The 72,089-nt window shown below is 35.3% G+C and overlaps 3 protein-coding genes and 1 long non-coding RNA gene across 6 annotated transcripts; 2 read left to right on the top strand and 2 right to left on the bottom strand.

The window, feature by feature from the left end:
• The first annotated feature begins 10,193 nt into the window (after positions 1–10,193).
• Positions 10,194–16,872, top strand: LOC129882560 (linoleate 9S-lipoxygenase 6-like). The gene is made up of 9 exons (XM_055956923.1): positions 10,194–10,794; positions 10,960–11,246; positions 11,327–11,561; positions 11,656–11,985; positions 12,072–12,157; positions 14,225–14,314; positions 14,489–14,787; positions 14,879–15,142; positions 15,906–16,872. Exons 1-9 carry the CDS (start codon positions 10,596–10,598, stop codon positions 16,672–16,674), a joined length of 2,559 nt encoding a protein of 852 aa, XP_055812898.1. The 5' UTR covers positions 10,194–10,595; the 3' UTR covers positions 16,675–16,872.
• A 406-nt stretch (positions 16,873–17,278) lies between these two features.
• LOC129882561 (uncharacterized) lies at positions 17,279–27,968 on the bottom strand. 2 transcript variants are annotated; one of them, XM_055956925.1, is made up of 10 exons: positions 27,786–27,968; positions 27,304–27,651; positions 26,253–26,402; positions 24,216–24,430; positions 23,990–24,060; positions 23,747–23,909; positions 22,248–22,437; positions 18,155–18,313; positions 17,960–18,048; positions 17,279–17,796 (listed from the first exon to the last, which is right to left on the bottom strand). In XM_055956925.1, exons 2-10 carry the CDS (start codon positions 27,635–27,637, stop codon positions 17,698–17,700), a joined length of 1,470 nt encoding a protein of 489 aa, XP_055812900.1. In that variant the 5' UTR covers positions 27,638–27,651; positions 27,786–27,968; the 3' UTR covers positions 17,279–17,697. The 2 variants fall into 2 exon arrangements, with proteins under 2 accessions (XP_055812900.1, XP_055812901.1); XM_055956926.1 differs by lacking the exon at positions 27,786–27,968 and having other exon boundaries at positions 23,747–23,897; positions 27,304–27,765.
• Positions 27,969–34,870: 6,902 nt separating this feature from the next.
• On the top strand, positions 34,871–40,844 carry LOC129882559 (homeobox-leucine zipper protein ATHB-15-like). 2 transcript variants are annotated; one of them, XM_055956921.1, is made up of 4 exons: positions 34,871–35,055; positions 35,469–35,994; positions 36,101–36,326; positions 36,412–37,141. In XM_055956921.1, the coding sequence occupies exons 2-4, from the start codon at positions 35,551–35,553 to the stop codon at positions 36,630–36,632; spliced, it is 891 nt and encodes a 296-aa protein (XP_055812896.1). In that variant the 5' UTR covers positions 34,871–35,055; positions 35,469–35,550; the 3' UTR covers positions 36,633–37,141. The 2 variants fall into 2 exon arrangements, with proteins under 2 accessions (XP_055812896.1, XP_055812897.1); XM_055956922.1 differs by lacking the exons at positions 34,871–35,055; positions 35,469–35,994; positions 36,101–36,326; positions 36,412–37,141 and adding exons at positions 38,542–38,954; positions 39,476–39,581; positions 40,614–40,844.
• A 2,210-nt stretch (positions 40,845–43,054) lies between these two features.
• On the bottom strand, positions 43,055–66,597 carry LOC129881635 (uncharacterized). Its single transcript, XR_008765653.1, has 4 exons — positions 66,538–66,597; positions 58,168–58,207; positions 57,267–57,334; positions 43,055–43,393 (listed from the first exon to the last, which is right to left on the bottom strand). It is a non-coding gene; the product is annotated as an uncharacterized LOC129881635 (long non-coding RNA).
• Positions 66,598–72,089: the final 5,492 nt, after the last annotated feature.

Below are 72,089 nucleotides of genomic sequence, written 5' to 3'. Positions count from 1 at the left end.
TTGAACCGGACTAGCTGTATCTTGATTTGATATAATAGATTTCTTAGCATTCAGAGGGGAATGCACACCCTTTTCATCCATTTTTGATTGAGATGGAGAACTCATTTCTAGGGTCTGAGTATCGGTATTTGTCTTAGGAACAAACTTACCTTGGAAAGTCTCGAGTTGCTTCATAAGTCTCATGTTTTCTTGAATGAGGGCTTCATTTTTGGCATTGAGTCTATTGAAGGTCACAGTCATGGTAGAACAATGATCATAGAAAATTATCTTATTTGTGTCTTTCTGAATGTTATATTGAGGAGTTTGGGTTGGGCTTTATCTGAGGGCTGATAAAATATAGTAATTTGGCCCAAGCATTCCTCTAGCATAGTCTAAAGCTCGGTAAAGTTATTAAAGCCTTTGAAAAGAGAGGTTTTAACCCCGTTTATTGAGTCTACTACTTCTATCCAAGTCTGAAAAATATCATTTATCTTACCATGTATAACTATATAGTATTTAAACTTATTTTCCCTACTTTTATCCAAAAAGTATTGACATAGTGCATTATTAGCTACGATAAAATGTTTAGTGTCTTTTTTATTATATGATATCCATAAATTGTCTACTAAAGATTTTTGGGTTTTCTCTAAAGTACATTCTGGTAGTATTCTAAAAGATAAAATACACTGAGGGTAGGAAATTAATTTAAATTTACCGACGTAAATTCTTTCCATCATGTCTATCATACTTTGAGGTCTGAAATTAATCTTACCTAATAATCTGTGCGTATGAGTCTGGTTGGGCTATTCCCTTGCCTTTGTCGGCTGGTTGTTGGCCAGTTGGTCTCATGCTGGAAAAACATTGTATCAATTAGTTTTAAGTTATAATCTACTTAATTTATCAGCTAAATCGTTGTTTTTTCTATTAACATATTCAAAAACTATATTATTATAGATGGATATAACATTCATAAAGTTTAGCCATCTTCTTTTACTACTAGCTTTACTATTTATTTTCTGATGAAATTTAACTATTGTTTCGCAGTCTGTTCTTACTAATACTTCATCTTTGTTTAGGATATATAACTTAAAGCTATTTAACCCGTATATTATTGTTAATACTTCGGCGTCTATGCTACTCATATTTCCTTTTTCTTTATATTTACCACTTTGCTATGCACATATTCTTTCTTCATTTTTACTACTATATTTATTAGGTCTAGCTTTTAAAACGGCTCCCCACCCTAACTGACTTCCATCATTTTGGACTATTAAGTAATCGGATTCTAAGGGGATTTTTAAGTCTGATATATTTTTAACTTTTTCTTTTATTTATTTTACCAATTTAATATCTTTTGCTTTAAAGTGTTTTTGACCCTTACTTCCTGTCTTTGCATATAATGGTTCTGCTATATTTTCTAAGTCTTGAATGAAATTTCTAGCATAATTTACAAGGCCTAAGAATTTTTGTAAATCTTTTGTATTGTCTAATTTATCTAGAATATCTAGTACCTTTTTAGATATATGTGGTTGGAGCTTTATTTTTCCATCTCCTAACGTTACTCCTAAGAAATTAATATGTGTCTTACATAATTCTTTTTTCTTTTTACTAATTATTATTCCGTATTTTACAAATAGTCTAAAAATATTTTGTAGGTTTCCTAAGTGTTCTTCAATTTCTTTACTAAATACTAAAATGTCATCTATATAAACTAATACAAATTTTTGTAGTCTCCAAACATATCGTTCATTTTTCACTGAAAAATGGACGGTGTTGTTTTTATACCAAAAGGCATGGAGAGCCATTCAAAATGTCCTTCTGGACAAGGAAATGTTGTTCATTCTATACTTTCTGGGTGCATTTTTACTTTCCAATATCCAGATTTACAATCAAATTTACTAAATAATTTTTTACCTTGTATTTTATTAATTAATTTATTTTTGTATGATAGCTTGTATGCATCTGTTCTAGTATTATCATTTAATATTTTATAATTTATTATCATTCTAACTTTTTCTCTTACTTGCTCACTATGGTTCCTTACCATAAATGCAGCAGATCTATGTTTAGAGGTAGATCGTCGTATCACTTCTAATTTTAATAGTTCTTTAATTTGTTTACTAAATTCTTTTGTGTCTTCATTATTAGCTTCTATAACGGCTATTTTTATGATATATTTAGGGTTGATTATGTCAAGTTTACACATGATTTTATTACAACCCCATTGTATTAATGGTTTTTCACCACTTATTTTCATTTCATCTAATATTGCTATTATGCTATCTAAATCTTTAGGATTTTTTATCATTCCTATCGTATTTATATATACTTGAAACTTGAAATTTTGTACTTTAACTTAGAAACATCTGACTTGAATGTCATGAATTAGAACTTGTATTAATTTGAACTTGATGATGTAGTGCACATTGAGAAAAATAATTTTGATAATTTGTTTAACACAATAATGGATGTTAAGGGCAAGAAAAAAGACAACTCAAGAGCTAGAATGGACTTAAAGAAGTACCGTAGGAGAAAAGAATGGTGGTTGCAGGAGTATAAAATAGTAAAATTGTCAAGCCTAAAGCAAGTTTTTCATTTACATTGGATGAGAAACATGAAATATGTGACTGGGTTAAAATTTGAGGATGCTATAGGGATATGCTTCGAATTTGGATAAGCGGACAGATCTGAATGAAGGAAAGTTGATAGGTATGAAAAGTCATTATTATCATGTATTCATGGAAACTTTGATTCCTATTGCTTTTAGCCATCTATCTGACAGGATATGGAAGTCAATTACAGAGGTAAGTCATTTTTTTTAGAAATTTATATTCTGGAAAGTTGTTGGAAAGTAGTTTAGACAGAATGGAGGAAAATATTCATATTATTACGACAAAGCTGGAGAAGATATTCCCATGTTGTTTCTTTGATGTGATGGAGCATCTTTCGATTTATCTTGTACAAGAAGTCCACCTTGGAGGTCCAGTTCAAATAAGGTGGATGTATCCATTTGAGAGGTAATGTTTTTCTTATATAAGTAATTAAGTTATTTTTCTTATATGTATTATAATTATTAGTTAACATATATTGATATATTCATACAAAAAAATTAGAATCTGCTAACAAACAATTAAGTAGAGGGGAAAGATCGAAGGATCAATTGTTCAAACTCATATTGCGAGAGAAACTGGTGAATTTTATTCCTATTACTTTGGGGATAGTGTCATGTAAGAGAAATAGGCCTAATCGCAATGATGAAGGTGATAGTGATCCGATTTTTCCACCGATTTCAATTTTTAATCAAAGTGATTGAGGATCTAAAAGGCGTGAAAGACGAGGCTTTACTACTATGGAAAGATAATCAGCTATGACCCATATTCTACTTAATGTCCAGAAATTCAGTCATATCTTAAGTAAGTGTTAAATTATATTATCAAATTACATAGTAATAAGCGTTTAGTAACTAACAAAATTATACATAACAATATCAGATTGTTTGTAAACATATGGGGCAATGAAGTTATATATACGAGGTTTTTCAAATGGCTAAAGGACTATGTAAGTGTGAAAGCTTATATTGAATCAATAAGTATAGTGTATTCATTTTATATTAAATTGTATTATTTTAAAATCAATTTGTAGGTTGATGAAGAATACTCAAACGTCGAACATTCGCCATTAGTGAGAGAGATCGCACTCGGGTATGAATCTCAAATTCATACAATGAGTAAATATTCTGTGAATGGTTTTAAGTTTCAAACTGAAGAAGTTTTTATGCACAAGAAAATCAATAATAGTGTTGTGTGCATTCAAGGTGATGTCGACGGTAATGGCCAAACTATTGAATATTATGGTGTAATTCAAGAGATTATTGAAGTAAGATATTCAGGTTGGCCTAAAAAAAGATAGTATTGTTTCGGTGTAAGTGGTTTGACCCATCACACAGTGACACAAGGGTGGACCATCAACATAATATAATTGAAGTTAAGCACACCAGACAATACGGAAGTTATGATCATTTTATCATTACCCAAAATGCTAAGTAAGTTTATTACGCTCCATATCTATTGCGTAGAAATAAGACTGATTGGGGGGTTGTTATTAAGACAAAACCTATGGGAAGAATTGAAATTGAGAATGTATTAGATGTGGTGTACCAAAATGATGTTGCACTTGTTCAACAACAAGTTGATATTGAGTTGAAAATCACACTAGAACATATTCAACATATACTAGAAGAGGTTTATAATGATGAGCTTATAATGCCAAATGTAGAGGAAGAAGCAAATGAGGAATATGAATTTTTTTGAGGAGGAAGAATGGTAGGACAATGTGAAAAATTGAGAAGGAGGAATGGGAGGATGACGAAAATGAAACAAGCGAGGAGTAATAAAATGATAGATTATAACTAGTATGTAAGTTAATTTATTTGTCTAACACTAAATTTATTTAGTTTAATTTATTTGTCTAACACTAAATTTATTTAGTTTATGTTTTTTATATATTGTATTGTTACTTTATATACAGATGTCATTTAGTGATGGTGATAGATCTCGAGATCATCTTGGGTTAGCCATTATGATAGGAGTAAAAAGAAGAAGTCTAGGAGACCTGTTGAACCTACGGATATCCCAGGAATAATTTCTTCAGCGCCGCCGATCTAGTCCTACACATATTCATTCTGTACCTTTTAAGACTATGGATCCTTTGGTTTACCATAGTCAGTTCCGCCGACCACACGACACTTCTACTTCTTCATAGGTCAAATTTAATTCATATGACCAAACCTGCAAGCTACCCATAGAGGTTATTCCTCAACCTCAGAGATTATCATGTTCGTCTACTCCATCTCCCGCATCTCAGTCTCCTCACCTATCTACCCTGAGGCTTAGAGATTATAATGTTGAGACTGACACTCCTCCTTTGACTCAACAGTATATACATCCTACAATATCATATTCACCTTCTTCTACTGCTAGACCTGAGGTAGCACATGATGTGCCTGAGTTAGCTCATGGACAGAGGGACAGACTTGGGAGAGTCATAATTGAGCCTAATGAATCCTCATAAGTTTATTATTTTTTTTATATTTTTTCTACATTAATAAATTATTCATGAACTAACATGTTTATTATATGTCTTGCAGGTCGCATCCTTCGAAGGAGGTTGCTAGGACTTTTCAGGAGAGTGTTAGGAGGCTATATGCTGAGCCCTATCACTCTAAGCGGGAGATTCCAAATAGTATCCGCCGGATGATGTTTACTGAATTCAAGGTATATATATGTCTAAATCTACTTTTTTTAGTTAAGTTTAATATTTTTAGTATACTTTACTTGACTAATTATTCAATGCTATTCACTTTTTTTCAGACTTTATGTACCTGGAAGTCAAGGTACAATATGGTCATTGCGACCACTTTTGAAAGAAAATTGAGCGCCAAACTATTTAGCCGGAAAAAGAAAGTTAGGAACGATTGGACACCTTTGAGTTAGATGCTACCTCATATATATAAAGAATTATGTCGTTATTGGGATACCGAAGAATTCAAAGTTTTGTCCGATCAAGTCAAAAAAGCTAGAGGCAGCCTAAAGGGTGGCTTGTTGCACACCGCAGGCGCAAAGAGTGTTGGTACGATTCAGAGGGAGATAGTAAGGTTTTTAAATTTTAAGTTTAAATTCATACTCTTAAATAAATTATTTGACAAATTATTATTTTATTAATTATATTTTTATTTATAGGAAAAAGAATTGAGACGCACTCTCCATCATCATGAAGTTTTTAAAAAGACTCATGTGAAGAAAAAGACTAATGCGTCGGATCTGAATGAGTGGGTGGAGGAAAGGGTTGAACGAGCCTATGTAAGTTATTTAATATAATATATATATATATATATATATTGATTATAATTTTTATTTTGTAATATCCAGCAAGAGTATGAGCGGCACATATGTGAGATGGGAGATTCGATCCAGCTAACATCTTAACAGTCCACTTAAATTTGGACAGAAAAAGTGTTTGAGGGATCCACAAAGGTCGAATATATGGAATGGACTTTAGGAATGACGTATGAAAACTCCAATCAGGTTTAGAAGGTATTGGATCATCACGTCAAGTTAAAGCCATTGACAGGGTTCAAATAGATGCCATGTCTCAGCAAATCGCAGAACTTACACGCGCATTGACAGCATCTGAGGCAAAAAGGATTGAGGAGCAAAGAAGTATGAATGAAAAAGTTGAGCAAATCAAAGAATAAGTGTTCAACCTCGCCCGTCAGTCTCCGCCCCATTTTTCATGAGGGTCCACTTTGAATGACTCTGACGATAATGATGAATACATAGTAAATAGTCCTTAGATTTCCTATGTTAGAACTTGAACAATTTGAAATATTTTGTTAAGTTTGAAAGACTTTAAAACAGTGTAAATTATGACTTTATTCGTTTTGAGTGTTTAATTATGTTCGTTATGATGTATATTGTGTATTTTGTTGGTTGGTTAGTTTATTGATTATTATTGAATTGCATTTTAATTGCAGGTGGGCAGCAGAAACTGCAGGTTTCTATTGTCAAAAATGCTGCAGAAAAAGCGACGGACAAGGTCCTTTAGTCCATCGCTTTTTTGGATTTTTCTAAAAAGAATTTTCAAAAAAGCGGCGGACAAGGACCCTATGTCCTTCACTTTTCTGAAAAATTTCAAGAACAAAAGAGGCGTACAGGAACCCCTTGACTGTCGCATTTCTAGAAAACAAATTTAAAAAATTAGTGACGATGTCCGTCGCAATGTATTAAATAATTAATAAAAATAACTAAACAACGCAGTTTGTCATTTTAGAGATATTTTTATAAAAAGGAGGTGATGCAGTCTGTCGCTTTTGAAAAGCGTCGAGCAAAAAAGCGACAGAAGTGACTGCATCGCTTTTTCGTCGAGTTTGACCAAAAAAGAGATGCAGTTCATCGCTTTTTTGCGTTATTTTTCGATAGATTTTTAGTAGTGTAAGGACACATTTAGATTGGGTCATAGATCGTATTCATGATGGGTGATGTCACGTCCGCGAAGAAGACCTAGGACTTGGATAGATTTAATTTCATTTTTAAACTTACTACTTTCTATTTCGATTTTGGGAGATTTTAAGCTCAAATTGAAAAGATTTTTGAAGTTGTTTCTAGATTTTATCATGAGGTAAGATTCTAACTCTCTACTTGGTGTTTTTCAATGATTTGTTGATTATTTCATCGTTTAATCGTGTATGGATGATGAAATTTGGAAAATTTTCTCTTAAAGTCAAGAAATTATATTTTGGTGATATTTAAGGTCTGGTTCAAATCCCGTTTTCAATAAAATTTCAGATTTGAAATGCTTACCTTATGGGTAAATCTATTTCGAATAGAAAATTTCAGTTGCGATCTTGAGACTCGGAATTGATTGTTTGGATCTGATTTTGGTCTTAATTTTTTTATCGCAATATGGGTATTGATGGATTCGTATTCTCACGAAGAACATGGTTTTGATAGATTGGGGGCTTCTCGCAACAGTTCGAGAAGAAAAAGCAACAGTGTGAAGGTTTGTGATGTGTTTGCTCGACATTCAAGGTAGGCTATGACTTACTCTTTTAGACTTAGTTTGAGTAATGATGTAGGATAAAAAGTTTTATGGGTTGGGCATATTGATGGAATTGGAGAATTAGGGAAATGAATTGTTATCGTGAGACTTAGATTGGACCTTAACTGATAGATGCTTTATAACTTAAAGATGTATTTGTTGTGTTTTACTCCGATTCTTATGTTGTATCGTACCATGATGAGTTGATGGCCTACGCATTATCTTGAAGAGGTACATTATTGACCTATGGGCACCTGTTTGAAAGAGTTTTACCAAAAGCCTAAGGGCATAATTTTGAAATAAATCTTATTATTTGAGAAAGTTATCAGCCTAATGGCTTTGTTTGAAAGTAATCTACTTATTGAGAAATGTGGCCCCTAACGACATTGTTTTGAAACAAAATCTATTATTTTGAGAAGGCTTGTAGCATATAGTTATTGTGGTGAGAAAGACACTCGTATATACTTGTTACATTCGAAATTTCCTTTATTTCTATAATTATTCATATATATTCTTTCTCATGTATCACATGATTGGTACTCTAGAAACAACAGTTGAGGCACATTATGTCTTATGAAAAGTGGTTTTAATTGTTGATAATACTGAGGAAAAATATAATTTTTTGTCCGATAAAAGATGATGTATGTTGGGTTAAAAGGTCTCACGCATCCCCTACGGATCCCATCTCTTAGCATGCCACTATGAAAGGTGTATACCGGTATAATCATTGGACATTGCATTGCATTACATATGATTCTTTGCTTTATTTTGTACTTCTTGAATATATCTCTTTATTGTATTTCTCTTTTACTTATTGGATGATTCTAATCAACGTCTTATACTTGTCTTTTCTAAATTATCAAAGTGTTTTGTTGACGAACCTAGATTAAGATATAGTTGTTAACTCTTACTCGATCGGCTTATGATTCTTGTTGAGTATGTTTGTTTTGTAACATACTATTTTTGTTGCATCTCTTTTTATGCAGATCCTAACACTGGTTGTCTACACTAATTCTGGCTAACGAAAGCTAGCTCTTGAAACGTTAAAATTCTTTACATGTTCAATATTTTAATCTTTGCTAGAGATGGATACACATATGGACATGGTATGAACAAAACAGAATTTGGAAAAATTAGACAAAATGTACATTGGATTAAAATTTCTTATAAAAAATAACTCAATTATCATTAATTACGAGAAATGATCATTCGGCCCTTTTTCAATTCAAGCAAAGTGCACTTTTTCTTTCTTCTTCTCATCTCAATTGACAAGGATGAACACATCATTAACTATGAACTTACAATTAATGTTATTGCTATTTTACCCATTTTTTCCACATTTCTTGTATTCTCTCTTCTTCCTCCCAAATGGATTTTCGCAAATCAAAATAGGAAAACTCATATCACTAGACACTAGATTATGACGTTGTTTTGATCATCTCAATCTCTCTCCATAAACCATTAAAGCTTATTCAAAGTTTGGCTCTAAAAATTAACATGTTGCAAACGTGAATCATTTCGAGTGAATAATATATCAAAAGACTCAAAATATTCGGAGAAGCTCATATCTAATTTTGGCACTGTTTAGAAAATATTTTAGTTTGTTGGGATTGAAAAAAATTGGTCTACGATGTATACTTTATTGTATCAACAATGTATATATATCATCTATACACGATTATACATCATTTATACAATACATTATATATACATATGACCATCATGGTGAAAGTCATAATGATTTTTTGTAGTTGCTGAATAATTTTTTTTTTTCTTTTCCTTTTTCTTTGTTGCGAATTACGAATTACGAATTACTGACGTTTACTAAATGTAAGCTTACATGCACTAAATGAGATGAAAGAAAGAGAAGGAAAAACAAATGAACAAGAAAGAAAAAGAAGGTAAAGATGAAACTCAATGATTTTAGGCGTAAGATAATGTTATTTATATTATTCAACAAAGTTATTTTGCGATGGAGTCAAACCTATACATTTTAGATGGAAAATAGTTGTTGAAGCAATTTAAATAGTAAAAAATACTAATTATATATATTTCTTCTAATTGATTGATTTTAAGCGCTTTGAATTAATTGCACCGCCACTATTTGCAGTGATCAAGTGAAGGTGAGATGACCTGCAATTCGGCATCATTGAATGAGATATTGACATTTGATAATTTCTTCAAATACCGTAAATAAAATATTTGAAAGAACTTTCGACCATATCGGATGTAAATTAAAAAAAAAAAAGAGGACTATAACAGTTATTGTTTATTGTGACTCGTATATTTTCGTAAGAATCCCATACAAGTTTGTGTGCAAGAGAAAATAAGACGTTGTCTGATCAAGTTAACAATAGAAACTGATTTAAATACTTTTATCTATACATTTCTTGTGATATAAAATAACAATAGGACCTTTAAATACTTAACATGAAATATATTTTATTCTATTGTACTCGTTCTATATGGTCCCATGATTTTTCAAAATCCATTATTTAAGAGAACAGATGTCTTACCCCCCCCCCCCACCCCCACCCCCACCCACAATCCATTATATGCAGAGGCCAATTGATAAGTTATACTTGATGAGTTAAGCCTATAAATTCTTTAACACCAAACTAATTGATTTTTTTTTGGAATGTAATATTTTGTTAAAGCTTTTATATTATATATGTTGAACACATAGAAATAGGATGCATCTGACTGTGTGAATAGGACACCTACTGCCCGACTAGTTCGGATTCCCACTTTGGTAGGACTGAAAAGGAATACATACATCTAGTTCTAGTAAAAAAAATATGGGAAGGTTAGAAGAGAGGTTTAGTGCTAAAACATATACGAATCTGCTGGAGCACTAGCAAGAAAACCTCAAAGAAAGGCAATGAATCTGATGCAATGCTAAAAGCTCAAGCTATGACAATCTTTCTTCATCTAGTAAAATCTTCTGCTCACACTACCTTTCTCTATATCATTTATAAAGTGGGAGATCAGAAAATTCAGATACTATTTTGACACCAGCCATGGAACAAACTAGACAACGTTCAACGATGATTGATTGTCTGAATGTGTTTCAAGGAAGTGTGAAGGCTCAACTCTCTGAAAGCAAGAAACGTACAGAGTCCATTAAAGGAGAAATCATTATTCAACATACCCATGCAAAATCAGGCTTTGGAAAAGCTATTCCTATTCAATTATATAGTCTCTATAAAATTGACCCAAGTGAGCTAACTTGATATAGACACTAAAATTACTAGTTTTGCTTTCACTAATATATCTCGCTGAAATTGATCCAAATGAGGCCAACTTGATATATATAACTATGACTACTGGTTTTTGCTTTCACTTACAATAGACTTGCTTCTGTTCCTTCTTCCATTTGGATAGGTACAGGCGAAGGAAAGCTGAGTCAAGAAGTGCACCTGAATCATGGGAAACGTATCCACAACAAGCTTAATGGTAACAAATGTGTCAAGTATGAATTGACATTTGAGGTTGACCGAGATTTTGGATTTCCAGGTGCTTTTGTCGTCTGGAACCAACACAAAGACAAGTTTTTTCTTCAATCACTGTCTCTCCAAGTTGCATTCAGACAAATGGTTCATTTTGAATGCAACTCTTGGATATATCCCAATCATTTAATGCAAAAGCCAAGGATTTTCTTCTCAAATACTGTGAGTAAAGCATTTCTAGTAACAAGTAGTATCTTTTAGTAACAGATATGTAGTGTCTTTGATCATCTTATGATGTTTAGTGTTATCTTCCAAGCCAAACACCAAATGGTCTGCTGCAACTGAGGAAACAAGAACTTGATACATTGAGAGGAGATGGAACTGCAGGGAGAATTAGAGAATGGCATCGGACTTATGGCTATGATTTCTATAATGATCTCAGTGATCCTCAGCGAGGGGAAAGACCTATTTTAGGAGGTTCAGCTCACTATCCATATCCAAGGAGAGGAAAAACTGGTGAACCACATATTCACTCAGGCAAGAAATTCTCTCCCTTCTAATATAACTTTCTGGCCCCAGAAATCATACGGACTCTGTTATTCTTCTTCTTAAACTGTAACTCTTCAAACAGAAAATGTGAAGGGGATGTTCAAGATAGACAGCTGCATCCCTCCGGATGAAAGATTTAGCCCCCAGAAACTATCAGAGTTTACGAAGAAAGTGATCCAGGCAACTTTTCACTTTGTTGGTTCTCAGGGGGGATCTATGTCAAGAGAAGAAACCAACCAATTCAAGTCATTCAACGAGATCAAAGAGCTATTTTCGGGGAAGAAAAACCAAGGGGTGGAAGAATGGATGATAAAGAAACTGGAAGCTCGTCTACCAAAAGAGATTTTCAAGGAGATTGGACAAGGAATCAAAGATTATACTGCAAAGTTCCCAATGCCTCAGTTATTTGCAGGTGATGCTGGTTTTATGAATATAAGGTTATTGAATATTCCTTCTCCAAGACAAGTTTTGTTTCATGTCTGGATTATTCATGCACAGGGAACGAACTGGCATGGAAGGATGATGAGGAGTTTGGACACCAGATGCTTGCAGGAATTAATGCAACTGTAATTCAGTGTTTGCAGGTATGATGTGTTTTTACTTTTTAAGAGAATTATGATAAGCATAATCAGAAGCTTCATATTTTCTTACTAGGGAATGCAAAAATAGATCTAATACTAATGATGTGTGCTTTCCCATGATGATAGTGAATGAATTTATGAGAAGAGAAAACACATAAAGATCTCCCTAAGCTAGTCTCTTATTCAAAAAAACATCTCAACTTTGCAAAGGCCCTATGCGCCCACCCCCCACCCCGAAACCCCCAATCCCCGGACTGGTCTGAAATGAACCTATTACCACACAAACGAAACAGCCAGATTTTTGGTATACTGTGGTACACCCACTGGCAAACAACAACAACAACTCCGCTTCAGTCCCAAACAAGTAGAGTCAGCTATATGAATCCTCACTTCTCCATTTAAGCTCAACTCATGTTATCATCCTACCAATTAAAATAAAAGTGAAAAATAAGTTAAATATATATAAATAATAGTAATAATAACAATAATATTATAAGTCCACTAACAAGACTAAAACCTATTCCCAACTAGTATGCAACAATAACAATATACCCCGTGTATTCCCAACTAGTATATATCACGTCTATGGATTTCATAAAAAAGACCCTTTTTAATGTTTTTCTTTTTATTCATATTTTTTCTTATCTTATCCCCCTGATTCCATCTTCTTCCAAGACACCCCCCTAAGCAGTTACTACTACCACGACTACTCTTTTATATCAGACATCCCTCCCCCAAACCAATTCCTTCTTCATCCCTTATTCTTTATTCACTAAGAGAGGCACCCCCAACTCCCCCATTTCTTCTTCTTCTTCTTACCCCAAAACCTGATTTTTTTTCCATTTCTTAGATGGCGTGAATCTCTTATAAATGTCATGTAAGATTTTGGTTGATGATCGTGTGGTGTTAGAGGAAGAACCAAAAAAAGCATGTTGTCTGTAAATGTGTTTCATTTGCTTCCTTCTCATAGTGTCTTGATTTAGTATTGACAAGTTACAAAATCAACAATTAGCAAAGGGAAAGAATATACAAAAAAAGAGATGAAAAGATAAGGAATCTGTGGAGTTTCAAAGAGATGATATTTTGATTGCATATCCTTTATATATTTTACTGACGGACGTTCCCATCAGAAACCTGAGATTTCCAATAGAAAGCGGTCAAAAATAGTTTCAAACGAACATATGTTCGATAGGTTTCATTGAAAATATGAATTTTAGTGACAATTTGGTGGAACATGTGAAGTAACGGTAGGTGGTCGAGATGAAACTTGGGGGGGGGGGGGAGCAATGAAGCAGTTGGTGGTGGTTGAGCAGGAGGTGTTGGGGTGGTAACCTGATGAGGAGAACCAGAAGGAATTGGAGGAGTGGATTTTGTTGGTGCTAGACTGGTGGTAGGGTAAGTGGAGGTGGTCGGTGGGAGAAGAGAAAAGGAAAAAGAGAAGAGTTTAAAAATATAAAAGAAATTGTAAATTACAATAATTTTGGAGTTTTTCACACAACACACGCACTGAATGGTTGTGCAAGCACTGCAAATTCCATATGGATTGGAAAGGGGCATAAATACTACTTTGAACAACTATAGAGGGGACATAGGACCTCAGCAAAATTTAGTATTTTTTTTTTAAATCATGGACTAGTTTAAGGGAGTCTTTATGTATTCTCCCTTATGAGAAATAAGAGGATTAGATGGATAATTATAAAACAACACATACCTAATTACGAGTCCACATCTTATATTAACCAAAGAACAAGATTTAAGTGTTGTTTTTAGTATTTGATTAATAGATTGTGTTTGACTAATCCCCTTGTACTATCTAAATTTGCTCAATTTTGTACTCTGATAAAACTTTTAGCCATTCATGTCCTTACCATTAGCGAATCGTTTCATATTTTCCCTTCCATTAACGAAGTTCCAACATGAAGGGACGGGTGCACGTACACAAAATTTCTTTGAGAAAATGAGTCCAAATTTACCATACTTTTGACTATGTTTTAAAATTAACCTTGGTTGTATCTCAGTAACAGTGTGTTATATGTTTCAAATCTTGTTTGATGTGTTTTGACATCACAGGTTTTTCCACCAAGAAGCAAGAATGGAATATGGAGTTCAATAAGACGATCACACATAGAACATAACCTTGATGGCCTGACTCTTCAAGAAGTAAGTACGTTTAGACCAATTACACAGTCATTTTGAAAGTAATTAGCATAGAGTATACCCATGAAACATCATCCAAAGACAGCGATGCAGGAAAAGGTAATATTCATGAATGTTGCTGGAAAGAGCTTCCACAAACATTGAAAATTTCCTAATAAGTTCAGCTTAATTTTGCAGGCAATGAACCAATGGAGGATTTTCATCTTGGACCACCACAACTATCTCATGCCATTTTTAGGAAAAATAAACCAAAATGGTGTATGTGCCTATGCGTCCAGAACTCTACTATTCTTAAAGGACAATGCCACGCTAAAGCCACTAGCAATAGAACTAAGTTTACCAGGGCTTTCACCTGGCACTGAGATTCACAGAGTATTTCGTCCAGGGACCAATGGATCAGAGGCAGCCTTATGGCAGCTTGCTAAAGCTCATGTTGGAGTAAATGATTCTGGTTATCATCAGCTAATCAGCCATTGGTAAAATTACTAAAATCATGTAGCAATTGCAATGTAATTCAATTTCTAAATTTGACTCTTTCCATTATTCATGGGTATTATGAAATTGTAGGCTAAAAACTCATGCAGTTGTAGAGCCATTCATTATTGCCACCAGAAGGCAGTTGAGTGTTATGCACCCGATTCACCGATTATTGGATCCTCACTTCAAGGACACTATGCATATAAATGCATTGGCTCGAAGTACAGTCTTAAAAGCTGGAGGAATCATCGAGAAGACCCTTTATTCTGGTGAAGTGTCTATGGAGCTATCTTCTTCACTCTATAAGCAATGGAGATTTGATGAACAAAGCCTCCCTGGTGATTTACTGAAAAGGTATGCTAGCAGGAGATATGAACTGGGTGACCAAACAAACTGTTTGGTATATGGAATATGTGTCTTCATGAAATTATTTTTCAATGTTGGTCATCTCAAATTGTTGAAAAGGCTTTCTCCAAGAAAAAGATTTTCCATCAAAAGAAAGATAACTACTTTTGCCACTTATTGGTGAAAATCGTCTTCTTTTTAGTGATGTCCCAACTCTTATGGAAGTCATCATCTTTTAGAGATATCCCAATCCTTACTTCATCGTCTTTTAGAGATATCCCAATTCTTACTCCAAATACTTGCTTGAGACCAACAACTAGACACTACTACTAAATTTTCATACTCAAAAGTATCACTAGAAAAGACCATCTTCGTACGCTATCTTCCACCTTGTATATTAGTATCATATTTCAACTAATTATATATTTACATGGAAAATACCCAGAATGATCTCCCAAAGTAAAACAAGAAAACATTTTCCTCCTTTTTTCTTTGGATAAAGTAAATAATTGAAAACATTTTCCTCCATCACCCCTAAATCTGCTGATGTACATTATTTAGCTACCACTACTAAATCTGTCATGTGACCAGGAGGTCACGGGTTCAAGCCTTGGAAACAGCCTCTGGCAAAAATGCAAGGTAAGGCTGCGTACAATAGACCCTTGTGGTCGGGCCCTTCCCCGGACCCTGCGCATAGCGGACGCTTTAGTGCACCGGGCTGCCCTTTTACTACTATTACTAGTACAAACTAACACATCAACCAAACTCGCAGAGGTATGGCTTTCCATAACCCAGATTGCGTGGCTGGCGTTCAACTTCTCTTTGAAGATTATCCATATGGTACAGATGGACTAGAAATTTGGGTAGCAACCAAGAGATGGGTAACTGACTTTTGTCTATATTTTTACAAGGATGATAATTCCCTGAGATCTGACCATGAGATCCAAGAATGGTGGTCGGAGATTAAGAAAATTGGCCATGGAGACAAATGTAACGAAACATGGTGGTACCCAATGACTACTCTCTCTGACCTAGTAGAGGCTCTCACCACCCTTATATGGATTTCCTCAGGTCTTCATGCTTCAGTTAACTTTAGACAATACGGATACGTGGGTCATCCACTAAATCGCCCAACCAAATGTCGGAATTTCATCCCGATAGAAGGGACAAGAGAGTTCGCAGAGTTTCTCCATGACCCAGATAAGTTTTTTCTCAAAATGTTACCCAACAGGTCTGAAATTACCCTATATATGGCACTATTAGAGGTACTCTCGGCGCCTACATCTGATGAAGTATACTTGGGTCAACGACAATCTCCAAATTGGATAGATGATGTATGGGTAAAGCAAAGGTTTGAGCAATTTGCAGAGGAACTGAATGAAGTGGATAAAAGGATAGTGGAAAGAAATGCAGATCCCAAACTTAAGAACAGACAGGGCCCCTCCAATATACCATACAAGCTTCTGGGCCCTGTGGTCTCCAATGTTAAATCATGTCAGGGTATTACAGCAATAGGGATACCTAATAGCATATCCATGTGAATCACTACTATAAAATACTCTATCGATGTGTGCCTCATAAGGCCTCTAGTATAAGTACAACATCTATATATCCCCTGTAAATCCTCTTGTATAAGCGAGTGTAAAATACTTGCTAAAAATAAAAAAGGGCAGACGAAAGAGCCTTAACCATCTCCTAATGCTTAAAGTTCACACAGCAAGTACTATTTTGACAAATTAAAGTGAAAGAAAAATACTTAAACTCCAAATAAACATTGAGAGCATTTTATCCATGAGAAACACAACCACATGAAGAACATTTTTCTTTTTCCTTTATACAGAATAGTGTTACAGGATTGGAGAGCTTAAAAGATGAGTCTTTAGCTAAATCTAGGGGCAACATTATTCCAAAAAAAGTGTAACCTGCTCAACCCCTCAAGCCTGAGTGGTTGGACTAAGAATATATTCATAGATGGGTCGACTTGGGTTTTTGCCGATATTGACCCATAAAGTTTGGATCAACCTGAACCAACTGAGCTGCACAAATTAAGCACCACCCCACCCCACAAACAACAAGCAAAATACTCCTAAACAAATGAGCCCAAATGCACATATGCATAAGGTAGCACAGATAGAACTCAAAATGAAATTGCAAGCACTAAATCCATAAGGAAATCAACCACAGCAATAACATTTTGCTATTGTAGTTTTACATAAGAGCCATATGATTGCAGAGCTGGGAAGATGAGTCTTCTGCTGGAATGGTTCTATCTTGTTTCTATCTATAGAAGCTACATCTATGTTCATTCAAAACCTATGAATTGCATCACAGAGCCAACTCATCAACTTATCATTGCTACATTCTCTGTTGAGAAATCCACATGCCAGTATAAACAGTTGTAATTTCTCATTATTCAATTATTGCACTGAAATGACAGAACAGAAGGCTATAACTAAAATGCAACATCATGTAGCAATAACATAAGAATGTGATGTGACCTTGAGGGTGGAGGGCATTCAAATTTCGGCTTCATTAATGCTCAATCTTTGCATTGGGCTCACTATTTAGTGGAAGCACCGGTCTAGCAGAGAAAAAGGTGCTGCATCTACTTTACAAGGATTTTCCAACACCATATCAGCAATCATTTCAGCTGTTCCTAGAGCCTGGTAAGAGAAAGCATTGCCCATGAGTGTTACAAATCAACTTAGAAGCATATAAGAACTACGAAAGTCAGCAAGAACAGCTGACTTCAAATTAAAATGAAAGGGACAATTTTTATATGAAAACAGTGTCTTTCAGTTTATCTGCAGAAGCACAGAAAAATACCAGCGACAGTCCTTCTCCTTCATGCCCGGCAGCAAGAAAGACGTTTGAAAATCCAGGAACAAGCCCAATGACAGGCTTTCCATCAGGAACTAAATCAAAAAATAGTCAAGCCCATGAGCATGCTTGCAACTTTGGCATTATTTTAGGAGTTCATACATGATCGTTACAAGACAAAAGTTTCTCGATTTCACTTACTGTAAGGTCTCAGTCCTATTCTAACTTCTCTGCTTTGACGCAAATCTTCAAGAGACTCATGTCTTAAAGCAGGTATGAACTCCCCAACCCGCTGCCATATGTGGTTGATGACAGATTCATCTACCTCTGTGCTAAACCCAACAAGTTGTCGGCTACTCCCTGCAAGAAAAGATCTTGGTGAATAGACATGAGTGAAGACTTATATAAACCACACTACCTTAAAGGATTCGGATTATAAGGAAAAGAAAAAGATGAACAAAAAGAAAGCCTAGCTGTCAAGCCATGTGATTAATCGATTACAAATTCACCAAGCTATTAAGATGACATAAAAGATAGCACGAAATGGATATTTCCTTTTCCTTCCATTACAATTGTATTCAATATATATGGACTACCAGATACCATACGATGGGATAAGTGCCCCCAGCTACCAAAGTTACACAGCTTGAAAGGTTTGATCCTTTTTCGATGTCTGTTTAGCTTTGTAAAGGAGTTTTTGCGAAAAGTTATTTCAGAAAAGCTTTTTCAACGGAGAGAAGCTTTGAAGGTATTCTTCCATTTAAAAGCTCCTCTTCTACTCACAAAAGACTCACAAATCCTCAAAGAACTACGACTATTCAAACACAATTTTATTTTGCACAAACTTTTCCCCAAAACAACTTTTGGAAAAAGTTGTCTAAACGGCTCTAGATATCATGAATAGTATATCCGAGAAGTTAGCCAAGACATGCAACAAGTGATATATCCTAGCTGGATTTACCATACTTTCAAATAATATATGAGAAATAAGAAAGCTTTTCTATTGCTCAAGACTTGGAAGATTTTCTTGATTCTTGCTTGGTTCTTACAAATGAATACCCCTCTATTTATACTAGTCCTCTAGGTAAATAATAATTGTTATACAAGTCTCTACATATTAACAAATAAGTCCTTTTTCTAGAATTCTCTACATAATTATAAGATTCCAAGGCCTTCCATGCAAATCCAAGGAATTCTAAAGTCTTCCAAGGAATTCTGCATATATCTCTAAAATATTCTACTAAGGACTATTCTTCTTCCAATGTAAGCATTCCACATGGACAACTTTATGCTACGTGGAGCCTTAGTGGCATGATGATGTGGCGGGTCATGACACTTGGCCCAACAAAAAGATAAGTATCCCCTATTTACAACAACAACAACATACCCAATGAAATCCTATAAGTGAGATCTGGGAGGGTAGAATGGGTGCAGACCTTACCACTACCTCGTGGAGGTAGAGAAGATATTTTTGAAAGATTCTCGACTCAAGTACAACAAATCCCGAATATAAAGAAGGAGACAATGAAGAGAACATAGCAAATAACAAGGAAACAATGCAAACGTCAACCAAAGAAGAGCCAAAACAACAATAAGTCATGTGATAATCGAAACACCATAAACAACATACTAGGATAGATTATTACAAAAAAAAAACAATGATGAAAATAGAAAACCAAGAACTAAAATAATACAACTAATACAATCGCAAACACCAACCACCCCAAGCAAGACAACACTACACTAGGGCTGTTCACAGTTTTGGTTAAAACCAAAACCAAACCGAAAATTTAATCAAACCGAATAAAAAAACCGACATTTGATTTGGTTTGATTTGGTTTGGTTTTAAATTTGAATAACCGATAATATTTGGTTTGGTTATGGTTATAGGAAAAAATAACCGAATAAATAACCGAACCAAACCGATAATTCTATACATAAAATTTATAATTATTTATATGTATAATATTAGTTTTTCATAAATAATTAAAGATATTTTATACATTTTAATTATTAATTTAATATTAATCTACTTATTTTTAAGGCCCAACAATCTAAGCCCAACTCTCAAGCCCAATTATAAATTCTAATAAACACTAAACACCAGTCCAAGTCCAACAATCCAAGCCCATTAGCCCAATTCTAAATCCTTAATTCTAAATCCTAAATTCCTAATAAGCACTGAGCACTTAAGCAGCAAGCAGCAACATCAGGTAAAAGTTAAAACTTTAAAACCCTAGTATCTGTTATCCTTTTACATTTCTGTTCCTTTCACGTTGGTTTCTCACAAAGTCACAGACTCACAGTCATAGACTAACAGTGAAGGCTCAAGAGCAACCTCAACTCCTCAACCCCAAGTACAAGATTGTCAAATTTTGAGAAGGTTTGTAAGAAATTTTTCAAATTTTAAATTGATTTTAAGTTGTTTTATTTTTTGTTTCGAATGTTTAAGTTGTTTCCTTTTCTGTTTCGAACCTTTGTGGGCCGTGAGGAAAAAAGAGCTTTGTAAGAATTTGAAGAATATAGAGAGAGAATATTTGAATTGTCTCGGCTAGTCATAAACCGAATAACCGAACCAAACCAAACCAAACCGACAATAACCAAACCCGTGGTTATTATTTTACTTGGTTTGGTTATGGTTTTAAACATTTAATAACCGATTTAATTGGTTTGGTTAAGGTTTTAATCAATAACCGACCCAAACCGAACCATGAACACCCCTACACTACACCACCTACTAACTTTATACCCTAATACATGCCCTCCACCCCCTTCTATTTAGGATCATATCCTTGGTAACCTGAAGCTGCATCATATTTTGTCTTATGACCTCTCCCCAATACGTCTTCGGCCTACCTCTGTCTCTCCTCATACCCTCTATCACCAACCTCTCACACCTCTTCACTAATAAGTCTATGCATCTCCTCCTCACATGTCCAAACGATCTCCGTCTTGCTTCCTTCATCTTGTCCACCACGAGAGTCACTCCCACCTTATCCTGAATATCCTCATTCCAATCTAATCGCTCCTGGTATGACCACACATCCACCTCAACATCCTCATCTCTGTAACATGCATCTTTTGGACATGGGAGTTCTTGACTGACCAACACTCAGTGCCATACAACAATGTCAGATGAACCACCATTTTATAAAACTTACCTTTGAGTTTTGGTGATACCTTTTATCACACAAGACTCCAGAGGCAAGCCTCCACTTCATCCACACAGCACCAATACAGTGTGTGATATCATCGTCGATGTCTCCACTCCCCTGAATTATAGATCCAAGATACTTGAATCTATCTCTCTTGGGATATTTTGTGTGTCAAGCCTCACTTTCACGCCTACCTCATGCATCGCATCATTGAATTTGCACTCCACATATAGTCTGGCTCAACTTGAACCCTATTTAATAGTCAAATATGTAGATGAGGCAATTTAAACAATAGACTTCTACATAAGGACCATCCACAGTAGGTAGACATTTTTTCCAGCATTATAACCAGCTTCCTAACAGATGGCGCATTGATTTAGCTACCAACAGTCATTTATCATAAGAAAATAAGCTTATACTAACAGAAAAAAGAAAAGATTGGACCAATTGCAACGACTAACACATGAACTTAGAAAAAGAAAAAAACAAGTAACAAGAAGAAAATAGTTCTGGTCAGTAGATGCCATTTGTGCCATCAGTCATCTGAAAGTGTCAACCACTTTTTTCGCATTGCCCTTTTGTAGAAGACTTCTGGAACTGCTTCCTCAATATGTTTGGTCTAAACTGGGTCTTTCCTCCGAATATCAAGGCAGCCTACTCTAGTTGGATTTTTTTGGAAAGTTGATACATCAAGAAGATCTGGAGAATGATTCCAGCAGTAAATTTTTGGTGCATCTGGAATGAAAGAAATCTCAGATGCTTAGATGGGATCTCAACTCCAAGCTATACTCTAAAAACTAGATGCCTAGTCAATCTGTTTAGTCGGAACTTATTGTCTCCTGTTATGAGTGTTGACAGTTTTTTGGATTTTGCTAGCTCTTTGATCCAAGTTTAGTAAACATGTAAGGGAACTAGCACTCTTTCTTTGTACACTTTTGCCTTTAGCATCACCCTGATGCTCTTTAATGAAATCCTTTACTTCATAAAAAATAAAGCACATAATCCTTTGCATTATAAAGGGAGGAAAAGGGGTGCTATGGAGCTTGGAGCTACCCAAATCTAGCTGAATTGGGTTAGACATACTGGTTGTGGGTGAAACACATGAGGGTTAAATAATTCAACAACAGGATATAGTTTACCAAGGACGAGATTTCCTGACGCATCCATGGTTGCCGTCATTGAAACAGACAAATCTTGTGCATTATAGACAGGCCCTGAATCAGATGCAGTAGCTTTCAGGGTTGCCGACTGATGGTTGACATACCCTGCCTCCATAATTCCATGCTTCAGCTTGAACGACTTGAAATTCTCTATCACAAGCAGGTGACCCTATTTACAAAGGCAAAATTTAGCTTCACAAATAAATGAATATCAAATATTTAAGGTTGAATCTATTGACAAGTAGGCACAAGAAAAGGTCTCATGCGAAAAACTAATGACAAGGAGTTAGATCCATAGATAGAAAGATTAATGGAATTGCCACCATACATTACATGCTTCTCTTCTGGCCGTCAGTCTTCACCTTTTCTATATTGATATTCACTTCATGACTTCCCTATTTGAGGTGGATAGGTTTAGAAGGGAACTCTTGAAAATAATGTAGACGCCATTGAGAATCTTGGATTCTTTTAAGGCTGATTTAGAATGACAGACAGACAGACCATAAAGAGCTTCGGATTCTTCTAACTGCTGAGTGTTTGTATCTTGAGCTCGTAAAACAATATCTTATTTGAAGTTAATAACCAGCTAAAGGGATAAAGGAGTGGATTAATACAGATTCCATGTGCCGAGATAAGAAGTCATGGAGCAACTTTTGATTTCATTTCTCCTCTCTTTTCATGCTCTTCCTTTTTGTTTCCAGAATTAGTTTGTAACTTGGGTTATGTAGCAAACCCTCCATAGAATTAATGGAAATATGAATTAACAAGAAACTGATCCAAAGGAGGGGAGAGGCAGGGGATCAAATAAAAGTTAACAAGAAAGTATAGTTCATGCTAGTATCAGGTGAGCATCCAGTCAAATAATCACATGTTTACTTTTAAATATTGGATGAATTAATGTTGCCTACTCTCCAGGACCAGAAAACTAAGTTAGGCAAAACAAGGCATCAGCTGAACTTAAAGAAATTGTCTGAAGCTCTAACAGAGAGGGACGAGTAAGAAATGGTGGCTACAGACTAGCATATGCATGTGAAGAACCAAATCAGATATGACTCTCCCAATTCAACCCCCCACCCTCACCCAATCGGCAGGAGAAGAAAATGAAGTTCCTAATAATATAGTGACAATGATGTAAACAACGAAAAAGAGTGCCACGAGAAAGAAATAAGCTATAATAGTAATGGTCTGGTTTGGGCTGGCATATGAGCATACACATGTGAATGGGTGTATTTCACCCTAGTTCACTTCCATGCATCCCCTCCTCCATCTGATGTGCCAATTGGTTGTAGCTATGGGATAGATGACTAAAACTTGTGCATCTATAAAAGGTCAACAAATAATAATATGGTTTTCTTTGACAAATATTTAAATCTACTCTTCTTTTAACCCTTTATTATTTCTTCAATAAGAAAATAAGACGACAAAACAAATGCAACAAAGTAAATAATGCAATGGGCAAGTTACATCTTATCCAACACCTTTCGAGGCTTTATTGGAAGGTTGAGTTCAATATCTGGTTGCTTAATCAGACCGTGCATCAAAGACCCAGTCCAACAACCTGCTGCAATCACAACAGCCTTCTTACTGTGCAATGTACTCTTGGAAGTTTGAATAGCTCCAACCTGGCAGCTATTTCCATGTCTGAATTTATTAAATTTATTAATAGTGATCATATGGACCAGGGAGAGTTCAAACATCAGTAAATATGGAAACTGTCGAACCTAACTAATCCAACAGCGGGTTCATGATAAAATTCAGCATATCTCCCTTCCACAGCAAAATACCTGTTACACTGGACAATGATCAATAACTTTAGTAATTACCAATGTGAGGATATATCAGAATTGTAAGATAACCCAGAGAGAAGAACATTAGAGCTCATTCCTAAAGAATGAACCAAAGTGGAAGAGAAAGGAAGAAAGATAGAAAGAAGGAAAGGGAACAAACCTTCTCAATAAATGCAACAGTACGATGAGCGTCCAATTGGTAATCATCAGGGAAAAAAGCCGCCCCACCTTCCTTCTCAAGCACAAGTTCCGGTTCTTCTGATAGCAAGTCATTGGTGGACAAGAACTCAGCTCTCAACCCCTCCTGTGATAGCTCCTCCACCCTCCTTTTTAACATTGCTGACTCATCTGCTGTTTTACTTACTAAAAGGCTTCCTATCAGATAATAAGAACTTCACTCAGTGGTTTCCCCTACAATCTTTAATATGATGGAGTGGAATAGTAACCATTATTAAAGAAGAAAGGTTTTTCTTTAGCCTGTGCACGTGAAATAGGTATAAGGGATCACATGGACATGAGAAGAGAAAACTCCACACCTTCCCTTTAAATGAGGAGATATCAATGAGATTTACTTTCTAAATTGTGTTTTACCAAGAAAGGGTTGTATACTGAAAAAAGGGAAAGGGAAAGACACCTTCCATGGACACTATGGAGAAAATCCACATTGTCTACAACAACAAAAAAATAGACCTTAGGCCTACCTCATCAAAACTTAGCTCATCAGGTGAGAATTGCCCACTATAAGAGGAGATACAAACTATTCCCTCAATCAATGTGGGACAATAATCTAAACTCCTATCCCCCCCCCCTTCAGGCCTATCAACTAAATCATGAATGACATAACATGGGGTCCCAGCATTGGGTAAACCAAGAACAGCGACGCGTTTGGCTCTAATATGGTAATCCCCATGTTAAGAAAATGGACTTTGGGCCTAAATCAATCTGAAAAGTTAGCTCTTGAGATGAAAAGTTCTCAATACTATATAAGGAGACAACAACTCATTCCTTCAACCAGCATGGGACAATTTAACCATGAAACAGAAGAGAAAATGAGAGGAACTCGGCTTGATTTTTCCTCAAGCTATTGGGATTTAAATAACTATGTCCTAAAAAGGAAACGAAATCAACACCTAATTATAATAGGAGTAAATTAAGCTACCTACTATGATTACACTTTTTCTAGAATATTCACAAAGAATCTAATACTAACAATTTGAATAGACTGTAAGAATGTTTGGGGTCTCTGTTCCCAAAAAAGTCTATTAAAAAGAGAAGGACTAAACAAATATGAGGTGACTTTAACTTTGGCATTTACCAGAATTGTCTCAAGCCTGACAAATCTTCCAGAATGATCACTGATGTTCTAAAATATACCACCTTTTGTCATTTGTAAATGAATTTTCCAGAAAAAGAAAAATAATTACAATTGAGTATGTATATCATTAAGGGGGAACATACCTCCTCAGTATTGAAAATGTTTTTTTCTAAGAAGACAGGAAAATAATGTGATATTTCACCATTGCTCCATCCTATTCTAACCCCTTAGGCTGCTTTGTAGAGCTAAAAACCAGTGTTATCAAAGGCGAAAAGCACAAAAAAGCTCTAAGGTCCATTGGGGCTTTAAACGCAGCGCGCAAATAAAGTGTGGGCTTTAATGAAAAAAGGCCCAAAGGGAGAAAAAGATACAAATATATATGTTTAGTCCAAGACCAATAATTATAAACACGAATGACAAATATATGATCAAAGAAATTGAAAAAAAAGGTATAATAATTGTTTAGTGTCACTTCTTCAAAAGAGGCTCACTGACAAGGAAAAGTTTGCCTTAAAATCTTGATGACCACAATGATGCGCACATAATGCAAGGCGAAGCGCTAAACATGTTTTGAGCCTCGCTTCAGGGCTTAAGCGCGCTTAAAGCACGCCTATGACAACACTGCTAAAAATCTCATTGGTCAGAACTGTATCCACGTTCGATCGAGATACTCTCCTTATATTTATATTGCATAAGCTTCTAGGGAACCACTACTTTGCGAGCATCAAAGATAAAAACAAGATAGAACAGAAAACAAGAAATATAACATGATAGAGCTCTACCCATTCCTAAAGTCATAAAGAAGCACCCAGTGAATGTAAGTTGACTAAAGATAGTGGCAGTAGAATGACTGAAGGAAGATACTAGGAAGGATATAATCACCTGTCTTCTTCCAGCCAAGTACCTCTAAAGGATCCATCCCTTGAAGTTGAATGCTCTTGGCTAGGCTCTCCCATAATTGATGGCTTCTCATCATTAACTCCCATTTCTCAGTACCGGGTGATTTGTGTGCCTTCCATATGTATCCTTGACCTAGAACCAGCTCAAATGAGAAACATTACAGAAAATCCAGAATCAATCAGTCAACTCACTGGGGACAACAGGAATATAATTTCATCCAATAAATTCCTGTTTAAAAGGACACATCAGCAGATAGATGTTCTCCAAGTTTTTCAGGTGAGAGAAAGAGAGTTTACAAGCTTTTTTAACTACCTTAGAGAAGTTTATCAAGCAATTTAACAAACTGAAAAATTAACACCTCTAATACTTATTATAGAAACAAATTAACTCTTCCAATTAAGTGTTGACAAACCATTGACATACTTATTCAGTTGATCTCTGTGGTTAATCTATCTTCAATCAGTACACTGATATAGCTCGTTAATTTGAATAAACTCAAGATTGACAGCATACTAAGTTAATTGATACAGAATTTAGTCCAAGAGGGTATGCATATGAATTGTAGACGTGGGAATTGAACTTGAGTGACTAGCAGATTTTTGCATAGTATTGCCACTGAGCTGCTGCTCTCACCATGTCAAAGCCTCTCGTCGTTTAATACCTTAACTTTCACTTGAGCATCATGAGAGTGTTGTACACAGCCTTGCCACTGAGCTACTGCTTCATGTTCAAAATGCTATATATAACAATATAAAGTAATATTTGATCTATATATATAGTGTAATTTTCCGGCGAATGGTGTCCGGCTGGCCAACAACCGTAGCTCCGCCCCTGACTAAACCTTGAACCCAAACTAGTTAACTTCAGCTATACAATAACAACTACTACCACTTCTACTTCTCCATCCCCAAGCTAGTTGAGTCAGCATATAAATCCTCAATATCCATTTTGCAGTATTTGGACCCATTTCATTCCAATATTAAGAAAATTGGGGTCTTGTCGTCAATGTATAAGATCTTCAATAAACTTTTACCTGCGCCCGTTGCGCCAAAGCAAGGAAGAGCAGCATCAACTAGGGCGACGGAGAGATCTGAGGCAAGGAGAAAGTGGCGTGCGATGGTCAATCCAATGATTCCGGCACCAACTATGACAACATCGTATGAGTTAGACGCGGAAGACTCACTCAAATTCGAAACTCGAAGTGATCGATGCCAACTTTTTTTACTTGGTATCAATGATAGAGGTGTACTTCTGCGGCCACAATTTTTTTGATTTGAGGGTAACAGATGCGAGTGTAGCTTGTTTGGAGGAGGTGAAAGTACACCTTTGGTATTGAGATTAGAGTTTACAGTAATTTTGAAGGCCATTTTTTGTGGATTTCCTGCGGCACAAGTTACTCTTTTGAGTTCGATTTTTGTGTCAGTGTGCAAACATTGAACAATTGAAGAAACTACAGAGAAACGACGGGAAGGAATAAACAACTCTTCAAATTAAAAATTAAAAAAATTCACTTACTGCTTGCTCATTATCATAAACAAGTCTCCAAATTAAAATTTTCACTTACTACTTGCTCATTATCAGGAGTTAACCAACTAATACCAAATTATTCTTTGCACTGAGCAATTACAATGGATGCATCTCCTAATTTTATGGATCAAAAGGGGGGTTTCAGTTGCTACTGCTTACTTGCATATGATTTAAATTTTAACATAGCACCAGATTCTATCAGGTCTAATTTTTTATTTAATGTGAGATTCTTGAAGTTACACGAGTGAAAGATAAGAATTTTACTTTGATATTAATTTTTTTATTATGTTAAAATTAAACTTATGTTTATATTTATTTAAATCACTATCAAAACATGAAGATGTCACTTTGTTCCCTTAGTGTATCAATACGAAATTCTCTTTGCCTACTTCCTTTAGGGCCCATTTGCAAAGTCACAATATAATTGAAATATGATATAATTGGATGTATTATGATATAAAAGTTGTTAAAGGAGATTAGTTAGTCAATAAGGAAGGGTTTGGTGTGAAGTATAACACCAATTAATCCCTGGATAAAATTTTAGTGGTGCTTAAATTGATGTTTGGTTGACAGGTCCGGGATAACTTATCCCAGGACTAATTGTAATACCCCTAAAAACGTTGTATATGATGTTCCAATTCCCGATAAAAATGATATTTCTTTTGTATTTTGGCATAACTTTTAATAGGATGGTTCAAATTAGGTGATTCAAATTTCTGAATAACCCGAACATCACCTACAACTTTTGTGAAGACCATATTTTAAGTTTCGGAGATTAAGTAGGTCAAATAAATTAATTGTTGTAAGACATGGTGCTGTGACGAAATAGAGTATTTGTAGAAGAAAAATCATATCTCACTGTAGGATGCTTCAAATCGGTTGATTCTTGAACGACATGAAAGTAGACTTCTAGAGCAACAATTCATATCAAGACATCAAATCCTAATGAGGAAGTTATCTTTTTCAAATGCGGCTTCGAAAAAAGGTATTCCGTTAAAAAAAGGTTCATCTCACTAACCATGGAAAGATATAAATCCATTTGACATCACCCATGACATCACAATCTTCCATTAAATTTTTAGATTTTTCTTTATAATTATTTTAATTATTGTTAGGTCCCTCCTTCACATCTATAAATACCCATCTTATTTCATTATTTTGTTCATCAAGCTTTCTCAAGCAACTCTTTCTCTCTACACACTCATTTACTCATTCTCAAAATATAGTTTTAGTTCTTAATAGTGTAGAAATACTATTCCGGTGATTCATATACTTCGGATAGTACACAAAACGCTCCGGCGAGAAGAAAATCCTAGGATTCAAGAGTGTTTATTAAGTCCTTCGATTCTGAGTAACGCTTTAGATTCAGGTATGTAAGGTTTCAATGAGAGTATGCATTTCACTCTCATGCCTAAAATATTTTGATTATATGATAAATTATATTTATTTTCTTTAAGCTTTACTCTAAGGTATGTGGGTATTGATTTATGGATCATTTCATCAATGAAGCCCAAATGAATTATCAAAGTCTTCTATTTAATTAAGTATGAAACTTTATAGGTTTTCATATAATGATTTCAAATGCATAGATTATTAAGTATTTGAAGTTTAATTACCTATCTTATGTTAGCGTACGTAATGCTTCAATGAGAGTATTTTTTCCACTCTCATACCTAAAGTATTTTGATTATATGATAAATTATGTTTATTTTCTTTAAGCTTACTCTAAGTTATGTGAGTGTTTATAGTCCAAAACTCTTTCAACTATTTCTTAATTTCAAGTAATATTTTCTTATGGTAATTCTTATTTTTGCTTAATAGCATGAATCATGGTTAAACTAAGGATTATTGGTCTATTTTGATGCAACATGATTTCATATGTATGAATTGATGGTTTGCAAGTAATTTCTCTATTTATCTCTTTAAAGGTTCTTGAAATTCATGGTGGGTTGTTTAAAGCATGATTTTTAATTGATGGATTTCAAAGTATTTATGCATAATTTCATTTACATTCATGTTTGAAAGTTGAAGTGATTTGAACCCACCTAGTTTTACTATATTTTTAATGAAGTTTGACTTGAAAGCTTTGACTCCAACTAAATATTTATGAAAACAATGTCTATGATCAAAAGAGAGTCTTATGAAATAAAAGAATGATAAAATGCTATGAATAATGGATTATTTATGCTATAAGGACAATTATTGCATATTTGAATCACTAAAGATTTTAATGAGCTATTCCACCGAATGTGATGTTTTGAATTCTCAAGCTATTTGCTATGACTATTTTGAAGTATTAAACTATTCCATGGGATTGACTTAGCACCGAATGGGTCATTGAGGTGGGATTCAGTTTGTCTTATTAACTATGTGCCAACATAGGGGGCCTTGTAGGCTTAGGTTAATTGATCCACAAATAACCCTTAAAGTTAAAGTTAAAGAAATGAATGAAGTTGACACAGTTCTACTCGGCAAGTAATCTCCCGGCCAACATAGGGGGTTATGTTGGATTCCATGTATAGCTCATATGGTCTTAATGTCGGTTATTAGTCATTTTCCCATAAAATGAATGTTTTAAAGGATATCTATATGATTGATTATGCATGCATTGCATTATGTTTCATATTAAATAAACGTTTTAATGGTTCCTCAATGTTCATGCATGCTTACATACTTAGTACATTCAAAGTACTAACGCATACTCTTTTGCCTACATGATATCACCATGTAGGAAATGATGCTCCTCGTCGTTCTCCTCCACATGACTAGCTGAGATTTCGTTTGAAGACTACTTTTGGTGAGTTCTCATGTTTTGGGAACAATACTCCTTTATCTTTCTAGCTTATGATATGTTGAGATCTTTAGACACTTACTATGTCATTTCTTTCTATTATGATTGAGGGTGAGCTAGGAACTTGTCTTAGCCCCGATAAATCTAAAAGTTAGAGGTATTGTTGAACATATAAAAGTTGAAGATTTACTATTATTATTTCTGCTTGTTTATTTATTGTTATTATCAATGAAAGGCTAAAAGAATGCTAAGAGGCTTGTTTGAAGTACTTTAGGGTTCCTCATTCGTCATTTCACGTCTAGGCCCTATGCTTGAATCGTGATACTAATACCGAAATAACTTATTCCAGATCCCATCATAATTTGTGATGAGATAAACTTATTAAATGATAAAATTACCCTTCAAACCCTTTTTATCACTTTTCATATATATATATATATATATCTTTATATAAAAATTACTTAATTGAATGTGTTTTAAAAAATATTTATCATTTTTAAATATACTTTTATTTTATTACCATTTTTAACAATTACTAACAATACTTTAATTAAATAAGATATTATATACACTTTTTTATTTAGAGAAAAAGGAAAAGAGCGTTATTATCTCTCTCTTTCTCTTAGGGCTTTTTCTACATTTTTCTAGCTCTCTCTCTTTCTCTTCTCTTAGGGCTTCTTCATTCTTTCCTTATTCCTTCATCTTTTTGTTTGTTTCAGACGAAATTCGTAGATTTTAGGTGCATAATTATAATGGAAGGTCAGAAATCTCCTAGAAAAGCCTACGAATTTGAATTGTTGATTCAATCAGTGGTGGTGAAGTGAATGCCGATCCTACTTTTAGTTTGCGAATTTCTGCAAATCAATCTCCAAAAGAAGCTGGTGGTGAGGTTAATCAAAAAATTTAAGCAATGCATGTAAAGAAAAAGGGCGGTAGAAGTAAGAAAAAAACTACTGAGTTGAGTTATAAGTCTAAATCAAAAAGAAAACGAGTTGATGTTGCATCAACATCTAAGAAAGTTGTTGACAATGATGATGATTTGGAGGATTTACCTCCTCAATTTCAGTCAAAGAAAGTTAGACCTACTGTTGCTCATGAGAAGAATCCAAAAATTCAAAATCGATTCTGCAAAAATACGATTCTGCCGGAGAGTCTATATCCGGTATGTCATTCTACGAACACATTATTTAACTGATAGCATTTTCAATTTTTTTATGTGTATTTTCTTAGTTTGTTGTTATTTCGAACTTGTGTGCTAGATGTTAAAGAAAATTTTTGTGTATTTGATACTTTTATTATAGTCTAAATTTATTTGCTCAAGTTTATTATATCAGTGATTGTTGGGAGTTTTGCCAAGAATTGGTAGATCTTTTGTATTGCAATTTTTTTAAAAAAATAAATAAATATAAATGAAGTAAACTTTGAACTAAAAAGTATTACACATACATTAAAGTTGAATTAGAAGAGAAAATGAAATCTGTAGTTAATTGAAAAAAGTTTTTTCAGTAATCTGTACACCACAAAAATGAATTAAACTTTGAACTAAAATGTGTATTACACACACATTAAAGTTGAATTAGAAGAGAATTAGAGACGAATGAAACCTATAGCTAATGAAAAAAGTTTTCAGTGATCTGTACACCACAAAAATAAATTAAACTTTAAACTAAAATATATATTACACACACATTAAAGTTGAATTAGAAGAGAATTAGAAACATTGATCTATAAAGAACAAAAATAAATTTTTTTGTGTATTTTATACTTTTATTATAGTCTATTTTATTTTAATTTGTGTATTATACTTATGTAGTCTTGACTGTGTAGGCATTTATTCCGCATTAAACAAATCCTAACTATCTTGCTGTTTTGAAATCAGGTTTCTGTATCTTCCTACATTTTTCTGTGTACCAATTGCTATCTTTTCTATGTTATAATACAATCACTAAATTCTAACAAATATTAAGATGATTTCTGGATAAGCTCTGTCTTATCCTTGATTGATGAATGCTAATATTATCATTTGATTATTTGCTTGGTGAGATTTGTATGAAGTTGGATAGTAATTACCTGTTTCTCTGGCTGAATGTGCTTAGTTTTTTGGTTAAAGGCAAATCTGTTCCTTATTATCATTTTTTTTATAAAATGATTGGGTTGAATATTTTTGTTTTGATAGATATATTGATAGGTTAGATTAGAACCAGATTAGAGGCATGTCCTTGACAAAACTTTATAACATGTCTATACTTTTATTGAACTAATCAAGAAACAATATTCTAAACTTTAGTTAAGAGTGTAAGGAAGAAACCAATGAAGAGTTAGAAAGATTTAAGACCGACAGGCCAGTCTAGAATAGATTTCCAACGATCTTCAAGTCAACAACAGAGGTGAAAACTTGCTTTTCTTCATAGTCATAGTTGGGTAGGGGGGGCGAATTGTTGAAGGGTCTTTGAATGTGTATGATTCATTTTCGGCTAGAGAGGGGACGAATTTTCTGACTCAAAACGCTGCTGGCATGATTTCATCGGTTTTACCACACTACTTAAGTGTGGTTAAGTTCTATGATAAGTGTCCTGAATTGAAGGAATCACCTAAATACAATGGAAAAAATGTGTTTGAGCTCATTGAATCTAAGTTCATAACTGAAGGGATTCCTAGACAACAAGAAGATTCATTGTAAGTTTAATTATTTATCAAATAAATACTATCTTTTGTATTGGTCTTAGTAAACTCAATAGTATTTTTATAATAATTTTATATTTTAAATTTTGTAGGGACTATGGAGTTTTTGTGGCTGCATTTGCAGAGTTAGTGAGCAATGACCAGGATATTACAAATCAACAACTAAGTGCAGACAATCTCCGAAAGAGGTTTGGGGCTCTACTATGAGAATATGCAGTGAAGAAACAAAAGAGTAACCTTCAAAGTGAAGACGAAAGACCATATAAATAAATAAATGTAGTTATATTAGTTAAAATGTCTATAAAAATTATGTTGTCTAAAAATAGTTTATAGCTGATGTATTAGTTAGGTTTTGAAGATTGTTTTCAATAGTATCTTTTTAAGATGATTTTTGTTCATGTAAAATACACTTTTAATATAATTTTTTGTTCATGTAAAATATATCTTCTTATTTTTTTATAATGCAATACATAGCTACGTTAATGTTAAAGTGTTTCAGTAGTGTTATCAAACTGAAACCTGCATTATGAATTAAACTTGAATGAAAAATAAATTAAACTTGAATGAAAAATAACTTACATACATATTAAAGTTTATAATGCAATACATAGCTATCTTTTTAAAGATGATTTTTATTCATGTAAAATACACTTTTAATATGTTTTTTTGTTCATGTAAAATATATCTTCTTCTTTTTTTATAATGCAATACATAACTACATTAATGTTAAAGTGTTTCAGTAGTGTTATCAAGCTGAAACCTGCATTATGAATTAAACTTGAATGAAAAATGAATTAAACTTGAATGAAAAATGAATTACATACATATTAAAGTTGAATTAGAAGAGAATTCGACATGAATGAAAAGTGTAGCTAATGAAAAAGCCTTCAGTGATTCATAGAACACAAAATTGAATTTAACTTGAACTAAAAATGAATTACATACACACTAAAGTTGAATTAGAAGAGAATTAGACACGAATGAAAAACGTAGCTATTAAAAAAGCCTCCAATAATCCATAGAACACAAAAATGAATTAGACTTGAACTAAAGATGAATTACATACACACTAAAGTTGAATTAGAAGAGAATTAGCTATTGAAAAAGCCTCCAGGTGCTTTTGAAAAAGAAGAGAATTATCTATTGAAAAAGCCTTCAGTATTCCAGGTGCTTTCATCTGGGAGGGGATTCAAGTGAAACTGGTATGCAATCTAATTCAAACCTTCAAACAATTAAACATTCAACCATTCAAACCTTTAAGTAATCACAGATCTCTACTCAGAAATCACAATATTCTTCAATTGATTCAAATCTGCATTCACCTAAATTTTGTCATTCTTCTGCAATAACCACCGAATACACATCACTTAATTCTAAAATTAGAGTATTAATGTTGTAGAAAGTCGTGGTTGAGAAGTTATGAAGGTAAGTATTGCCTTAATTTTGGAGAAAATTATGGGTGAGAAGATTGGAGAAAATATTGGTGTAGCAAATTTGAAGAGAAATAGGGAAAGAAAAAACAGCGGGTGAGAGTTTTAGAAAAGTAAAATAATTTGTTATATATGGTCTGTGTGCTAAATAATTTTTTGAATATCCTACATGTAGGTTCCCTTGTGTTTGTACTACCGTCACTTGTCTTCAGATTGAGGTTTCTTCCCTTCATTGCATCAGGAAGGTTTCTCTTTCATTTGGATGCACTCAACCTTCCATTTTCGATTGAAGCTATATATGGGTGATTGAAGAACATATTTACAGCAGCCTTCGAATTTTCGATTTTCTAACAAGGTTCATTTTTTTTTTTATCAAATCCATTTCTCTTTTTCCCCTTGTCATCATCTATAATTCTATGATCTGTTGCATAATTTGGATATACTTCTCTTCTCTACTGAATAACAGAGTCAGAACTCTTTTCTGAATGTTATGTTTTAGGGTTTTTGTAAATTTTGCTTAGCCTATAATTGGGGAAAAGGGCAGCCATTCAAACTCCATATGTATTGCTGGAATGTGTAATCAAGAAGAAATTTGTGAAATAGTACCAACTTTATGTGAAAGATTTTAGCTTTAGCCTTTTCCCAAATATATTTTGAAAAACTTTGTTTTCTTTATGTGCTTGAAATTATAAAGTTGTCCTAGTTGATTCTTTCTAATTGAATTTTTTTTGTATTAACTCATTCCATTTTTCTTTTGAAAAAAATTAGGTTTTCTTATGGATCATAACTACAATCCGATATTGAATATTTTATCATCCTTGAGGAGATATTGTGCCAGCAATTTCTTGTTATGTGTATTTTTCTTTTCATGGTTATTCATGGTCTTTCTATAAGAAGAAATAGACATGTGATTAGGTACCTTATGCATAGTCGAGTTCCTAAAATTATATCTCATTTAAATTGTATCATACAAGACAGTGACACAACATGTATTGATAAGTTAAGGATGGATAGAAATTCTTTTCACACTTTAGTTCTCTTAACTAAGGAAGTTGGAGGTTTGACCGATAGCAAATATATGTCAAGTGGTGAAAAGCTAGCAATGTTTTTAAATATTTTGGCTCATCATGAGAAGAATAGATCCATTAAGGTTGATTATGTTAGATTGGGTTGGAGCGTAAGTCAAGCTTTCAACGAATGTTTGAAAGCTATTCTCAAACTAGCTCCATTGTTACTTGTTAACCTCAAACCGGTGCTTGAAGATGAGCTTGATGATCGATGGAGATGGTTTAAGGTATATGTACTTTCAATTGAGTATCTATTAGTTCACGTAAAAGTAAAATAAATACAATTTTATGAAGATATTTTAATAGTTTGAGATATGTTATAATTTTTTATAGGGATGTCTAGGTGCATTGGATGGTACTTACATTCAAATTAGAGTTCCATCTAAGGACAAACCAAGATACAGTACAAGAAAGGAAGAAATAGCAACTAATGTACTGGGAGTTTGTGATAGAAATCTCAATTTTACTTATGTATCACCTGGTTGGGAAGGATCAGCGGCTGATGGTCGTGCACTACGAAATGCTATAGCACGGACGAATGGTTTGAAAATTTCCGAGGGTAATGCCATACATATGCTCACATTAAAATTGTATCACAAAAATAATGCTATATAAAAGTAACTAACTTTTTGTTTATATTATAGGTAATTATTATTTGTGCGATGGGGGATATACAAATGGAAACGGTTTTCTTTCACCATACAGAGGATATAGATATTGGTTAAGGGATTGGCAAGGTGACAATCCACCACCCCAATGTCGAGAAGATCTTTTCAATATGAATCATGCTAGAGCTCATAATGTTATTGAAAGGACATTTGGTCTCTTGAAAGGACGTTGGGGAATTCTTAGAAGCCCTTCATGATACTCAGTTAAGATTCATAACAGGATCATTAGTGCTTGTTGTTTGATATATAACTTTATTCGTAGAGAGATGGAAGCGGACCCCTTAGACATCGATATGGAAGAACAAGTAGAATATCAACATGATAACATTGATGTTGTTGAATCATCTGAGGAGTGGACCACATGGAGGGATGAGTTGGCTCAATCAATGTCGAATGCAAATCTAGTCAATTGATCTTTTCAATTATTTTGTGCTTGTAATATGTTTTATGCTGCATTGGGGTGTTTTTCTATTTAACTTTTGATATTATTGTAAGGTGTATCAACTTTTACCTTTTTGTAGTATAAGAAACAAGTGCTTACATTAATTTGTTAAAGCTATTGTATGTTTAATTTATTTCTTTTTTGTTATGTGTTAGTACTTTATGCTTCTATTTTTTCTATTTGTAAACTGTATGATTTTTTTTTAGTGCTAAGTAATGGGTTGGAGATACTTTTGCTTCTTATGACAGCAACTAATACTAACAATGATTTGTTTCACAAGATTATACAGACAAAATGGATAGCCAAAAATCTTCAATGAATCCCCCAAAAAGATCAAGACGTTCAACACCTTCAAACCAAAGGACATGGACTCCTCCAGAAGAGATCTCTCTTATAAACGGTTTGAAAGAGTTATGTGTTAGTGATTGGAGAGCCGATAATGGAACCTTTAGGCCAGAATACCTGATGGAGTTGGAGCACTATTTGCGTGAACGTCATCCTCAATCTGGAGAGTATGCAGAAGGGCCATTTGATGCTGTTGAGGATATCTTAAAGTGTTAAACATCAGGACTTTCTACTGATATGAGTTTGGGATTTCTTGTCGATGTTGATGGAGATGAATATGAAGATGAACCTAATGCACCTACTGAAGAAGCTGAAAATGATACAGGACCTAATTTTACTGGGGCATCTGAAAATGAATATGCTAGAGGATCTCCTCATGAACATACAGGAGCATCCGAAAAGAAAGGCGAGTATGCTAAAAAGTTTTCTTCTAGTGTCAATGAAAAAGAGAAAAGCAAAAAAAGAAAAAGAATTGTGGAGGATGCTAATGAAACATTTCTGAAGACTTTGGCGGAAGTTATGAAAAACTTTACTGAAAGTCAAGACAAAAGATTTGGTTCCTTGATTGACAAGATTGGAATTCGTGATCACTCTGATATGCGTGGTCAAGTTTATTTCATTATTGAATCTCTCACATTCGATTTGTACACCATAGAACAACGTATCAAAGCTAAAAAGGTTATCTGTGGTGATGTCAAAAAATGGAAATCTTTTTGCGTATGGGTGAACTTGAGCGCCAGACAATGATGTTTATGGTCATCAATGATAAGCTTTGAATTATGATAAACTTGTGTATATAAGTGGTGGCATTAGTGTGATAGTTTTTGCTCATCTAACAGTTTCAAAGTTTGACTGGGATGCCATTTTTTGATCCTCTGGTTATGTTCACACTCTTTTGTCCATGACTGATGTAGGTCATGAGTATGGTAGAATCTTTTGTATATCTAAAATCTATTAAATAGATTAACTCTCATGTAAAAGTTAAGTTTATTGTAAGTTTGTTGTTGGTTATTAGTTTTTTGTGCAGTTGTTTATGTTTCGCTACAGTTATGGTCTCATTTTTCGTGCTATGTTAGACCAGTTTTTGGTCTAATTTTTTCTGTTGCTTTGATGCAATTTTTAGTGAGCTGTAAAGTTAGTCAAAAGAAATTCTTTTGTGTTCTGTGCTTTTGGCAGTTGTGCAGTGGAATGGATGAAAAAGTTGTTGGGATCTGTGCTGAACTCATTTTTGCTCCTATTGATGCCTCATTTGCTGATGATGCACCAATCCTTCCTACTTGGTTTTTGCATTATTCCTTTAGACTCTGCTAAGGTTAGCATGTTCATCACTTGATCACTTCTTATTCTGTTGTTTCCTTGCTTGCTTGTTATCCATTAGTACTTTGAGAATGTTCAATTTCATGCAGGAAGCCTCCGGTCCAAATCGCACCCTTGATCTTACTTCTGCTCTTGAAACTGGGCCAGTCTGAAGTAAGGTGGCTAATGACCTTAAGTCTACTGGTGGCACATCAAAATCTATTATGACATTTGCTTTTCAGTTTGCATTTGAAAGCCACATGCAAGAGAATGATGCATCAATGGCTAGAAAGCATGTACGAAGCTTCATTTCATCTGTTCAAAGGGTCGCATTAGCACTTTCTCTATCTCACTTTGGTTCCCTGGGAGGTCTTTGTCTGCCGCTGGGGACTCCTGAAGCTCATACGTTGGCTCGGTGGATCTGCCAAAGTTACAGGTGTGGCATATACTTGCATGTCTCATAAAATATAAGTATGTGATTTTCTAATTCCAATTCTAAATGAAGCACATGGTTTGTACACACTACACAACCTATGTTGGTCTAGATGTATAATGGTCATGTCATGATATATCTTGTCTTCAGAGTTCAGTAAACTGTGCAGTCTGTTTCCATTGGATGTATCATGATTTGTTGGCAACCTATATTGGTTCTGTTGTATAATGCTCATGCCGCGTGTTTCATCTTTCTGCAGTCAATTAACCATTCAATCTATTTCCAGTCAATTTTATTTATGTTCTGCTATTGCTGAAATGTGTTGCTTGCCTCTAAAACAAGAGAGATTTGATTCCTCTTTGTTTTAAGTTTGATTTGTTTTTAATTTTTTATTTCTGCAAGTGCTGATGTGCAAATGATGTTTACTTGTTTTCATTTAAAAGTTATCTCGAATAGGGGATTAGTATGAGGAGGATACTGCATCTCTGATTAAGTGTTTGACTCTGTTCTCCCTTTTGTACAAGGCGTTTTCTGGGTGTGGAGCTTCCGAAATTGAGTAGTGAAAGAAGTGAATCAATCCTTGATGGCCCATGGCATCACTCAGATGCTATTATCTGCTGCTCTGCAAAGGTTTGTTTTCTTAAACGGATTCTTCAGCAAAATCTCAAGTCTCAGAATTCAAGTACTCCCCCGTCCCAATTTATGTGATGCACTTTTATTGGGCATGGAGTTTAAGGAAGGAAGACTTCAAACACTTGTGTTCTGTAATAAGTCATAAATATTTTTGTAGCTACAATTATCTTAAGGTAAAATTTTGAGTTGAAAAGTTCACTTGTTTTTAAAAATAGGAAGGTATCATTTTAAATTTCCGTTTTTCCTTTTTCAAATTTCTTTGAATTACTTTTCTTGAAGTCTAGGGTCTATCGCAAACAATCTCTCGAGGTAGGGTTAGATCTACCACGAGGCAAGAATAAAGTTTGTGTACTCCTGTGGAATTACACTAGGTATGTTGTTGTTTGTTGAAGGTATCATTATGTTGTTGTTGAAGGTATCTTTCTTTTTGGAACATCCTAAAATAGAAAATGTATCACATAAGTTTGGACTTAGGGAGTATATCTAGTTCTAGAAAATAATCAGAGGAATATGTGTTAGAAGCAAAACAGCTTGTGACTTTGTCTTTTGACATCATTGGTGTTGTTTATAATTATCTCATCTGCTATCAGTTTTTAAATCTTTTGGCATATGGGTGCTGAAGTTCAATATTTATGTAAGCTTTGCCAGTTTTTACATTTGCAAACCAGGGTGGTCTTGACATGCTCGAGACAACCTTGGTTGCACTTCAAGATATTTCTTTGGAGAAAATATTTGATGAACACGGAAGGTAAAACCTCTGCTCTGAGTTCCCACAGATAATGCAACAGGTTGGTAACTCCTTTGTGAAGAATCCATTCAATTAGCGAGGCAGTGACTGGGTAGTCTTGTAGCTACTATATGCTATTACATTGTGCTATTATACACTTGTCAAAACTTAGCCAGCACAGTTGAAATGAAATTTCAATCTTGTTTGAAATGAAATACAGTGATTCTCCATCTTTTCTTAGAGAGCAGGAGCATTCAAGCATGTAATAACTACGTTAACTCTCATATGTTGATTGGTGACAGGGTTTTGCATGTCTCCAAGGCGAAATCTGTTTTTCGAGCATGGGTAGGCCTGTTTCTTATGAGAAAGTTGTGGCATGGAAGGTTCTGAATGAAGAAGATACTGCTTATTGTATCAGCTTTATGCTCATTGCTAGTTGAATCAATTTGATATCGATTACAGATTTGGGATGTGCTTTCAAACGATGAAGTAGTAAATATTGTGGCTTCGGCTTCATCTCATTCATCTGCAGCTCGATCACTTGTTGAAGAAGTTGTTTGAGCCTGGAAGATCACATACCCAACTTCTAAAGTCGATGACTGTGCAGTTGTCTGCCTCTTCCTCGATTTAAACTCAGATAATTTCTCTACTGCTTCTAATACAAAAGACAATGACAAGACTTTCATCTCAATGGAAACAAATGAAGTTAGCAACAATACAGATGGTGCCCTTAGTCCACCTGCATTGAATTGTTCCTGTGCTGTTCGAGAAGGTGAGGAGGTTTCAGCAGTCAGCAACGAAGAAGCCTCGGAACAGGACGAGTTGCTACCTAAGACTGGGAAAGAATGGTCTGCTCTCAACGGGGTATATTGGGTGAACACAGTAATGACATTACCAAGGTTTGTGCCAGACAAAGAAGAGAAGAAAACTGTTGGAGGATCAAAATCAAAGAAGAAATAGTAAAAGCTTGCCTCGCACCAGACGCTTACACCAAACCAATGGATGCATGACACGTGTTTGCACATCGAACTTCCTTAACTATGGTTAATATATATTTTCACCTCGTTAAATCAGTTAAGCATGGGCAGTCGCGTCTCAGTGTTAGTAAATTTTTACCATGTCCAAGTGTGGATTCATTTCTCTGTCTTAATTTCCTTTTTCTTTAGTTCTTATGATCAGTTTCACTGTAATAATTCTCTCTAGTGTATGTAATAGTAGTAGCTATTTGGTACATTAATAACATTCATTATTTGGAATTGTATCGACTATATAGTTTCAAATTTCAATGATGATCCACATTGTCGTGGTCAAAGGAACTAATGGCTGCAATTTAGTAACTAAGTTCAACTTTATAGGTGGTGACGTGGGATCTGCCGAAACTAACCAGTGCATCTATTCCCTGAACCCAAGGTTAAAACATTTATCTAATTGACTACTGGACATCATTGCCACCGGAGATGTAGATGCATTTTTCCCTGCAGCAACACGTGAATATGCTCTTCTGGTTGAAGAGGTGTGGAAGGATCCTACTATACAGGAAACATACAAGAGAAGAAATGAGCTTCATTTCCTTCCAGATGTAGCAGGTTACTTCTTGAGCAAGGTACTTTTGGAGCATAGGAGTAGTCTTATTGAATCAAGTTGTCAAAACTCTCTCGAGCAATGTAGTTACATAACTCATTTTTGCACTATCTTAAATGTATATGGGTAATGAATTGTTTCGCTTATCTAGTTGATCTGAGTTGTCGACCATATGTCGTATATATGCATTTGGCTCTGCTCTCCTAGTAACATATCTCTCTAAAGATCTGTAGTGTCCTCATGTTTCAGCTATGTACTATTAGGAACTGATGATATGCCAAAGAAACATCTGAAAATGGTCAGGAACGACGAATCTCATTAATAAACAAGTCAATTTTGTAAGTTCATTGTTATGGGATGTATTTAGTACATGAATTCTCGATGTAGATGCTAACATAGTTAGTTATTGTGAGAAGCCACGGTATACACGCTACCAGAACTTTCCTCATATTTGAGTTTGATGGTTGAAGAACCTGAAATTAACAACACATACTTGAGGAGAACAATGCACTGTATATAGCATTTATCTTAGCTGGGAAAGTAGAAAGAAAAGAAGGCATTTTTATAGCTAATTTGTAAAGATATTCAAAGGCGTAGTTCTTCCTTCTAGAGTTCTAAAATCCAAAAAATAATAAGCATTGTTCCTCCAAAATTGGCAACACAAAGAAAATTCATGAGAATTCACACATAAAAATAATTAAGCTAAATAAAGTGGAGGTTTTGTTTTTAAGGATGAATAACTAAATATCTACCAAAAAAATATATATAAAAAGCTAAATAAAAGGGTATTTTTGTAAACATACAACTTATTTTTAGGAAGTATTATTTTTAGTACAACAAACCAAAGAGTCAATAAGAAATAAAGGCAGGATAGCTAATTCCAGCATAACTTATATTCAAACCAAACGACCCCTAAAAAGTTAGTTAGAAGCACAATAACAAGCAGGGGTAGATTAGTCATTTGTTGTGTTAGTTAAAACTAACTATCCAGTAGTTAGTTAGATACATGTCAGTTACTAACGAATCACTCCTATATATACAACTAGGTCATTGTAATCTACACTTCTACAATGACAATTCAATGAGAATTCATCAATGTTCTTCTTTTTCTGTCACGATCTGAATTAGGACCAAGCCGCGATACGACGATCGGGATGCGATGGACCCCAACTATAAGCCATCTTAGCATACATTGCATACATAAGGTAAAGAATACGATAAAGACAAGCAGAAGTAATAATCTCAAAGGGTATGGGACTAAGGGATAAAATCAACCAATCAACGCCCGCATGGATACATCACATTATCGTCTAAACATGCCTCTAGTTTAACCCTTGACGGAGGATTAGGACACGCTCCTAGCTCAACCTAACAATAGAAGAAAGTGAAGACAATAGTAATCATGAATAAAAGTCTTGTCCTCAGTGAGGACTCACCAACTTCTTTGAAATCTAAAGAAATCTCTAGCCACGAGTGGGATGATCGCGAGCGTCGTCCGACCCTATATTATGAGACAATGTAGGCAAAATATGCGTTAGTACATTTGAATGTACTAAGTATGTGAGATATGCATGAACAAGTAAAAAGAACGCAATCAATATGCCATAAGATGCATGACCAATCATAATGAACATGAGTAAAGCTTAAAAGCAATTTAAATCATAAGAAACTCTTGCTCAATGCATCTCATAAAACTTTATCACAAACTCATAACTTGAACTCCAACTTGTGTGGGATAGGACCATTAACTGAGAACTAAGACCATGCGAGCTATTGCATAGAATCCAATGACTCCTGCATCGAGACAGGCCGATGACTCTTGCATTGAAACATGGGAGGCTACCTTACTAGGGCATACTCCAAAATTAACTCAACTCAACTCAACTGTGCTATATTTGGATCCACTAGCTAGGCCATGAAGGCAACCTACGTGGACAACGTAGTTTGGAACTTTAAGTTGCTACTAGAATTCCCTTGGGTAACTAATTGCGTTACAGGACCGAACCCCACCTAGAAGCCCTCTCGGTGCTTAGTCAATATTCCAACGGAAACTCATAAACATGATCATAACATAGTAGGGAAAGATAGTAACTACCTATCAATCCATCTTTAAAACATATTAGGAATAACTTATATACTTGGTGATTCATAAGAGTCCATAACTTCGGTGCGACTTGTCCTTATCACCATCTTCAAACATCTTTTGATCTTAACTTTGATCATCATCATAAATTTAACTTTAGAATCATAAATCTCAATTTTAAATAATATAAAACTTCTATTGAAAATCATTTACTCATGATCAACTCATAAACTCATCTTAACTTCATAATCATAGCTTGAAAATATAGCTTTATGCATGGGCATGTATAATTCAACTTGAAATCATGCAATTCATATGAGAACATGCATATAAAGATCATTGAAAACATTTAAAAACAAAAATCAAACCAGCCCAATGCAATTCATCAAAACAAGGGTTCACAATCAATTGAAAATTGAATGAAAACTTGAGAAATCTTTGGGACTTCATGGGTGAAAAGAGACCATGAATCAATCCCCACATATACCTTGCTTGAATTCACTAAGAATTGAAGAAGAAACCTTGTAGAAATCTGGAAACCCTAGCTTTAGCTTGTAGAGGAAACCTTAAGAGACTTTGTTCTTTCCTTACAAAATTTTAGGAGAATGAATTGAATAGGAGGAGAATTTGAAGCATTGAATATTTATACACTTTGAACTTGGCCATAAAAGTGTCTAGGTTCATTGAACCGAACTTGGGAAAACACATAATTTCCCTTCATTAAAATCTAGAAATTTGGCCCGATGGATCCAATTCTACGAGTCGTCAAAATATTGACGAGTCGTCTGGACGAGTCGTCCTGTAGGTCTAAGAAAAGTATAAAAAATCAAGTTTCTGAAGTTTGGGAACGGGCAAGGTTTATGGCCCGTCATCTTGTCTACGGTTTATCCTGTTGGCTCGTCCTGCAGGTCCCAAAAACCTGCAAATTACAAGTTTCTGAAGTTTTGTGATGGGTGGTTCTTATGACCCGTCATAGCTTCTACGAGTTGTCCTGTCAAGTCATAAACTTGACCTTGAGGGACTTCTAGAACTTAGCCTCGGAGCTCTTCCTATGAGTTGTGTCTACGGATCGTCTAAGTGAGAATGGGCCATCAACATGAGTTGTAAGACTTCCCTCCATGACTCATTTCTATGGGTTGTGTAAAATCCTACAACTCATGGAGACAGTCATAAACTTGGGTTCAGTTCAAGATTTGAGAATTTTCTTCTGGGTTTTGACTTTCCGACTTGTGGGTCTTACATCTTCTTTCTTTAGTTCTTAGTGTTTTCATTTACGTTCATGGTATTAGAGCTTCCACAGTAATTAATGTAAGAGGTGATCTGCTTTTAGAATCAAAGAATCAAGGTCTGATTCATAGATTCATCTAGTTTTATGATTAATCATCAGATTATAGCTCCATTGAAGCTTGAATCTGCATTCAGCATTTGCTTCTGCAACAAGAGTTTGAAGGAACTCAGTATGTTCAGAAATTGAAGAAATGGCTAGTGAAAATGTAGCAGGACTGAATCCATCTCAGAATCTCAACAATGGCCAACAAACTGGTACACCTAACTCTTCAAATAGCAATTCTATACAAGGACAAGGTATTGACTATAATTATCCTCTATTTCTTAGCCCTACTAATATAAGTGGAATTAGCATTATCTCATTTCAACTGCTTGGTATTGAGAACTACACCTTATGAAATTGATCAATTAGACTAGTACTGTTAGGAAGAAACAAGTTAAGGTTAGTTGATGGAACATGCAGGAAGGAAATGTATGGTGAACAACTATGGGGATAATGGGAAAAGGTGAATGCTATTGTATTATCCTGGTTAATGAATTCAGTTTCAAAGAGTTTACTTAGTGGAATTGCATTTTTTTCTAGTTCTTTGAGTGTGTGGACTGATTTGCAAGATAGGTTTGACAAAGTAGATGGATCAAGGACCTATAGCTTACACAAAGATCTTGCTACTTTACAGTAGGATACTGCCTCCGTGTCTTTGTATTATATTAGACTCAAAACTTTATGGGATGAATTTGAGGTGTTAGTGCCTTCTCCTTGCTGTAACTGTGAAAAATTCAAAGGATTTGTAGCTCACATGAATAGACAAAGGTTATATCAGTTCTAATGGGACTAAATGAATCCTATCATCAATCAGGAAGTCAGATACTCCTGTTAGATCCATTACCAACTATTAATTAGGCATATGCCATGATAGTGGGAGATGAGAGTCAAAAATCTTTTGTTACAAGTACTAGTAACTTGTGACTTAACTCTGCTGGCTTAGAGTCTGCTGCTATGTACTCTAAGGTTGGTAGTAGTTCAGGTGTAAGTCAAAGGTTTAAGAAAAATTCACTCATAACTTGTGATTTCTATAAGTGTAAAGTCTACAACAAAGAGTTTTGCTATAAGGTTGTAGGGTATCCACCTGACTTCAAGTCTAAGAGAAAGGTACAAAGTGCAAATGCTGATACTAATGGTTACTCTAGCCAAACACAACAACCAGTTCAAGCTCATTTCTCCTATGGTTTGAACACAAATGTGAGTGATGCTTATACACACTAGTGTGGGGAAAGAAATTTGATCATCAACCCAGCACCAATGGAGCACCAGCTGAAGTTCCTAAACACACTAAGTCTTTAAGTCAGGTTAAGAAAGATGTTAGACAATTACTTTAGGGATGTACTTTCACAAAAGATCAACTTGATGAATCAAAAATCAGAAGCTACTACATCCAATTGCAATATGGCAAATATTGCAGGTAAAACCTTATTTGTTAATGAAAATAGTGAAGTATGGATTATAGATACAGGTGCAACAAATCATATGGTCTCTAGTTTGGATATGTTGACAAAAGGTTATATTTCAAAGGTTGATGTTCCTAAGGATGTATTTTTGCCAAATGGTGGTACTACTCAAGTGGCTCATATTGGTTCTTGTAGTCTATCAGCTAGAAGTATTATTACCAATGTATTTCATATACCTCACTTCAAGTATAATCTAATATTTGTCAGCAAAATCACAAATGAGTTAGGACGCTTAGTCTCCTTCTTACTTGACTTTGTGTTTTCCAAGAGCTCTACACTGGGAAGGTGAAGAAAGTTGATAAAGAAGAAGGAGTTTTATACTTGCCATGGAGACAATTAACTCAAAGGAATGCCAGTGATGTTAAGAAGACTACATTTGCTGTTGATAAAGACCATTCAGAGGTTCAGGAGTCAGATATGGAGTTATGGTATCAAAGACTTGGACATGTGTCCTCAGTAGTGCTTGCTAAGATATTTTCTATGAATAAACAAAGCATGTGTAAAGTGTCTAAGTGTTTAGTTTATCCTTTTGCCAAACAAAAAAGACATGTTTTTCTTTCCAGTAGTATCAAAAGTAGTAGTTGTTTTGACTTGATTCATGTTAATCTTTGGGGACCCTATAATACACCTACTTTTGATGGTAACAAGTACATTCTTACAATAGTTGATAAGTTTTCAAGAATGACTTGGTTATTTTTGCTTAAACAAAAGTCAGATGTTTGTGTGTCTCTTCACATATTTCTACAGTATATTAAGACTCAGTTTGGAAAATGAGCCAAGGTCCTAAGATCTGACAATGATACAAAATTTGTTAATTCAGTTTGTGACAAAATGTTTAAAGAGTTGGGAATTATTCATCAAAGGTCTTGTCCTTATACCCCTCAGCAAAATGGAGTTGCTAAGAGGAAACACAGACATCTATTAGAGGTGACAAGAGCATTAAGGTTTCAAGCTAAAATACCTATTAAATTTTGGGGACACTGTGTCTTAGCTACAACTTATCTAACTAACAGGTTACCTAGTAGTGTGATTGAGTTTAAAACTCCTTACAAAAGGCTATATGGTATCAAACCAATGTTGTCTCACCTAAGGACATTTGGATGTATGTCCTTTGCAAAGAACCTCACTGAACATGATAAACTAATGCCAAGATCAAGGTCAGCAGTCCACATGGGGTATTCTGAAGTATAGAAATGTCACGACCCAAGCCTAGGGCCTAGACGTGACATGGCGAATGAGGAACCCAAAAGTACCTCAAACAAGCCTCTTAGCATTCTTTTAGCCTTTCATAGGTAATGATGATAAATAAACAAGCGGAAATCATAATAGTAAATCTTCAACTTACATATGTCCAACAATACCTCTAACTATTAGATTTAACGGGGCTAAGACAAGTCCCTAGCTCACCCTCAATCATAATAGAAGAAATGCCATAGTAAAATATCTTAACATATCATAAGCTAGAAAGATAAATGAGTATTGTTCTCGGAATATGGGAACTCATCAAAAGTAGTCTTCAACGAAATCTCAACTAGCCACGTGGAGGAGAATGAGGAGGAGCACTGGTCCCTACATGGTGATATCATGTAGGCAAAAGAGTATGCGTTAGTACTTTGAATGTACTAAGTATGTAAGGATGCATGAACATTGAGGAAACATTATAACATTTATGTAAAATGGAACATAATGTAATGCATGCATAATCAATTATATAGATATCCTTTAAAACATTTATTTTGTGGGAAATTAACCATAACCGACATTTAAGACCATGCGAGCTATTACATGGAATCCAACATAACCCCCTACGTTGGCCGGGGAGACTACTTGCCAGGTAGAACTCCGTCAATTTCATTCATTTCTTTAGCTTTAACTTTAAGGGCTTTCATGGATCCATTAGCCTAAGCCTACAAGGGCCTCTATGTTGGCACATAGTTAATGAGACAAGGGGTTGCTACTAGGATTCCCTTACCGAATCCCACCTCAATGCCCCATTCGGTGCTAAGTCAATCCCACAGAATAGTTTAATACTTCAAAATATTCATAGCATATAACTTGAGAATTCAAACATCATATTCGGGAATAGATCATTAAAATATTTGGTAATTCAAATATGCAAGAATTGTCCTTATTGCATAAAGAATCTATTATTCATATCATTTGATTTCATAAGACTCCCTTTTGATCATAGATATTGCTTTCATAAACATTCATTTGGAGTCAAGACTTTCAAGTCAAACTTTATTAAAAATATAGTAAAATTAGGTGGGTTCAAATTACTTCAACTTGCAAACATGTATATAAATAAATATACATAAATAATTTGAAATCTATTAATTAAAAATCATTCTTTAAGCAACCCACCATGAATTTCAAGAACCTTTAAATAGATAAATATAGGAATTACTTGCAAACCATAAATTCATACATATAAAATTATGTCGCATCAAAATAGACCAATAATCATTAGTTTAACCATGATTCATACTATTAAATAAAAATAAGAATTACCATAAGAAAATATTATTTGAAATCAAGAGACTTAATTGAAAGAGTTTTTGGACTACATGGGTGGAAGAACCCATGGATAAACACCCACATAACTTAGAGTATAGCTTAAAGAAAATAAATATAATTTATCATATAATCAAAATAATTTAGACATGAGAGTGGAAGGAATACTCTCATTGAAGCCTTACATACCTGAAATCCGAAGCTTTAGTTGGAACCGAAAGACTTAATGAACACTCTTGAGTCCTAACTTTTCTCCTCGCCAGAATATTTTGTGTACTACCCGGAGTATATGAATCACCGGAATAGTATTTCTTCACTACTAAGAACTAAAATTATATTTGAGAATGTGTAAAGAAGTGTATAAAGAGAAGATTTGCTTGAGAAAGCTTGATGAATAAAATGAGGAAATAAGGTGGGTATTTATAGGTGGAAAAGAGAGACCTAACAATAAATAAAATAATTATAAAGAAAAATCTAAAAATTTAATGGAAAATTATGATGTCATGGATGATGTTAATTGGAGGACAATTTATGTCATGAGTGATGTCAAATGTATCTAGATCTTTCCATGGTAGGTGAAATGAGTTATCTTTGACAAAATACTCTTTTTCGGAGCTGCTTTTGAACAAGATAAATTCATTATTAGGATTTGGTGTCTTAATAAGAATTGTAGATATAGACGTCTAGTTTCATGTCATTCAAGAATCAACCAATTTGGAGTATCATACAGTGAGATATGAATTTTCTTCTATAAATACTCCATTTCGTCACAGCACACTGTCTTACAATAATTAATTTATTTGACCTACTTAACCTCCGAAACTTAAATTATGGTCTTCACAAAAGTTGTAGGTAATGCTCTTGTGGTTACTCAGAAATTTGAATCACCCAATTTGGACAATACTATAAAAAGTTACGACCAAAATACAGAGGCTATATCATTTTTAGGCGAGAATTGAAACATCGTATACAATGTTTTTAGGGGATGTTACAAGAAATGATATATTTTATTTGATCTGGCAACCAGATCCTTCTTTACAAGTACAAATGTCATTTTTAGAGAGGACATTTTCCCCTTTTCCAGTGTTGATAGTCATGCCAAGAAGCAGATCTTTGTAGATACATTGCAGGGGTCGGGAGTAGATGTCAAGATTTCACTCAGTTGGCTCCTATGTTATTCAGAAGTACTGATCAGGGTACCTGATTAGAGGGAGTAGATACATGTTGTGAGCAAGCTAATGTGGAGCATACTGCTGATGATCTTCACCCCTCTGAGGTATTTGTCTTTGAAGACTTAGTTCTCACTTATCCTACACCTGTAGAGGTTCCTACTATCACTAGAAGATCTACCAGGCCTAAACAAACTCCTCCATGGATGAAAGATTTTGTTTCTCTAAATATTACCAAAGATGTGCAGTACCCCTTGTCTAACTATGTAAGTTATTCCCATCTCTCTCCTTTCTATTAATGCTATATTGTTTCTACCTCTACTGTGAAAGAACCTACTAGTTATTCAGAGGCTATCAAGGATCAAAGATGGGTTGATGCTATACAAGCTGAGATTTAGGCCTTGGAAAGCAATAAGACCTGAGAAATTACTAACTTACCAGTAGGCAATAGGCCTATTGACTACAAATGGATTTATAAAGTTAAGTACAAAGCTACAGGAGAAATAGAAAGGTTTAAAGCAAGAATAGTTACAAAGGGGTATAGCCAGCAAGAAGAGATTAATTACAAAGATACTTTTTCTCTAGTAGTAAAGATGGTCACAATGATATCTATATTATCTCTTGCAGCTTCTAGGCAGTGCCATATCCAACAAATAGATGTCTTTAATGCCTTCCTAAAAGGAGATTTAGATGATGAAATCTATATGCACCTTCCTCAGAGTTTTGTCAATCAAGGGGAGAAGGTGTGTAGACTGAAAAAGTCCTTATATGGACTCAATCAAGCCCCAAGAGAATGGAACCATAAACTTATTGAGGCTCTTATTTCCCTTAAGTTCAAACAAAGTCAATATGAATACTCCTTATTCATCAATAGATCAGAAGAAGGAATTGTAATTGTACTTATGAAAGACTTAGGGGAGCTCAAATATTTTCTGGAAATTGAATTTACAAGATCAATAGAAGGATACTAATGCATTAGAGGAAGTATACCCTTGAAGTTATAGCAGAGGTTGGTATGACATCAGCTAAGCCTATAGGAAAACCTATAGATATTAATGTCAAACTAAGATCAAAGCAGTATGATGAACATATGAATAAGAAGCAAGAGCCATCAGATGATCCCTTAGTAGATCAAATAGTGTATCAAAAACTGATAGGCAAGTTCTTGTACCTCAACATGACTAGACCAGACATATCCTTTAGTACTCAGACATTGAGTCAGTTCCTACATTAGCCCAAAAGGTCTCAGATGGATGCTTCATTAAGAGTAGTCAGATACTGAAAGAGGCAACTTGGACAAGGCATACTACTGTCTAGTTGCTCAGATAATCAGGTCACTGTATTTTGTGATGTAGATTAGGCTTCTTGTCCACTCACCAGGAAGTTTGTTACAGGCTACATGATTAAGATTGGGAAGTCTTTGGTGTCGTGGAAGGCCAAAAAGCAGACCACAGTATAACACCCCCTAAAAATATTGTATATGCTGTTCCAATTCTCGATGAAAATGATATTACTTCGGTATTTTGGGCATAACTTTTAATAGGATAGTCCAAATTAGGTGATTAAATTTTATGAATAACCTGAACATCATTACCTATAACTTTTGTGAAGACCATATTTTAAGTTTCAGAGGTTAAGTAGGTCAAATATTAAATGTTGCAAGACATGGTGCTATGATGAAATGGAGTATTTGTAGAAGGAAAAACATATCTCCCTGTAGGATGCTCTAAATTGGTTGATTCTTGAATGACATGAAAGTAGACTTCTATAGCAACAATTCATATGAAGACACAAAATCCTAATGAGGAAGTTATCATTTTCAAACGTAACTCCAAAAAAGGTATTCCGTTAAACGAAGGTTCATCTCACCAACCATGGAAAGATCTAGATCTATTTGACATCACCCATGATATCAATAGTCCTCCATTTGACATCACACATGACATCACAATCTTTCATTAAATTTTAAAATTTTTCATTATAATTATTCTAATTATTGTTAGATCCCTCCTTCACACCTATAAATACCCACCTTATTTCATTATTTTGTTCATCAAGCTTTCTCAAGCAACTCTTCTCTCTATACACTCCTTTACTCATTCTCAAAATATAGTTTTAGTTCTTATTAGTATAGAAATACTATTCCGATGATTCATATACTCTGAATAGTACACAAAACGCTCCGACAAGGAGAAAATGCTAGGATTCAAGAGTGTTTATTAAGTCATTCGATTTTGAGTAACGCTTCGGATTTCAGGTATGAAAGGCTTCAATGAGAGTATTTCTTTCACTCTAATGCCTAAATTATTTTGATTATATGATAAATTAAGTTTATTTTTTTAAGCTTTACTCTAAGTTATGTGGGAGTTTATTCATGAGTTTTTCCACCAATGTAGTCCAAAACTCTTTCAACTAAATCTCGTGATTTCAAGTAATATTTTTTGATGGGAATTCTTATTTCTACTTAATAGCATCAATCATGGTTAAACTAATGATTATTGGTCTATTTTGATGCAAAATGATTTCATATGTATGAATTGATGGTTTGCAAGTATTTTCTCTATTTAGGTCTTTAAAGGTTCTTGAAATTCATGGTGGGTTGCTTAAAGAATGATTTTTAATTAATAGATTTCAAATTATTTATGTATATTTATTTATATACATGTTTGCAAGTTGAAGTAATTTGAACCCACCTAATTTTACTATATTTTTAATAAAGTTTGACTTGAAAGTCTTGACTCCAAATGAATATTTATGAAAGCAATGTCTATAATCGAAAGGGAGTCTTATAAAATAAAAGAATGATGAAATGATATGAATGATGGATTCTTTATGCAATAAGGACAATTTTTGCATATTTGAATAACCAAATGTTTTAATAAGCTATTCCTCCGAATATGATGTTTTGAAATCTCAAACTATATGCTATGAATATTTTAAAGTATTAAACTATTCTGTGGGATTGACTTAGCACCGAATGGGGCATTGAGGTGGGATTCGATAAGGGAATCCTAGTAGCAACCCTTTGTCTCATTAACTATGTGCCAACATAGGAGCCCATATAGGCTTAGGCTAATGGATCCACGAATAGCCCTTAAAGTTAAAGTTAAAAAAATGAATGAAGTTGACAAAGTTCTACTCGGCAAGTAGTCTCCCTGGCCAACGTAAGGGGTTGGATTCCATGTAATAGCTCGCATGGTCTTAAATGCCGGTTATGGTCATCTTTCCACAAAATGAATGTTTTAAAGGATATCTATATGATTGATTATGCATGCATTGCATTATGTTTCATATTAAATAAATGTTTTAATGTTTTTTCAATGTTCATGCATGCTTACATACTTAGTACATTCAAAGTACTAACACATACTCTTTTGCCTACATGATATCACCATGTAGGAAATGATGCTTCTCGTCGTTCTCCTCTACGTGACTAGCTGAGATTTCGTTTGAAGACTACTTTTGGTGAGTTCTCATGTTTTGGGAACAATACTTCTTTATCTTTCTAGCTTATGATATGTTGAGATCTTTAGACACTTACTATGTCATTTCTTTCTATTATGATTGAGGATGAGCTAGGAACTTGTCTTAGCCCCGTTAAATCTAAAAGTTAGAGGTATTGTTGGACATATAAAAGTTGAAGATTTACTATTATTATTTCTGCTTGTTTATTTATTGTTATTATCAATGAAAGGCTAAAAGAATGCTAAGAGGCTTGTTTGAAGTACTTTAGGGTTCCTCATTCATCATTTCACGTCTAGGCCCTATGCTTGGGTCGTGACACACAGTGTCAAGAAGTTCAGCTAAGGCTGAGTATAGAAACCTAGCCTCTACTGTGTTAGAGTTAGTGCGGTTGCTTGGAATACTGAAAGTAGTGGAGGCTGAAGTCAAGTTGCCAGTTCAAGTATATAGTGATAGTACGACTGCCATTCAGATTGCAACAAATCCAGTATACCATGAAAGGACAAAGCATATAAAAATAGACTGTCATTTCATTAGAGAAAGGTTACAACAGGGCTTGATCAAAGTGGACTATCTTCCAGAACAACCTATAGATGTCTTAACCAAAGGATTATCTAGAGTGCAACATGAACACCTTCTATCCAAGGTAGGAGTGTTGAATATTCTTGAACCTCCCAGCTTGAAGGGGAGTGTTGTGATATAGAAGGTGTTAAAGGAGATTAGTTAGTCACTAAGAAGTTAGTTAGAAGCACAGTAACAAGCAGGGGTAGATTAGTCATTTACTGAGTGTTAGTTATAACTAACTATCCAGTAGTTAGTTAGATACATGTCAGTTACTAACTAATCACTCCTATATATACAACAACTAGGCCATTGCAATCTACACTTCTTCAATGATAGTTGAATGAGAGTACGTAATTACACTCTTTGGCATGTTTGGTAGACCAAGTAATTACTTGGTAAAAGAGGAATTGGGTGTAATTGAAAGAGAGTAATTACACTCTTCACTTTCCAACTGTTATGAACTATCGGATAGTATCTCTTTCTACTCCCATGCTTGAGCCTTTGACTTATTTGCTCCTATTTTCATTTCGGGAGGGGAAGTGGATTCTCACCCGAGAGACACAAGCTAACTTTGCCAATAAAATAGTCCCGAGCTTACTGGAGAGCTCGGTCTTATGTCTCCTCTGATCAATCCTTTCCTTCTATTGAGCTTGATGTGGGATGGGGATCCTTCCTAAACAAAAAGAAATTCCCTTTCGATTGCAGACGCTCAGGGGAAGATTCCGGTTAGGAATGCTAATTGGAACCAATACGATTGCCCATAGGAGCTTTCTAGGTATCCATAGTCCGCACATGAGCAGTTGAGAAAGATGCACCAGCAGGAGAAGAGGGTAAGGAATTGGTGTAATTATACCATGTAATTACATGAAACTTTTCAAAGTTCTTCTTTTATTTATATTTATATTTTTTTCACTTTTATTTATTTTATATTTCTATTATTTTTAAAAAATATTTTTATTATTCTAATATTTTCTAATTTTTTTATTATTTATTTTTCATTTCCTTCTCATTATCAACCTTTACTTTTTCATATGATTTCATGTATTTTTTAATATTATTTATTTATTTATTATTCTATTTTTTATTTGGATAATTTTGTTTGAATTCTAATTATTAAATTAAAGTAGAATTCATTATTAAATAAGGTTATAGACTTACATTTTTCTTATCTTTTAAATCATATATATGTACGTTGTGTTGAAATTTGATATAAGAGTATTATGTTAAATTTTTTGTTTTGACTTTAGAATTTATTTCATGTTTTCAATTTCATTTATTTTAGTAGTATTGACTTGATATTTCACATTGCAAATCATTTATTTTCTAGTTAAACTTGATAGCTTATTTTTTTGTCAAATGTTTTAATAATTTTATGATATTATATTTATAATATTAACATTTTTTTCAAACATACATTTCATGATGTTCATACAAATCTTATACTTTTAGTTTATATAATTAAATTACTTAAAATATACTAATTTAAAAAATATAAATAAATTATTTTTATAATATTAGTTAATAGCATATATTTATTAATTAATATGTAGCTTAAGTATTTAATTAATATCATTTATAAAGGTCCTAATTTGTTTAATATAAATTTTAAATTTTAAATGATTAACTTTTCTTTTTAAAATTTAATATAATCTTATGATTGCACTTATGCAACCAAATAGTATACTAGTAATTGCATTGTACTTACATTTTAGCAAACAAACAGGTCATTGTAATTACTAAGTTGATAATTACTACCCTAGTAATTATATCAATTCCAATTACTAGTTGACTTTTAGTAAATAACGAACAAAAGTGATGCTTCTTTTGTGAATAAATTAATCATATAAACTTATTATATTATTACATATATATTATTTTCTTTGTCCAGTTTGTGGATAATTCTCCTTTTTCTTATGATTTTTCTTTTTGGGAGATTTTTTACATGTTAAATGGCAGAGCTTTGGCTCAACAACTTTTGATGATCTTGAAACAAAATGTGTCGCCTCTATTATTTACGTGATTTGCTAATTAAATGACAATGGAGTGGTACTGGACATAATTTTGCTGGTCAATCTTGATTATTGGAAAGCTGGCTAGCTGGTGTAATTTTGATATAATAGTTAAGTTGTTCTATATCCTGATTTATGTGATATTCTCTATTTTGAATTATAAAAAAGGTTATATTATATGGCAAAATTAATGCAGATGGCTAGTTTAATTAACACCTTGTAATATGGTGAGTCGTGCTTTGGAGGTAGACCCTTTTCGGACAAAGCCAATTGTGTATATATGGTTATCACAAGTTGGCTGCTAATGATGACAATGTTAAGCTTTGAAATTTAAAACTAGGCAGCAAATTCACATACTAAATCAAATTCTTGCATAAAGGTAAGATGGTGGATTTAAGTTCCATCTCATAAAAAAGATAAGATATCGAGTGTCATGACGCGGGCTTGGGGCCTAGACATGACACAGTGAATGAGACACCCGGAGATACCTCACCCAAGCCTCTTGACATTCATTAAGCCATTCATCGGTAACAATAATCAAAGAACAAGAGGAAAGGTAAGGGATAACGGGACTAAGGGATTCGACATAAATCAAAGTCATTTGAACATCATACATTTTGTCCAACAATACCTTCTACTTTAAAGACTTGGCGGAGGCTAAGACATGTCCCTAACTTACTCTAAAGATCTAAGTGAAAATCTACCAAAAGTAACTTAATAGTCTATACATAACACAAGCTAGAAAGATATGAGTGTTGTTTCCAAAATATGGGAACTCACCAAAATAGTAGTAGCCTTCAACGAACGAACTTAGCCATGGGAAGAAGAGTCTAGAGCAACACCAGTCCCTACATGGTGATATCATGTAGGCAAAAAAATGCGTTAGTACTTTGAATGTAATAAGTATGTGAGCATGCTATATAATAAAGAACATTATGACATTTATGAGCAATATGCATAAGTGAATGCATGCATGAGAAATCATCATATAACACCTTAAAACATTCATTTTGTGGGACGATGACCTTAATCGATAGTTAAGACCATGCAAGCTATTACATGGAATCCAACATAACCCCCTACATTGGCACAGAGAGACTACTTGCCGAGTAGAACTCCGTCAACTTTAACCATTTCTTTAACTTTAACTTTAGTGGCTAATCGTGGATCTACTAGCCTAAATAGCCTACAAGGGCTCCTATATTGGTGCATAGTTTATGCAACATGAGACTTTACTTAAGGACCCCTTAAGTCGAGTTCCCATTTACATGCTACATTAGGTGCTAGGTCAATTCCACGGAATAATATTTAAATATAATAATAACATAAGAATTCATATAACTTTAGGCATCAAATCATAATTCGAAGGAATAGCTCATTAAAACCTTTCATTTGATTCAAAGATGTGAGAATTTTCCTTATCACATTGAATCCTTTCTTTAGATAAGAAGCCCATTCATCATCATTCAATCATTCTTTCATTTCATAAGACTCCCTTAAAACATAAATATTTGCTTTCATAAACTTTCATTTGGAGTCAAAGCTTTCAATTGGACTTAATTTCAATTATAGTGAAACTAGGTGGGTTCACTTCATTCAATCTTCTAACACATTTAAAACAATGCAAGCATGCATGAGAATGATGGAAATGCATCAATTGAAATATCTTAAAATAACTCACCAAAATACTTTAAAGCTGCTTCCATGCCTTCATGTAAGAACTTGATAAATCATTCATTTAATAAAATTGAGAGTCAATATATATCAATATAGGTAAATAAGCCTCAAATAAACTATAATCTATGCATTTGGTATCATCATGTAAAAGCCATAAGATTTCATCAATTACAATTAAAATACTAAGTTGAGAAAACATTTGGGCTTCATGGGTGGAAGAACCCATATATGAAACCCACATGCCTTGGGGAAACAAAATCCCCAATGAAAGCTTGAAAAGGAATGGAGACTTGGAGATGCCTTGAGATGAAACCCTAACTTGGCTTAAAGCTCTTGGGAGAACTAGAGTAGAGAGAATTTGTATGTATTGAGTCTAAGTGTGAAGAATGAAGGTTTGGAAGAGTTTAGGGCTTTTAGATTGGTGAATTCTGCCCTCAAAATGATCCACTTTGAATTAGAATGCAGGAAAAGATCAAAATGTCCCTTTAAAAATCTGGCCGGAACTGGTTTCACGAGGACCCTTCGCAGTCTGTGGTGCTCACCACGGCCCGTGGTGGGGTCCCATGGTGTTTGACTTGGGAAAAATGTTTTGAAAAGCCTGCAGGGTAGGTCTCTAAACTTTCTTCAAGGAGCTCATTCACGGTCCGTGAAGGGCATGATGGGCCGTTAAATGTGGTCGTGGTGTAGGTCCTGCAGGAGGCCTGTAGAGTGCCCACCACGGAAGCAAACCACAGTCCGTGAAATGCTCCATGGCCCGTGGTCTTTTCCTCGAGAAATTTCCAGAGGGCTTTGGGGAGGGGTCACCACGGAGGGTTTCACTGTTCGTGGTGCTCACCACGGTCCGTGGTTCTCCATTGTGGTTCCTTCCCCACAAGTCTGACTCTCTGAATCTTTACAACGGTTGCTCACCATGGCCCGTGGTGCTTACCCCAGCCCGTTATGACTTTTATGGTCAACTCCTGCTTCTAATTTCAGCAAGTTTCTAAGATTTTCTCCTTTGTTCCTTGGTTTAGGACCTTCCACATTTCCGGGGTCTTACAATATCTCCCCCTTGGAAACATTCGTCTTCGAATGAGAAACATTAGCATAGAAAAGGACATGGCACAAGGACTAGCAATCCTACATGAATACAATGATTCTTGAAATGCATCAAACATGAAATCTTTAAACTTTAGCATAAAACATAACTTTTAAAATTCAACTTCATGAACATGCATGCATATGAGGACTTATGAAAACTGAAACATAAGAGTCTTAAACATTTGAGCATGAATAACTTTGTACCTTAGGCTTGATTAGAATGGAAGAGATGAGGGTAACGCTTCATCATATCTACTTCCGCTTCCCATATAGCACTTTCAACTTGTTGATTTCTCCAAAGGACTTTAACGAATACAACTTCTTTGTTCCTCAATCTCTTGACTTGTCGGTCTAAAATCTCTACCAAAATCTCTTCATAGGTAAAGTTTCCTTCAAAATTCATTACCTAGAGGCACAATGAAACTAGGATCACCCGCACGATTTCTCAACATAGACACATAGAACACCAGATGAACCATGACCATTTTCGAAGGCAATTCTAACTCATAAGCAACTTTGCCAGCACGTCTCAAGATCTTATAAGGTCCTACATACCTAGGGGTCAATTTCCCTTTCTTACCAAACTGAACCAAACCATTCATGGGTGAAACCTTCCAATACACCCAATCATCTACGTTGAACTCAAGATCCCTTCTCCTAGTATCGAAACAGAACTTTTGATGACTTTGAGTCATCTTAAATCTCTCCCTAATGACCCCCACCTTCTCCAACACATCAATCACTAAATCGGGGCCCAATAAGGTCGTCTCACCTACTTTGAACCAACCAACCGGAGACCTACATCGTCTCCCATACAGAGCCTCAAATGGTGCCATCTCAATACTTAAGTGGTAGCTATTATTATAGGCAAACTCGATGAGCGGTAGATGATCACCCCAAATCCCTTTGAACTCCAACACACAAGCCCTTAACATATCCTCTAGTGTTTGAATCGTTCTTTCGACTTGCCCATCGGTTTGAGGATGGAATGCGGTGCTTAACTTTATCTTAGTACCGGGGCCCATTTGAAATGATTTCTAAAAATAAAAAGTGAATTGGGTACCACGATCCGAAATAATTGATAATGGCACACAATGCAACCTCACCAACTCTGGAATATACAACTTGGCCTAATATTTGGCATTATAGAAAGTCTTGACCGGTAGGAAGTGAGCCGACTTAGTTATTTTATCACCAATTACCCAAATCGAATCATGACATTTTTGAGTAGAGGCAACCCCACTATAAAATCCATATTCACATCTTCCCACTTTCAAGTAGGTATTTCGATATCTTGTACAAGGCCACCCGACCTTTGATGTTCGGCCTTAACTTGTTGGCAATTCGGACAAGAACTTTGCTATGTCTCTTTTATTTGTAAATAATTGCCTATCCCTCAAGGTTTGAAGCTCTACCCTCAAATGGTTCTTATGTTATTACTCACCCTGAGAGTAGATCGAGATGTCATCAATGAGGAACACAACAAAAGTATCAAGGTAGGATTTGAACACCCTATTCATTAGGTCCATGAACATCGTCGGTGCATTCATCAACCCAAAAGATGTCACTATGAACTCAAAGTGACATACCTTGATCAAAATGCCATCTTGGGAATGTCACACTCCCTCACCCTTAGTTGGTGATAAACGGACCAAAGATCGATCTTGGAAAAGTGACTTGGCCATTGCAATTGATCGAACAAATCATCTATCCTAGGAATTGGGTACTTGTTCTTAATAATCACCTTGTTCAATTGGCGGTAATCTATGGACATCCAAAGCGGCCCATCATTCTTCCTTACAAATAACACGGGAGCACCCCATGACGAAATACTCGGCCTTATGAACCGTTTTTATAACAAGTCTTTCATTTGTACCTTCAACTCCTTTAGTTCCACCGGGGCTATTCAATAGGGAGAAATAGAGATAGGTTGAGTATCGGGGAGGAAATTGATACCAAAATCAACTTTCCTTTCGGGAGAAATATTGGGAAGGTCATCGGGGAAGACATTAGGAAATTGATTTACTATGAGAACCGACTCAAGAGGAGATATTTCGGAGTCGACATCTCTAACCCTTACAATATGGTAAATGCAACCCTTAGCAATCAACTTTTGGGCCTTAATACAAGTGATGAACTTACCCTTCACCACCGAATCACGATCGTCCCATTCAAGAATGGACTCATTTGAAAATTGGAACTTGACTCGATGAGTCCTACAATCTATGAAAATATAAGATGCATGTAACCAATCCATCCCAAGTATGACATCGAAATCTACCATGTCAAGCTCAATGAGATCACAAGGAGCAACTTTGTGCAAGATAGACACGGGGCATCTCTTATAGACCTTTCTAGAACCAATCGACTCACCAACGGGGGTAGACACCAAATAAAACTCTACTAACATCTCGGGTAATACATCAAACCTATTTGCGAAGAATGGAGTAACAAAAGATAAGTTTGCACCCGAATCTAACAATGCATAAACATAAAAAAGACCTTTAACATACCTGTAACAACATTTGGTGCTTCCTCATCCTCTTGCCTCCCATGCAAAGCATAGAAGCAGTTGGTGCGTTGGCCACCTCCTTGAGCTTGTTGACCATGAGCAATTTGGCCTTGAGGCCTCATAGCACCACCACCTCTATAATCCCGAGTATGATGACCCAGTTTTCCACACTTAAAGCATGCATTGGAGCCGGCTAAGCACTTTCCTTTGTGAGTTCTTCCACACTTCATGCAAGTGGGAAAATCTTGAGTACCAACATTTTCTCTTGGGACCATTGTATTAGCACCCTTGTCTTTGTTGAACTTGGGAGGAGGAGTATTTGTGGAACCTTGTCCCACAAACCGTTGCCCACCTTGGCCCTTGCCATTATTACCATAATCGGACCTTTGAGGAGTTGAACCCTCCACCATCCACTCTAGCCTTCTTGAACCCTCCTGACCTCTCCCTCAACTTCTCTTCTTCAATTTGCTCCGCATATGTCATTAGTTGGGAGATGTCTATCTCTTTGACCAACATGGTCATTTTTGTTATACCCCACCATTTTTAAACTTGGAATGTCTCATAAGTTCCTTGGACATTATCATGTAAGCCGGATACGCTACGACACTATCAAATGACTTCAAGGAGGGGAGGATGTGATACCCCATAGTAGAGAAGGTTGGAAATGGAATCATAAGAATCCAGAAGGAATTGGAGGCCAAGTAATGAGTCGTAGGACTCGATTTACCTACGTAAGCTACTAACTTGGAAGTCTTACATACTTAAGCTATTGGAGTACGTACCAAGCTTGTGTAGCATGGGTTACATAGGCTCTTAAAATAAGACGAGATTATAAACCTACGAGAGGGAGCAAAAACTAGTTTTCGAACTTATAAAAGTCAAGCAAGCAGGTGACAAGCAAGCAGGTGACAAGCAAGCACCTCAAGCAAGCAGGTGACAAACAAGCAGGTGACTCACCTGCCTTCTTGGGGGGGTTGACCCCGCTGCCACATAGCGGCATATGATATGCCGCATGAACCTAGGTGGCGTTCTAGGGGCTGCCACGTGGCACCTTATTAAAAGGTGGATATATGGGTGTTGATGACTAGTAAGTCATTTTGCAGCTGAAACAAGTCCAAAAAAATGAGAGAAAACGTGAGAAAGATGGCAGCCATGGTTTAAGAAGAATTAAGGTAAGTTCTTCTTTTTTCTTCCATAAATTAATTATCTACGGTGTTCCCTAAGTACGTGGATATGTATATATGTATTTTACGATGTCTACGGAACCTAAAATTCAGCGTCACACTTGGAAACCTAGAAGAAAGTAAGGAAAAAGAAGAGAAAAATGTTAAAGGGGCAAAAGAGGAAGGCTACGGGTTTGGCCCATTTGAGGTAAGTTTTTGAGTTTCATTCCGTGAATTAATTATTCAGGGTATACCATGACTGCATAATAGTGTTTAATAGCATAAAATTCCAATTTGGGGCAGCGAAGAAGTAACACAAACAGCCCGCTGAATTTCAGCGCATTTGGAGAAGTTCCGAGTTGCGATTTGACAAATTTGGACAAATTCGGGTAAGGTAAGGGTTCTCCTTTCAATTTGAACTTTATGGTATTGTTATGGAGTGTATTATACACCTTGAGTGTGGCTGTAAACGTGAAAATGGTATAGAAATGTTTAGCGTTGAAGGCAATCCAAATTGTAGTCGTTATAGTTGAATCATCGTCGAAGTAAGGTGTTGTTCTTGTGAGTTGCTGCTGCAGGGGTGTGATGTGTTGTTGCAGGGACTAAATATGTTCTAATGTGGGTTAGGGTGCTTCTGGTTGAAGCCACATGACCCCCCGTTGCGTATAATTAAAGGCGTTACAAAATAAAGGCTAGACGCCCTATTGTGATATCGTATTTTTGAAGAAGTCGCTTTGAGTTTATGTTGTATATTGTTGGTGTGAATTGCTTAAACATATGCTGCAGGTTGTTGTTGTTGGTTGGCTGTAGGTCTTAGAGACCTAATTGGAAATTTGGATAGGGCACATTATAGGGGAGGTGCTGCCCAATTTTCGTTAACGCCTTAATAAACTAAAGAACTAGTCGAGGAAACGACTAAGGAAATAGATTCCATTAATATTAAGGTGAAACCTAAGATGCTGGAAAGTTAAGAAGGATTTATATTCATATTAATTTCATGTTGAATAGGTTCAAAGGACAACGAGGCGAACAGGATAAGGAATAATTCAGACAAGGTATGTGAAGCTTCTCTTGGTATGTTTTTGGTATAGGTATGTAAAGCCTATCTTTTCTCTTTTGGCATATCTTAGATGTAAGCAGGATATGATATGAGCTTTGGGGGGGGGGGGGTAATTCCATTCCCAGGTTCTGAATATGACTTCAGGACCCTCACTCACTTTTGAATGTTAAACTTTAAAGTAGTAAGCTGCTATCTTCGAGTCTTCTATATAACGGTATAACAATTGATTCGACTAAACTCTTGTTTGCAAAAAAAGAAAGGCTCTGAGATAATCAATGCTCGGACTGCTATAAGATATTTCACATTGGCATACGTCTAAGATTTCTAAAAACTCCTTTTTACATAGTTCTTAGTGACAATTAGAGAGTATACGTCAGATACCTTCTGCCCTGATCCCCAGGTGATGGTTCACTTGATGACTTCATTGAGTCTCAGATAATGATTTAAATTGTGTTTTGTTTCTCACTACTCTACTCGTGTATACTGTAACACTTCTTTCACCGAGTCCCAAGCCGGGTCCGTTATCATGCACAACTCACTGCATTGTCCACCGAGCCCTTCACTAGAGGGTCAGGTACGTATGTATATATATATGATGATGACGTGTTGTAATAAGGTGACGATGGCGCGGGACCTGATACTGATACTACAGATATGATTCACCGGATCCTTGAAAGGGCCGGCTATATTGTATAATTTGAGCATGCATGCTTTTATGACTCACAGAGTACAGGTACAGGTTTCCAGTTTTGATAGTTTATCCCCTGTTTCTCTACTTCAGATATGCTTCCAGTTGTATTATGTTATGTTTTACATACTCAGTACATATGTCGTACTGACCCTTTTTCTTCGGAGGGCTGCGTTTCATGCCCGTAGGTACAGGTATAGGTTTTGGGAGTCCGTCAGCTTAGGATTCCGCTTAGCTCAGCTGGAAGAGGCTCCATTGTATCGGAGCCTAGTTTTGGCACTAGCCACTGATGTATATCATCGTTTTATTTATTCAGGGGTACGGCGGGGGCCCTGTCTCGCCATATGTTGTCATTATTATTTTTAGAGGTTTGCAGACATGTATATGTGGGTTGTGTATGTCAGTTTGATTCAGCTGGGTCTATATGATATATGATATATGTTATTACGTTATGGCAGCTTTGTCGGCTTGCGTGCCCTTTCATGTTGTGATACAAATGAAAAAGGGCTACAGGTTTATGAAAATGTTATCGCCCAGTGGGGCTTTGTTACATGATATTGCCTTATTTGCAGTTCAATGTGATCAGCTGATAGATATGTGTACGGGGAGGGGTGGGGGGGTCCAGGTCGGACCCCAGTCGCGGCCTAAAGGTTGGGTCGTAAAAGTTTTGCATTCCTTGGACACCAAGCTCAAGACACCGAAAATAAAATTGCTCATCCTTGCCCTTGGGTCGGAGACCATGAAGGGAGCATACTTAGACAATTTAGTGAATTTAAAGGCATATTCCCTCACACTCATACTCCCTTGATGAAGGTTGATGAACTCTTGGATCTTAGCCTCCCTTAGCTCTAATGAAAAGAAGCGGTCTAAGAAGGCACCCTTGAATTCTTCCCATCCTATCATCCCCGTTCCTTCATCCCTCTCAACAACCCATTGTTTATATCAAACTCGAGCCACACCCTTGAGTTGATAGGCCACTAGCTCGGCCTTCTCATTTGACGGCACCCCCATGATAGCTAAAACTCGGTACACCTCATTAATGAACTCCATAGGGTCCTCATCTATTTTTGAACCATCAAACTCAGGCGGATTCATCCTTTGAAAATCCTAAATCTAGAAGTCGGCTTTTGCACATGAGGATAAGGAACGCCTTGATTCACTTGGTTTGATATGACTTGAGCCAACAATGTGATGATATTGCGGAACTACGCATGAGTTATCCCTTTCTCATGATGTGGTGCATCGTGAACTAGAGGATCTCTCATCATCAAATCTTGCTCTTAGAGGTGCTCTTCCTTGAGGCATTATCTAGAGAATACAAAATGGTACATTAGTTAGGGGAAGTCTTAGGACACTCTAAGGAACGACATGAATTTGAAAAAAGTAAAAACTTTTCTAAATGTTCCATAGTCTACTATTCATAGTTGTGGCGAGCTTCACAACCTTGAACAAGACCCTAGTTGACGCGGTATGTTGGACTTCGAGGACTATTTCAAAACCCCGAGCTCTGATACCAAGTTTTTCATGACCCGAGCCTAAGGCCTAGACATGACACGGTCAATGAGATACCCAGAGGTACCTCACCCAATCCTTTTGGCATTCATTAAGCCTTTCATCGGTAATGATAATCAAAGAACAAGCGGAAATGTAAGGGATAACGGGACTAAGGGATTCCACATAAATCAAAGTGATTTAAACATCATAGATATTGTCCAACAATACCTTCTACTTTAAAGACTTGGCGGGGGCTAAGACATGTGCCTAGCTTACCCTCAAGATATAAGTCAAAATGTACCAAAAGTAACTCAATAGTCTATATATGATACAAGCTAGAAAGATATGAGTGTTGTTTCCAAAATATGGGAACTCACCAAAATAGTAGTAGCCTTCATCGAACGAACTTAGACACGGGAAAGAGAGTGTGGAGCAACACCGATCCCTACATGGTGATATCATGTAGAAACAATATTCGTTAGTACTTTGAATGTAATAAGTATGTGAGCATGCTATATAATAAAGAACGTTATGACATTTATGAGCAATATGCATAAGTGAATGCATGCATGAGAAATCATCATATAACACCTTAAAACATTCATTTTGTGGGACGATGACTTTAACCGACATTTAAGACCATGCGAGCTATTACATGGAATCCAACATAACCCCCTACGTTGGTACAGAGAGACTACTTGCCGGGTAGAACTCCATCAACTTTAATCATTTCTTTAACTTTAACTTTATTGGCTAATCGTGGATCTACTAGCCTAAATAGCCTACAAGGGCTCCTATATTGGTGCATAGTTTATGCAACATGAGACTTTACTTAAGGACCCCTTAAGTCAAGTCCCCATCTACATGCTACATTAGGTGTTAGGTTAATCCCACGGAATAACATTTAAATATAATAATAACATAAGCATTCATATAACTTTAGGCATCAAATCATAATTCGAAGGAATAACTCATTAAAACCTTTCATTTGATTCAAAGATGTGAGAATTTTCCTTATCACATTGAATCCTTTCTTTGGATAAGAAGGTTTTTTCATCATCATTCAATCATTCTTTCATTTCATAAGACTCCCTTAAAACATAAACACATTTGCTTTCATAAACTTTCATTTGAAGTCAAAGCTTTCAATTTAACTTCATTTCAATTATAGTGAAACTAGGTGGGTTCACTTCATTCAATTTTCTAACACATTTAAAACAGTGCTAGCATGCATGAGAATGATGGAAATGCATCAATTGAAATTCATTAAAACAACGCACCAAAATACTTCAAAGCTACTTTCATTCCTTCATATAAGAACTTGATAAATCATTTATTTCATAAAATCGAGAGTCAATATATATCAATATAGGTAAATAAGACTCAAATAAACCATAATCCATGCCTTTGGAATCATCATGTAAAAGCCCATAAGATTCATCATTTACAATTGAAATACTAAGTTTAGAAAACATTTGGGCTTCATGGGTGGAAGAAACCATGGATGAAACCCACATATCTTGGGAAAACAAAATCCCTAATGAAAGCTTGAAAAAGAATGGAGACTTGGAGATGCCTTAAGATGAAACCCTAACTGGACTTAAAGTTCTTGGGAGAATTAGAGTAGAGAGAATTTTTGTGTCTTGAGTCCAATTGTGAAGAATGAGGGTTTGGAAGGATTAGGGCTTTTATATGGGTGAATTCTACCCTCAAAATGACTCCACTTTAAATTAGAATGCACAAAAAGACCAAAATATCCCTTTAAAAGTCTGGCCAGAATTGGCTTCACGGGGACCCTTCACGGTCCGTGCTGCTCACCATGGTCTGTGGTGGGGTCCCATGGTGTTCGACTTGGGAAAAATGTTTTGGAAAGCCTGTAGGGTAGGTCTCTAAACTTTCTTCATGGGGCCCCTTCATGGTCCGTGAAGGGCATGACGGGCCGTGAAACGTGGCCATGGAGCATTCCCTACAGGGGGCCTACAGAGTGCCCACCACTAAAGTACACCACGTTTCGTGAAGATTTCCACGGCCAGTGGTCCTTGCCTTGGGAAATTTCCATAGGGCTTTGGGGAGGGGTCACCACGGCGGGCTGCACGGTTCGTGGTCCTCCATCATGCTTCCTTCTTTACAAGTCTGGCTCTCTGAGTCTTTACCACAATTGCTCACCACGGCCCGTCATGGCTTCCGTGGTCAACTCCTGGTGCCAATTTCTGCAAGTTTCTAAGATTTTCTCCTTTGCTCCTTGGTTTAGGACCTTACACATTTTTGTGTCTTACATCGAGTTAGAGTTTTCATGCACCATGATGATAACAAGTTGGGTTTGAGTCTCATCTATTTATGACCTAAGATTATTTTATATGGGTAAGACATTGAATTTAAGTTCTAATGCACCATAGTGATGATCTAATGACTAAGGCAAAATAATATAGTTTTATGAAAAATCATGAACTTGTCCCATTGAATATGTTTCATTCTCTGGGTTGAATATGGTAGTAGTACATAATATATCTTAAATAAGACAAGTGGTTGAATAAGCACATGAACATGGATTAAGGTATAAGAAATCAAAATTTGATATGCTGAGATGATGTGTTCCATCTTTGAAGAATGAGAACTTGCTAGGCCATATTGGCATAAACCTACGCGGGCAACGTAGTTAGGGACTAAAGGTTTCTACTAGGACTCCCTTGGGTAGCTACTTGAACTATCGGACCAAACCCTACCTTAAAGTCCTCGCTGCTTAGTCATTATCCCAATAAAAAGTCATAAATTATGGTCATTAAGATCATTAGGAAAGATAATAATAGATATCAATCCTCATCATAAAATAATAATAAGAGTAGCTCATTAACATGATTGATTCATAAGAATTCATGAGTCGGTGAGAAAAGTCTTTCACCTCTTTAACATGAGTTTGTGAGGAAAACCCATCACAATCTTAATACTTTGCTTGAAACATCATTGAGTTCTTAGTTCATCATCATTCATTACTTTTCTGAGTCATTTATAAGCCTTGATAAATATTCATCGATCAATCATAGAAATTCTTTATAAATCATGTTCATAAATCCTTAAAATCATACTTGAAAATAGCACATAGAATGGGTCCATAAAAATCAACTTGAAATCATGCAATGTGACTTAAATTATGCATAAATTGATCGATAATAATAAGATAAATCATAATTGAAAAGACCAATGCAATTTCATAAAAATTAGAGCTTAGAAGAAGAATTTGAAGAAAACCTTGGGACTCCGTGGGTGGAAGGATCCATTGATGAATTACCACATACCTTAGACTATAGAAGCCCTAAAATTTCAACAAATATATATATATATATATATATATATATATTCAACTTTTTGAGTTTTTTGTTTTTTTTTTAATTTTAAAACAAAACCAAAAAACCAAAAAAAAAGTTAATCCGAAACCAGACTAAAAAACCAAAAAATCAATCCAAATTAAAATTCGATTTAATTTGATTTGGTTTTTTGATGTAATCCAAATAATGCACACCTCTAATGGGAGGTCACCACAACTAGTGAAGCTCACCACGGGTCGTGGTGATGATCGTGGTCATGAGGGTTGGACTGGGCTAGGAGGGGTTGACTTCCACGAAGGCCACCACGGTCCATGAAGTTCTCCACGGTCCATGAAGCTAGTCGTAGTCGTCTCCCATATAAGGGGTCTTGGGCGTGTCAAGTCCATGGATGGGTCTACGGTCTGTGGAGTCCACCACGAGCCGTGAACCCTATCATGGACCCGTCCCCTTTTCCTCAAATTCCCAAGGCTCCACCACGGTGCCCTTCCCAGCCTGTGGTGGCTTACATGGTCTGTGTACCTGGCTCATGAAAGTTATCGGGTGATCAAAAGCTACAATTTTCTGAGAACTTCCTTTAAACTCCATTTTTCTGATTTTCCAACTTTCGGGGTCTAACAATATATAATTCAGACAATGGTAACATCATGGCTAACAATATGGAAGGGAGATCTTATTTCCATTACTTCAAAAAAATTTGACATTATTGAGGCTACAAAGAGGGAATGCCACATGATTCAATGCCTAATTGCTTATGGAGTTAGCTACCTAAGGCAAGACAAAACATATTTGGGTGGAAGATGACCTATTTCTTACCATTGATAGATGGCTTGTATGCTAAAGTTTGGAGACATTAGGTGGTTAATCATGAATAAAAATCATGATACCATGTGGGACATCATCTAAATCAATGTTGCACTACGGATTTGATTAAGTCAGTCTCCTATCAAATGCACATGCGGAATGATATAGAGTGCTAAGTACATACTTGTCGTGTGTGCCAATAGAAAAAGGTTGAGAAGGAACATCTTAATGACCCTTTGGATCTGTAAGACCCCAAAAGTTGGAAAGATCGAAAACGAAGAACAAAGGAAGAAATCCCAGAAAACTTATGATTTTGGCACCAGGTGATGACCACGAAGGCCATCACGGGTCGTAGTAAGCACCATGGCTCGCAGTATGCCACCGTGGTGGAGTTACTGAACCTTAGTCCTATAGGAAAGGGACTACGACAAGGGAACACGGGTCGTGGTGACCCACCTGCATGTCCTACACCACGTCCATGGTTCACGGACTTTGAAGGTCTCCGTGGAGAAATTTCTAAAACTATCCCTTCAACCCTAAAGATTTATCCTCTAAGTTTATTACCACGAGAGACCACTACGGACCGTGGTGCCCTTAATGGGAAGTGGTGTGTCCCGTGGTGGCACCTCTCTTTCAAAACCTTTTTCCAAAAGTTGAAGGTACTGACCACGATCACCACCACAGACCGTGGTGAGTCCTCCGTGCAGCCCCAGTTTTCAGTTTTAATTAAGGGTATTTTAGTCATTCCCTACATTTTTATTAATGTATGTGGATGTTTTTGGGATAAAATTCATTATTTAATTGTCCTAAATACTCCTAATTCTGTTCTTTTCCTTCATTAACTCCCAAAAAGCTTTAAGACTTCTCTCTCGAGGTTCCTTCAAGAGATTACCTTCTTCATCAAGGTTTTTGGCTAGGGTGTTTTTCAAGAACAAGTTTTTTTTCTCAATTTCAATTTCAAATTCTTTCAAGGTATGTGGGGATTGATCCATGGGTGCCTTTCACCTATGGAGTCCCAATGTTTCTTCAAAGAGTCTCTTTAATTTCATTGGTTTCTAACCCTAGTTTTGATCAATTGCATTGGGTTGTTTCAATTCTATTTTTAATTGTTATCAATGATCATTCTAATCATGCTTTTACATTAATTGCATGATTTGAAATTGAATTATGAATGCCCATGCATAAAGCTACTTTAAATTATGATTATGAGGTTCAATGATGATTTGCATGAGTTTTCATTATGAAGTTCAATGATTTTCAAAGAAAAGCTTTATGAATGAAGTTGAGATTTATGATTTAATGATGAAAGTTATGATAATGATCAATTATGATCAAAGAAAGTTATTATGGTGTGATAAGAACAATTCTCACACAATCATATTTAAGATGGTGATTAGGACAATTCTCACCAAAGTTTATGGATTCCTATGAATCACTAAAGTTAATGAGCTACTCTTATTATGTTTTATAAAGATGGAATGATAGGTAGTTACTATCTTTCCCTATTACGTTTTATGATCATGTTTTATTAGTTTTGTTAGGATATTGACTAAGCACCGAGAGGAATTCTAAGTGGCATTCGGTCCAACAACGCAATTAGTTACCCAATGGAATCCTAGTAGAAACCTAAAGTCCCAAACTACGTTGCCTCCATAGGTTGATTTCATTGATTAGCTAATGGATCCACATATAACTTACAAAGTTAAAGTTGTTCTCACGGAGTCTACCTTGGCAATTAGCCTCTCACTTCTTGATGTGGGAGTTACATTGGATTCCATGTTATAGCTTGCATTGTCTTAAGATGT

The sequence above is a fragment of the Solanum dulcamara genome, chromosome 3 (genome assembly GCF_947179165.1).
Source record: "Solanum dulcamara chromosome 3, daSolDulc1.2, whole genome shotgun sequence".
Lineage (NCBI taxonomy): Eukaryota > Viridiplantae > Streptophyta > Magnoliopsida > Solanales > Solanaceae > Solanum > Solanum dulcamara.
This window is presented reverse-complemented; position numbering and strand designations above follow the sequence as displayed.

Excerpts from the sequence above, each read along its gene's own strand:
- LOC129882560 (XM_055956923.1), top strand. The coding sequence starts at position 10,596 with ATGGAACAAACTAGACAACGTTCAACGATGATTGATTGTCTGAATGTG. Across the intron at positions 12,158-14,224 it reads CTGTAATTCAGTGTTTGCAG|GTTTTTCCACCAAGAAGCAA; the intron begins GTATGATGTGTT and ends TTGACATCACAG. Across the intron at positions 14,315-14,488 it reads ATGGCCTGACTCTTCAAGAA|GCAATGAACCAATGGAGGAT; the intron begins GTAAGTACGTTT and ends TTAATTTTGCAG.
- LOC129882561 (XM_055956925.1), bottom strand. The coding sequence starts at position 27,637 with ATGGCCTTCAAAATTACTGTAAACTCTAATCTCAATACCAAAGGTGTA. Across the intron at positions 22,438-23,746 it reads TTCCAATAAAGCCTCGAAAG|GGTCACCTGCTTGTGATAGA; the intron begins GTGTTGGATAAG and ends CTTTGTAAATAG. Across the intron at positions 17,797-17,959 it reads AAGGAGAAGGACTGTCGCTG|GCTCTAGGAACAGCTGAAAT; the intron begins GTATTTTTCTGT and ends TTCTCTTACCAG.
- LOC129882559 (XM_055956921.1), top strand. The coding sequence starts at position 35,551 with ATGTGTATTTTTCTTTTCATGGTTATTCATGGTCTTTCTATAAGAAGA. Across the intron at positions 35,995-36,100 it reads ATCGATGGAGATGGTTTAAG|GGATGTCTAGGTGCATTGGA; the intron begins GTATATGTACTT and ends AATTTTTTATAG. Across the intron at positions 36,327-36,411 it reads TGGTTTGAAAATTTCCGAGG|GTAATTATTATTTGTGCGAT; the intron begins GTAATGCCATAC and ends TTTATATTATAG.